We start from the raw sequence: 69,730 nt of genomic DNA, 5'->3' as shown, positions 1-69,730 counted from the left end.
AGGGGTGGATGCAATGGCACTTATGTGACTAGGCATTTGCCAAACTCACAGCGCCGTGCCCCAGAAAGAGGGCATTTTACGCATGTAAAGGAAAGAGTAACCATAACATGGGTACAGGGTCAACTGCGTGGTGACAGATGGGGGCCAGACTTTTGGGGGGTGACCACCACGTGGTACATACACACAGACGCTGAATTTCAAGGTCGTACACCTGAAACCTGGCTAATGTCATAAATCAGCATTACCCCCATAAGCTAATTCCACCACGAAACAACCTGAAAGAGCCCACGGTGGGTGCAAGTCCCCATTCCTTCATTTCGGCACTCTGTCCGTGTTTGCCAGCGATTCTCTATGATCCAGAGGCCCCTGGGTTTGTTCAGGGACAGGCGAGACTCACTGTCCGGGGCAAGGATGGCAGACTGCAGCCCGAGTGCCAAGTCCAGCCCACCGGTTATCCTTACACATAAAGTTTTCCCGGAACCAGCCAGGCCCACCCATCCACGTGTGATCCATGGCGAGAGTTCAGAGGTCACAGAGACGGATGGCCCACAACACCTAAAAAATATTTACTATCTAGCCCTTCACAGAAAATGTTCGCCGACCCCTGAGGTGTGGGTCTCCACCTTTATTTTGCCTCAGTGTCTTTTTTGGAGCCTGTTAAACTCAAGTCCTATACAGAGAATTTCCAGCTGAGTAGGTCGGGAGCCAGCCCAAGGGTCTGCAGATTTCTGGACGACTCTGAAGCAAGTTGCTGTGGACCACACTTGGGAAGCACTGTTTAAGAAATCTGGGCATTAAGCAAAGGATTGCAATCAAGTGAATCTTGTTTGCAGGGTTCAACTGTAATTCACGAGGTAAAGTCAAGTTTGACAGCCCGGACCTTTTAGAAGTTGCTTCAAGTATTTGAAGGTGGCATCCTCTGGGTAAAACAATATTTTGAAAACAGATGTTTCAGAAGAATTATGGGCACGGGGTTATTGTATTCACCTTATCTCCCATTATAAATACATATAAAACTGTTCAAGAATTTGGTAATAAAACCACACGTTATTTTAGGTGTCAGCCCCAGGCCAGCCCAGCCAGGGTTCACGAGCGAGGTCAGTCGGCCCCCCTGCCGGGAGCGTAATAGCTGTGCCCACAGGCAGCCCTGAGACTGGGGGCGGGGCGGGCACCAGGGAGGCCTGGAGGCACCGGAGGGGACGGGCCAGCAACGCTCACTTGCCGAGCCACCTCCCAGCTCGAGCCTGTCCCTTTGTGCAGCTTCATCCCAGCTTGCCCGGTCCCCCCCTTCTTTCCAGGCAGGAAGGCCAAGTCCTCGCTGCACCCCAGTGTCCCCACACACTTGCAGAATGAAACACAGAACTAAGGTCAGAGCAGAAGCGGGACCACCTTCCAGGAGCAAAGGAAGTGGATGTGAAATAATCACTAAACTTAGCTCGGAGTTTCCTAAAAGCTAGGGGGAAAAATTAAAGAAGCAAATCACTAACTACCCGTATTAGCAAAATGCCCTGGACACTGGCAGGGGTGAGTGAGAGAATGGGGAGGGGTGGGGGTTGGGGGTGCTTCCCGACAGCCACCCGGGGCTCTGCCATTGGCTGGTGTTCATTGTCTTCTCGGGGCGACCTTGGTCATCCATTTCAGGACTCTGCGGTCAGCCCCAAGCAACCCAGTGAGGCCCATCAGCTTTAGGGTTCTAAGTATAGCCACTCTTAGGCATAAGATGGCATAAGATCACAAGAGGGGAACATAATTGCTTTAATTAGTCGTTAAATGACATCACCACTGGGGACATTTTATTTTGAGAGCGAAGCTACCCAGATGCGAAGTAAAATTATTTTTGGTCTCTTCTAGTGTCTCCTCAAAGCTAACACTGCAGAAGTCTCACTGAGCATATGAACTATGTCTACCACGTAAACACAAACTTAGTTTGAATTCCACTCAGTTTCTAAATACACTGAGCTTGAACTCTCCGTGGGATGCCAAGCCGGCCCCGCTCTGTAACGAGGAGTGGATTGCTGCCTGTCTCCAGTATTTCCTTTCCGGTTATTATTTGACAACAGAAGTCTGTCCAGCAGGTGTGCCGTCCGAGCTTTCTCCTCAGAGCCCACGGCTGCAGCGTCCACCACGGGGGGCGGGGAAGAGACGAAGGGCATGGCTTATGTGCTCGGAAAATCGGAAGACAGACTTCCGGCTGGAAGGAGGAGCATTCCCACTGCTCCGTGGACGGTGGTGGGGGAGCGTAGTGGGGCTAACGCTGGTTTATCGGGCCCAAAACAAACTTCACACACTATTACACAGAGATCAATGAGTGGGAACGCCAGGGCCCTCCTCCCCTTGGTGGGTGTGATAGGAGTCGACGTGAAGACAAGGAAGGAGTGATCTAGGCCTTCAGGGGCCGTGAGGTCACGACTTACCTACATGCTAGTATGTCCTTAGAAGTGTTCGTCTCCTACGGGACTGTCTGCCCTACGGACAGCCAGAGTAAAGGAACCTGCCACCCGGGAGAGTCAAGCTGGTTAGGAGGTAGATAGTGACAGAGGGTAGGGCCAGGTCACCTCCAGACACTATCTGTGGTCTAGGTCACGTCAGTAGCCACAGTAAAGGTTACATGGAATAAATTTAGCATTTTTACTCTCAGAACAGTGCTCCTAACCTGTTATTCATGTGCTGGATACCCTTGTGCGGTATCAGCCTATGCTGTGACATGACCAACATCTCAGCGCTGACATTCTCGAAAGGAGGAAGAGAAAAAGTCGTGACGACTCTCTTCATTAAAATCCAGACTGGCTCAAATCTCCACTAAAATCCAAATGGTGAAGAAAGAAGAGTCACGGAATGAATTTCAAGGAGGAAATATTGGAGGTCTCAGTCCCCGGCCTCCTGCGGGCCAATGGTTGAGGGGGCGACAACGGGGAGCGGTGTTGAGCTGGGGTTGAAGTGTGGAGCCGCCTGGGACCCAGAGAACCGGACAGATGGAGGCCCAGACAGATGGACAGCCGAGTGGCTTCCAGAGGGGGACGTGCCCTGGAGCGATGGGAGGGCGGCGCCAGGTGCCTGCAGTCGGGAGGACGGACTGAGGGCACGGTCCTGCAGGAGCAGGGTCTGGGGGCATGCAGGGCCTAGGGCAGGACAGTGGCCTGGGGACTGGGGCTGAAGGGGGCATGTCTGTGGGGCAGACTCGGGGCCTGCGTGGAAGTGAGGTTCAGGACTGGAGGGAGGTGGATCCTAGTGTCTGCGCTGTGGCTGACTGTTCGCTGTCCCCCAGCCATGCCCCCTCCCCCCGTCAGGAGTCCCGCCTCACGCTGACCTCGCCCACTCGGTCCTGTGAGTGTGTGTCTGTGTGTGAGTGTGTATTCACTTCCTGTGGCAGCCATACTGCCGAACCACGAACGGGGCAGCCTCAAACAGAAGCCCTTACAGGTCTGGAGGTCGGGAGCCCGAGACCTAGGGGTCCGAAAGGCCATGGGCAAGGATCTAGGGGGTGGCCCCTCCCGCCTCTCCAGCTCGAGGTGGCTCCAGGCAACCCCCGGCTTGTGGCCGCGGCACACCAGTCTCCACCTCCTCGTCTGTGTCTACCCCTGTGTGTCTCTTCATTGCATCTGCAGCCCACGGACAATCTAGAACAGTCTCCTCACCTTGGGATTCCCTACTTAATTACACCTGCAAAGACTTTTTAATTTTTATTTTTTTACCTTATTTTTATAAGACACTGCACCGGTACCAGTGATGAGGTCATGGATACACACTTTGGAGGCCAGCGTCCCACCTGCTGCACCTGCTTCGTCAGGGTTTTAATGGCCCTTTTGCTCTGCTTCCTCAGGGCCATGAACGTGGGCCGCAGGGGAACCTGCCGGGGGGCCTGAGTCTCAGAGGGCGAGTGCGGGGAAAGATGGGCCCAGGGTGAGGGGTGTCATTCAGGAGAGCAAGGGGCCAGATATGTCCCTCCGGGGGCTGCGCAAGCTGGCAATGGCCAGCGGGCCTTGGGGGCACCAGGACACGGGCCCCCGGGCAAGTGATAAGTCCCCCCAGTGGACCATCAGTGACCTTCAGGGCCCAGGGGGAAGGCGCTCCGGGTGCCTGGCAGGGGACAGGTGGGCGCTCACTGAATGTGCTCTGCGGCAGTGAGCTATTTGGCTACAGAATTTTACAGAGATTAAACCGCGGAAGAAACGAGATCCAAAATCCAAGGAATTCTCAGGAAGACAAGCCTGCGGCCTCTGAAGCCGTCCACTCCCCTGTTCCGAGCAGCACCTTTCTGTGTTTAACAGACAGAAAGCCAGCAAGCTCCAGCGGAGGCTCTTTCTTGGAAAGGGTGCAATTCAAGTAAACCCAGAGGCTGCCGGCGAGCGCTGGGGCCGGGCCATCTTGACTCAGCCCCGAAGCTGAGCCAGCCCAGCCCCAGTGAGGACACAGACCTCTGTGAAATCAGACCCGTTTGTCATCCCACCAGCTGTTTTTCCTTCACTGCCACTCAGGTTCAGATGACCTTTCCGAAGGCCGGGCGTCGGCCAGGGAACGCGCAAACATTCCTTCCCGCGGGGCAGGGCGGCTGCATCCAGGAACACTCCAGATGTGACTGGAGGACGGCAGTTCTGGCGTGGCTGGCCTCACTTGGGGGAAAACGAGAGGGACCCCAAACTGAGTCAGCCCCTCCGGCGTTGTTCTTCAGAACCTTGGAGGTGCCTGAAAGCCACTGAACGGCCTGTCCTCTGGAAGCAGCCCCGTGGGACTGCATTCTGATCTGGGGGGTCTCCCCCAACACTGACACAAGCGAGCGGCGAAGACTGTGAACTTGCATGAAAGTGGGTGTGTGCAGGGCCCTCCCAGACCTGCCGAAGAAGGGGCGCCCAGGAGTGGGGGTCGGTGTGCCTCTGGGTGTTTTCATTTTTATTCTGTTCTGATGTCACACAAGGTCGCTCAGCAGGCGCCACTTGCTAAGAAGCACTGAGTGCCCTGACCTGGGGTAACAAGCCAGGACACGGGGCCCCTGGGAGTCGGACGCTTTGCCACAGGTCTCAGAAGGAGCCCACTGAGGCTCCAGCCCTCATGCCCAGGTATGTCCTCAGAGGCTCCTGGCCCAGCCCTGCGGAGAGGGCAAAGGAAGGGGGTGCTCAGCAAGGAAGGATAAAGCAGGGCCCCGCCCATCATGTGAGAAGGACTGGTCAGGAGCCCCCTCGGCTCAGAGAGACCAGTGGAACCTTCTCCGACAGACTCCAGCAGTCCGAGGGCACAAGCTGCAGGCATATTTGAACAGAGAGGAGGCGTCCCACCCATAGGAGCCAGGCTCCGCCACAAAGGAGCAGGATGTAAATGGAGGTGTGGCTGTTTGCAGGCTCTGGCTAGGATGGGCCCCTCCTCACGGGTCAACAGGCCTCCCAGCCCCGTGGATGAGGGACGGAGATGCACGACTCTGGAAGGCCTGGCCCCGAGGACGGTCCCCAGGCGACCACACCTGAGGACAGACATGAACGTGAGCCCCCTCCGCGCTGCCTCTGCTGCCCCCACTTACGCGGTCCCGGCGGGCCTTTCTCGGGCGTTGTGCTTCTTGCCCCAGGATCCGGTGCAGCTTTTCACTGCATTCCTTGGTTTCCTTATTTCTTACTTCGTTCTGCTTTAGAGCCCTCCCCCTCCCCCACCCCTTGGTTGGTCTGTTTGGTTTACCTGACGTGGAACAGACTCTGGGCTATTTGTCTCACACAGCGTCTGGCATCCTGGATATGCCTGATCCTTTCCTCATTAGCAACATTTTGGGGAAGAGTGCCAGAGAGGTGAATTTGTTGTAACACGTAATTACTCTTTGTGACGGCCAAGCCTACCCGCCCGTGAGCACTCCCTCAGGTTCAGGAACTGGGCGTTGGGGGTGCAAGCTGTGGCCCCCCCGACAGGCCTCAGTCAAAGAGCCCCGGTTCCGTCAGTGGGGGACGGTGCTTAGACACCAAGTTTGGGTGCTAGATACGCTCATTGTCACTGGGATGTCTTGGCATCTTGTCACTCTTGGGGACAGGGAATGAGCAAACACGCTCCGTGCTGAGGCCTCGAATTCAAACCCAGCATCGCAAGTTCTTTCTCACGCCCGATCCATATTTGTGTCTCCCGCAGGGAGAGCCCTGGGTCCCGGCGATACAATCAGTCTGCTCGTTTGATCTTGCCCATGACATTTACAAAGCAATTGAAACTGAGAATTGTGGAGGCCACGACCCACAGCGAATCTCCTGAGCAAGGTTCCAAAGTACTTGAGTTCATTCTTTTCTCTTGGGTGGTTGCGGTTATCAGTTTGATATACAACTAAACTCATTTGCTTACATTCTTTTCAATACTAGGGTTTGATTTTTTTACTATTTTGTATTGAAAGCCTTATTTTTTAATATTAAAATACATATTTGCAAAAATCACAATCACATTCACAATTATACTCAAACAACCCTTTCGTCCATCCCTACCCTCTGCCCCGTTCTTACCCAATCCCCAGTGCTCCCTGATTTTACTACATTCTTTCTTATCTTTTGGGGGTCTCTTTTTGTGCAAATATGCAAATATAGTCCTCCCTCCTAATAATCTTTGGCACCTTAACAACACATTCTCACTTGACCGATATGTTCTGGAAACTACCGCCGTCCTCAGAGACCGTCCCCGCTGCTCGTGGTACCAAAGCACATCATTTCCTTGGCCGTTGACCTATCCGGCGGATCCCCTGCCTCACTCGGAGTTCCCACCCAAACGTCAGCTGGGGCGGAAACAGAGAGGTTGACGGGGTATGCAAAGCAGAAGGTAGAAGACGACGAGAGCAGTGACAGATGCGGGCAGGGCAGGTCCAGTGCAGCGCGTCCTCCCTGGGAAAGGGCGCAGAGGAGAAGGGGCCCCTTTGTGTCCAAGCAGCGGGGTCTCCACAGGCTCAGAAGCCGTCCTGAGAGCCGTCACAAGTGGTAGAGGGTCTCCTGGGCTGCGCCAGACACGGCCCCACTCAGCAGGTCAGTCTACCCGTGGGACGCAGTGGGTAGCAGACGCACCAAGTCAGTTTTGCCACTGAGAATTCCGGAGCAGCTGTGTAGGATCACACACACGCCTGGCACAGTGACAGGCAAACAGCAGTCACCACAGCAGCCCCATCCTCAAGGAAGAGACCCTCAGCTCGGGACTCTGCGAACCACCCGAAGCTCCTTACAACACGTATGCGTGGATTTGAGGGGCGAGTGTGTGGAGCCCCCATCGGGCTCGGAAAGGAGTCTCAGACTCACACACTGTTATTCAAAGTGAAGGGGCACCGTCGTGGAGGCGGGGAGACGACGGGACCTGCAGACGGCCGCGGTCCTTCGGCGGTCACACGTCGCCAGCACAGCCCCTGGGACGCCTTTCCCGGGCTCGTTCCTCGTAAGCACAGAGGCTGTCTGCGTGTACTCCCTGCGCCCCCTGTAGCGAGTGTCTGCGATTAGCCCGTCCCAGAGGGTCGGTAACAACCCAGGACTGAGCATTGCGATTCGAGCCCAGGCCTGCCTCCCTCAGGCCACTCGCTCACCAGGCCGGGGGCACTAAGGCGCCCTGCCCTAGGAGCACCTGCTCGGAGAAGAGCAGTGCCGGCGTGAGATCTCGCAGCCTTTCTGTGGCCAAGCCCAGCCGGGGCCCTTGCAGGCTCTCCTCCGCAGGGCTTCAGCCAGCGATGGCCCGCAGCCCCATCCCACCAGCCCCTCCTCCATGGTGCCAGGGGGCAGAGAAGGCTGCTCGGTCCTCAGGCCACCTAGGTCCAGGGCAGGGTGCCACCGCAGCTCCTCCTGTGGCCGTGTCATCACCGTTAGCCACCCCTGGACACCAGGTCCCCACATGGCTTTGGTACCAGCCCCTTTTCAGTCCTCGGCCCTGTGCCTCAGGTGCCCTCCCAGACTCGCTCCTGACTGCTGGCTCACTTCCAGGAAGCCTGGGCTGTCCGCCCGCCAGCCCGACGCCCACGTGGGGCCGCAGCCCTGCGGTTGTACCTGCTCCCTCCCCAGCGTGGGCTCTGCCAGACGACCCGCCCTCTGGACGGGGCGTGTCTCTTCCAGACGGAGCTCCTCCCGGACCCTGCTCTCGGTCTGGGGGCTCCGACTACACCTGTGGTCTGTGTCTCAGCACAGAATGTCCTGAGAGGCCGTGACGGGAGCCCTTCGTGTTCAGTGCGTCCTGTTAGAAATCGGGAAGCGCGGGCCAAAGCTACACTGGAGTTTATTATTTTTTAAAGTTTATTCTAAAAGGCTTCCATGACGTGCACACGTTGTTACGGCTCCTCTGCCCGGCAACGGAGACACGGGGGCACCCCTGCCAGCTGGGGACTGCCTGGCAGGTCCAGAGCTCCTCATGAATATTAATGCCCTATGTAAATGAGCACCACTCTCCCTGAGGCGCCCGAGAGGAATACAATTAATAACAAACGCAAAGAACCCACTTGTTTGAAATTATTACAGCAAAACTTTGCAATTCCCCTTTCATGTGACTGCGTTTCCTCGAGATTGGTCATCTTCCATAGCTTCTCTCCGGAGGGAAGTTAGCAATATTTTCCAGCACTTAATAAGGAGTCAGCCCTTTCTTCAGAACATCCTGGTTTTGGAATCTGGTGCCTCAGCTGAGCAGATGGGGGTTTCCGTCAGGTCATTTTGGAGACAATGCAGATCCTGCGTGTCCGCAATCGGTCCTGAAAGCCCATCTGCCCGCCGCAAACCCGTCGGTGGCACGTCCGGGATGCCGGGCGCACCTCAACTACTACAAACGCTAGCTCAGGTGACACCCTGAGGTCCGGAAGTCTGGCCCGGCCAGAGACAGTGCTGGGAAGCTGGGGGTGTGCGTCATTTAAAATTTACTAGAAGTAAAAAAGAGTTTAAGATTTTGTGCTAACTCCAGCCCAGAGAAAAAGAGATGCATGCAGCCACGCAATGATGATTACACATTAACGGGGAGGATGCCTGTGGGAGACGGAGAACATGCGGCCGTGAAGAGGGAGGACAGATAAGGGTGGTCGTGGGGAAACGGGGATCCGGGAGCCACGGCAGGTGTGACCATGAAGAGGCCCCTCTAGGATGATTGCCATCCCGGTGCCTAGACCGGAGCGCCTCATGGGCCCCCAAATATGCTGCCACTTCTCCTGGAGGAAGCACAGCCTTCATGACCCCCGACTGAGAAGGATGAGGCCCAGTGGAACCCCTGGGCGTCCGGCACTGGGCCCGGGCCAGGCTGGTCTCAGCACCCCGACACGCTTCCTCCCTCCAACCTGCTCAGCTCCTGAGAACATCGTCCCGGGCCCAGGGGTGCTGCTGCGTCAGGCCGGGGAGGATCCCAGGGCACGGGAGGGCTGGGCCAAGCGGCCTGTGGCCACGAAGACACCTCCTGCAGACCTCGTCCCAAAGGCCAAGGATCTTCTCCGAAGGCCTAGAAAATGCTTCCTGGAGGCCATTTTCAAGCACAGGTTACCTGGGGCTGCAGTAGGATTTGTGGAGAAAGGAGAACTATATGTGGCTACATGATATGGATAATGTAGCCATCACGCACGCACACGTAAACCCCCCCCCCAAAAAACACAATATTTTATAATGCAATGGTGAAATAGTCAAGAACTGAAAACAGTGTTCCCCTCCCTGTCTCGGAGGGCCTGCTGCCTGGTAGACATCCCTGAGAGCCTGGGTGGGCGAGGTGCCCCAGGACATGCCGGAGAGGGGCCCCCAGCCTGTCTCCTGGGGCTCCTCTCCATAAAGCCCAGGCAGGGGGCAAAGCACTTATTTGGCAGCAGAGGGGAGGGGACATAGAGGGCAATAATTCCAGGATGGCTCAGGCATCCAGCCGGACGGGCTGTCTCCTCTTCTCTGTGCCACCCCCACCTGGACAGGACCGTGTGGCTGCTGTAGCAAAGCGCCATGACCTTTGGGTTAAAGTTTGCCATTGCTTTCCCTCTCACAGTTTGGGTGGCCGGAAGTCCAAAATCAAGGCGTTGGCCGGGCCACGCTTCCTAAAGACTCTATAGAGGGTCTTTCACGCGTCTCCAGAGCTTCCGGAGGAGGGAGGTGCTCCGTGGCTGGTAGCTGCGTCACTCCAGCCTCTGCCTCCTCGCTCTGGCCTTCTCTCTCTGTGTCCCCTCCTCTTTATAAGGGCACTAGTCAGTGGATTTAGGGCCCACCCTAATCTAAGATCATCTCTTCTCAATATTCTTAACTAATGGCGTCTGCAAAGGCCCAACTTCCCAATAAGGTCACATGCTCAGGCACCGGGGTTGGGGGGTGGGCGTACTTGTCAGGGTAACTATTCAACCCCCTCCTTCAGAGGTGAGGACGCAGGAGGAAAGTTCAACAACTGGGACAGACACACAGCTGGCAGACGGAGAGCTCGGAGCTGTAGTGTGCACGAGTGTGAGTGTGAGTGTGAGAGTGTGCTCGAGAGGTGGATGCCCCAGAGCAAAACTCAGTGCCCTGAAATGGCATTGGTTCCAACACTTCTAGAACCAGAGTGCGGGAGTGGAGTCTGTCTCTCCACAGCCCACAGTGCCCCCACCCGTGGTGTGACCCCAGCTGGGAACCAGCCACCCAGCCAAGGTCGGGGATGCCGACATAGGATCGACAGTGGCGGACCACAGAGCAGAAAGATGCAGTTCTCTCCGTCTCTCTCTCTCTCTCTCTCTCTCTCTCTTTCTCTCTCTCTTTCTCTCTCACGCACACACACACACACACACTCACTGGCTCTCACCCCTGAACAAGTGAGAACGACCTCCCGGGCTGATGAACAAAGCCTTGCTGGCAAGGGCCTGGCCCGGAGCTCACGGAGCCGCCTTAATTTATGAGGACTGATCATAAATCCTCATTTAGCATGAATCACTGTTGGCGGGCGGGGAATATGTCAGCTGTCACCAGCGCCTGGGGCTTCTCTCCGCTGCTGCCGGTGAGTTGAGCCTGATGCTTGGAGAAGAGGCGCGTGGACCAGCCTCTGGAATGATTCCAGAAATGTGGGCGCAGACACCCGGGCTCTGCAGCCCACTGAGCCCAGACTGGAGGAACTGCGGCAGGGGACATGACAGTCACCAGACAGACGCATCAGAGCGCTCGTGCCCAGAAGAGCGGAGAGAAGGGGATGCAGAAAGTTAATTAACCTGCCAAGGGCACAGCCCTTCACCTGTGCTCTGGAGCCGAGACGACAGAGACTCGGGGACAAAGCAGCCATTTCTCGAGCACAGAGGGCGTCCAGAAGCCGAACCTCCAACCCTAACACCTGTCAGAAGTACTGGGGAGGCCACGAGGCCAGAGGAATGGGGGGCGAGCAGAAGGTTGCTCGGCCCCTCAGTCCAGGCTGCTGTTAGACATTGGTGCTCCTGACTTGGCTCACCCTGCTACCCCGAAAATTGGGCTTCCCACTGAGAGAGCCGCCAAGGTCCCTCCTGACTTGAGTCCACACCCACTGGGGAGTCCGCCTCTTCCCCAGCCGGCCACCAGTCACGGGTGTGTTGGTGCAGACGTGGCTGGTGTCCGGTTAGAGGCAGTGAGTGCGTGATGTCCAACAGACCTGAGGGTTCCATTAAAGGGGTGCAGCTGCTTCTGCCAAGATGCCCCAGTGTGAGAAAGCAAAGAACCCAGACAGTGTTGGGGTCCGCCCCCCACCTTCAAGACCTGGTGGTGGCACTTGTCCAGAACACTCTCCTCGTGCCGGGGCGCCTGCACCTTTGCAGAGCTTGTCGGCTCTCCAGCTCTGACGCCCACGGGGCCCTGCTCCTGCCACTCCGATGCTCACGCTGCAGGACCTGCTCTCCAGGTCTGTCACCCCCGCCCCACCACATACGATTGTGACCCACAGGTCCCATCCCGCTCCCAGCCCCAGACACGCAGGCCCAGCTCCCTCCATGGCCCACACAGCCAGCTCCCTTCTGCTCCCCCACCCTGGGAACCTGCTTTTCACCTACAGGTCCTAGTGGGGATGTTGCCCGGACATCTGTCCACCTGGAGGGAGAGTGTCCTTTCCCTTCACATCTCAGGCGGCGCCCCCTGTCTCATCCCCACACACAACTTGTTTTCTCCTCCTAATCTCCCAGCTCCTCTACTCCTTTGTCCTGGCTGCTCCAGGCTCTCCCCCACTCCCTGTGTGCATGTCCCCCATGAGCCCCTGCTGCTCTCCCACCACCCACTTTCCTGTCTAATCCCCTCTCCCCGAGGCACCCTCACGTGACCTGCAGTCCTCCTCCAGCCCCATCTCCGGCTGCGTCCCAGACGCACAAACCCGCCCCAGCTCCCACCCCCCACTGCTCTTCGGGACCGTCCTGGGAACAGCATGCACCTCTGACAGGAGGCGAGGAGAAGGCCGCTGTGGCTCGGTGGGCCCCCCTGAGCCCCACAGCCCCCGTCTGACTGTGAGGTCAGCGGAACATGCTGCGAACACACAACAAGGCTCCTGCAAGCCCCCCCCAAACGCACAGTGGGCGCGACCGCCTCACGGGGAGGCTGGAGCCCTGCGCTGCCCCGCCAGCCTGCTTGAGGACGCTCTGACCCCAGCCGAGGTGAAGTGCAGTCACCAGCTGCCTCCCCCGGCACCCCCACCAGTCCTGCACCCCCACTGGTCCTGCCCCCAGGCACGATGGCTAGCTTTTGAAAGTCACTCTGGGGCCTAAAACTGCCCAGGGCCCCTCCCTGCCCTCGGAGAGGACCCTGAGCGGTCGGCCTCACCGCCACCTCCAACTCCCATTAGCTCCCCTCCCTGCTCCCAGGGACCCCTTGCCCCCTCTCCAACACCCACACTCTGCCACTGTCGCTGGCCCATCCCCCACCCACCCCCACCCTGACACACACACCTGCTCCTTCTGACCCATTGCACCTCCACCCCACCCCCTCAGAGCTGGCTGCCTGACCACCTGGGGAGGCAGGGCTCTGTCACAGCCCTGACCAAAGTCACTTGTGATTTCCTGCCCTGACCACCTCCCCGTAACCTGTAACCCCACGAGAGCGGGGCCGCACAGGCAGTGTGTTCCTCTGTGGGCCCAGGCCAATGCTCACTACCGGGCACTGAGCCCTGAGCCGGTGAAGGAGTGACGTGAGCAGACGCTGGAAGCAGAGGGAAGAGGATCTGAAGCAGGACTTTGAGAAAGTGCCAGACGTCCACGTCAGGGCCTCCTTCCCTTGCAACTGCCGATAAAGGCTCCAGGTCAGCAGGCCGCGGGATTAAACCAGAGAACGGGTCTGAAGTGAGGAGTGCGGCGTCTGGCACGGAGCAGACGCTCGTTACCCGCCCCCCGTTATTTAAAGATACGGTGAAGCCAGCCGTGTATGCTCTTTAAACCCCTTCCCAGCCCCACCCCGCGGCTGTCACTCTCCCCTGCGCACTCGAGCCCGGCCTGCGTTATCTCCACTGAGTCCCACAGGACCGCCGCTCCAGAACCTTCCCTTTTCACCTTTCCCACGTGGCTCGCGTTCCAAAGCGATTATGGTGGTGTGTTTGGAAGCAAACATTTCCTTTTCTGGGGTAAAGAAATAAAAGGTGCATTGTAAAACTGTGCTCAGAGGCGAAGGACAGCGAATCCGGGGCAGTCGCCCGCGTGAGCTTCAACGACCACAACAAAACCTCCACGGAGGACAGGACTCTGAACCGAAGACAAAAGGGCAGGAAATCAGTCAGTGGCACTGGGCCCTCCGTCCCGGCTTTGCTGGTCAGCTCCCCCGGTCATGTCTGAAAAAGAATAAACCCTTTTCTTAGTGACTTTTACAACACTCGCCCGCAGAGGTGTAAAATAGTGGGGAAAGCGTGATTTATTGTCTGAAGACAAATGTCTATGGAGGAAAACAATACCCAGAAAGGGGAAGGCGGACAAAACCCCCAAACAATGGGGGTGTGCTGGGGCTTGAATAGGGCACAGCTGGCCCAGGAGGGAAGGGGGAGTCACGTAGCTATTCACCCCGCAGAGGGCACTTAACCGAGGGGAGAAGGCGGCCCCACCGAGGGTGGTGCCACAGCTCTGAGAGGGGAGCCTGATGGATGGACGGCCGCCCTGGGAGGGCCTTTGTGCATGGAGTAGAGAGACATCTGGCCAACTCCCTCAGCCCCCAGGACGCGCCGCCCAGCTCCTTCCTGCCGCGGGCCCGCTGTGCAGTGCTGGCTGGCCACTATCCATGGAAAGCCTGAGCCACGTTGCCTGACCACAGCTGGGGTGCAGACTCAGAGAGCCAGAGAAATGTTGGAGGGCTCGCTCCTCACCCTTCGGGCTGCAGGCGTGGCCCAGGAGCGCTGACCCGAAGGCTGGAGCCCACCGCACTGCCTGGCTTCTGAGCTCAGAGGCTTGAAGACTCCCTGCCCCGGCCCAGCGACGCCTGCTAGGAAAGTACCTAAGATTGCAGCGGCTCCAGGCAGCACCCCCGGGCCTCCGCAGGACAGCCGCTCTGGGTCAGGCTCTGAGTCACCAGAAGACACACCAGGGCCAGGCTGTGGGCCATCCGGAGAGGGGTATCCCAGCAGGCTGTACTCTGGGGCTGGCAGGCAGGTCAGCCCTGGCCCTGGGGACGCAGCCACTCCCCCGGGTGCCTAGAGCAGGTTGTAATCCAGGCAGGCTCCAGCTCCCAGCCCCAAACACCCCAACTACCATGTTAGGCTATGTTGTGGGGTGATTGGTGGCTCCCCCAAAAGGTAAGTCCATACCCTGGCCCCTGTGCATGGGACCTGACTTGGCAAAAGAGGTTTTTGCCAACGTAGTCAAGTTAAGCAGACTACCTTATGTGGGTGGCCCTAAATGCCATGGCAGGTGGCCGTGCAGGAGACAGCAGAGACCCAGGGAAGGAGCCAAGGGCCGTGTGAAGACGGAGGTGGAGACGGGAGGGATGTGGCCACAAGCCCAGGAACACCTGGAGCGACCAGACGCTGGAGGAGGCGAGGAGCCGAATGTGCCAGGACCCCAGCAGGGACGCCTGGATTTCGGACGCAGGGCCTGCAGGCGTGCAAGAGGACACATTCCGATGTTTTCAGCTGCCCGGCAGCCCCGGGAACTGACGCATCCCATTTCTTTAAGTCGAACCAGATTCAAAAAGGTATCATTGCTGGGACCTGGTGCAAGGAACAGTCAGCACCCCAGCCCCTCCCACGGCCCTTCCCACGCCAGCTGCCTGGGAAGGTCCGGGTGGAAAGGAAGCAGAAGCAGGTGAGGCATCAAGAGGCCCATGTCCCGCCAGGCCCACCCAAGCCTGTCAACATCCACAGCCCAAAACAGAGGGTGGGGAAGGAGGGGGACACAGGAGGAGGACCAGGGGGTGTGATCTTATCTGGAAACAGGCCTTTGCAGGTGTCATTAGTTAAAATAAAATGCAGTCACATGGGGTCAGGATGCGGACAGACACATGGGGAGAGGCCGTGTGACTGTGGAGGCAGAGACTGGGGTTATGAGGCCACAAGCCTGGACCACCTGCAGCCCCAGACGCTGGAAGAGGTGGGAAGGACCCTCCCCTAGGGCCTCCTGAGGAAGTGCAGACCCGCCCCTGCTGATTTCACATAGGTTTCTGTTGTTTTAAGCCCCCACTCCCTTGTTCCTGCAACCTACACCAGGGCGGTGGCATCTGCCCCCCTGCTTGGGCGGAGAAGGCTTTGCTCAGACACCTCAGGTCTCGAGCTCCACGCATGCATGTGCTTCGGGGTACAGAGGACGGGGACAGCTGCCTCTATTCTTCGGTCTTGGAAAAGTCCCCTGGCCGCCTCAGTTCCCACCCCTGCCAGGTGAAACAGTGACACCACTCACGGGCCCTGAGGGGCCAATGAGGGGACAGCGCAGGGCCCACCCACGCCAGATGCTCCGGCACTGCACAGGCCCCCGCCCGGAGTCCCGGGAGTCCCAGGACGCAAGAGCCACAGCCAGGGTCTGGCCACCACGTCCCTTGGCCCCTCCTGAGGCGGGGCTGCAGGCTGACCTCTGCCTGGACCGTCCACACCCTGCCCCCGCACCTCCCTCCTGGCCCTGAGCTCTGACAGCGAGCGACTCCGTCCCCCCATGCAGGTCAGATTTAGCACACAGGCCACCCACGTTCCTGCTGGCAGTGTGTCCCCTCTTCCCCCCACCACCACCGGGACCCTGGAGCTGGATCCAGAAGCTTCCCCTTCCTGCCGGGGCCAACTGCTCGGTCTGCCCTAGACGTCAGGTGGGGGTTCCTGGGACATTGGACTTCCAGTGCGGAGCCCGCACAGCGGCAGCCCAGCCGGGGAGAGCTCCTCACCCTGCCCTCTGCCCTCCCAGAGGCCTGTAACCCCCGGAGGCGAGAGGAAGTCTGCCCTGAACCTGGGAATCCTGGGTGAGTCGACAGACCCTGCCTCACAGTACCCAGAGCCTCCCAGGAGTGACCTTCTCCCATCCCCCTAGGGGCCCATCACAAGCATCAGCCGAATCAGGGAAGAACCAGACCTGGGTGAACAAGTCCTTGAACGTTGTTATCTGGGGTCCCACCTGGTCACACCATCTTCTTGACATCAGCTTCTCAGGCCTGCTGCCACCTATCAGCGCAGGGTCACGAACCTGGCATCGGGGTGAGGCCAGCACCACCCCAGTGCCACCCTGTGCCCCTCCCAGGGAAGGGGGAGGCCTGCCATGTGTGCCGAGCAGAGCGCCCCTGTCCGAAGGAGGTGGAGGCCACCCCAGGAAGGAGCAAAGGCCACGGCAGCTCTGACCGTACACCCTCCCTTCCCAGCATTGTCTTAAGCCAGTTCTTGGGGCAGCTCCCCCAGTTCCCACTATGCGCCTCCCTTCGCCTCTCCCAACAGAAAAGCATGCCCACTCTCTGAGCCTGGCATCACCCCATCTGCCCCCTCAGACTAAGGGTCTGCTCCCCCGGACCCTCCACAGGGACGGGGTGTCCACCCTCTGCCCCTGGGTCCCGACCTCGGAAAACACAGACCTGGGCTGCCACGGTGCTCCGGCCGCGGCAGGCAGCACGCTTCCTCGGAGTGCGGCTCGGAGGCCCCGTCTGTGGGCAGAAGGCCCGGTCATCAGGCCATAAGGCTGCTCAGCAGGTCTGGCAGCACATGCTAGGCTGGGGGGCAGCCCCACATCTGGGCCCCTCCTCAGCGCACCCGCTCCCCCCACTGTCCTGAAAGATGGGGACTCTGATGCAGGCGAAGACAGCGTGTCCAGGGAAAGGCTTATGGTCTGTGGAGGGGAAAAACATAAAACCAGCGTGTAAAGCTCACACCGAGGGGTCCCGTTCCTCTTCCTTTCAACGTGCGCCCCGTGCAAGGCTGTCCTGGGACCCTGGGCGTTTGTGGGTTCCAAAGTCAGGGTTCCCGCTCGCCAGCACAGGAGGAGTTCGCCACATGGCTCCAGCGCCCCCGACCTGGTGGTGGAACTGATGGCCGAGGCCCTGGTTGATCTGGCCTCAGGCGCTGTGGTCCCTGCGTGGCTCAGCGCCCGCCCAGCTCACCAGGCAGGGGCCCCGCGGGCACAGCCGTGCTCCCCAGAAACGCAGAGCCGGGGAGACATGTACGTACCGGCCTCTGTCCTGGGGCTTCTCCCGTGTTGACCGACCAGTTAAATGGCTCCTGTTCTGTGACATCAGACTGAACTTCAGGGAGAAGATCACATCGGTGCATTTCAGGACGTCCAGAGCACGGGGGCACATTCCTTGCCAGTGCAGAGGGTTGGCTCCGCCATCACACTGGTCTTGAGGCTCGAAGACGCTAAACCATTTTTATCGAGGTCACCAGGTGGGGTCAGCCTCACACCTGGGTCTTCTGGTCCTATTCCAGCGCATTGGTCATTCACGTAACACATATTCATCAAAGGCCGATGCCAGCCAAGCGCATCTTTCCATGCAGGGGACGCAGGGAGGAGCAGCACGCAGGAGCCCTGGGGAGCTGGGTCCTGGGGGGAGAGTGGCACTGGGGATACGGGCCCGTCCAGGCCCGTCCCACAGATGTGAGGAAGCACGGCAGGGGAGGGCGGCCACACTGAGAGTCTCAGACACGTTGTAAGCAATAGGGCACCTTTCTCAGACCCCCAAAAGCCCATATCAAGTTGCAGTAGAGCTGATCCGGGGCAGGGGGATGGGTCTCTGGTGGAGATGGAAGAAGGGAGGTCCTTGCAGTGGCCTGTCCTGTGCCCAGCCCATCCCTCACCCCAGCCCCCGAGGCCCATTGTGAAACATGGGGGACCCATGGACTCCAGAGGAAAATCAGTCTGTTGGCCAGGACCCTGGTCCCGAGGACGTCCAGACACTTACTCAGATGGGCCATCTTGTTCTGGTCCACTGCCCAGCCCGACACCGTCTGCCCGCCGAGAGCCCGGCGAGGTGGCACCGGGAAGTTGGTGGTGCCCAGCTGGTGGTGCCCAAGACCCATCCCCACACAGGCCCCGCCTTTGGGAGCCGGCCAGGTTTTCTGAGTGACACGAGGGGGGGTCTGCACCCCCGTTTTTCACCCGCTCTCAGGGGCTTTCACATCGAGGGGCAGGCGCTGAGGACCTGGCACCTCTGTGAGAGAAGGGGCCACCTCGAGGGTGCTTTCCTGGATGCCGATGACGGAGACAAATGGCCCTGTTTTCTGAAAGGCTCCGCCGTCCCCAGCGGCGAGCACCCAGGCCATGGCGCATTAGTGGGGTCCTGAGAAACGGGGAGCTGCTCGGGCCTGTCTCCTCCGGGCCTTTATTCACCCGTCCATGCTCTGCCCTCCCCAGTGGAGACGGATTCAGTCAAGGGCCAGCGAGGTAGGCGGGCTTGGCTGCTGGGCAGGGGACGGGGCTCCCTCAGGGCTTGAGAGAAGTCTTTCACTCGGTGTGGGCTGGGGCCAAGTGTGAGTGGGGTGCTGAAATGAGGGGTGCGAGCTGGGCAACCCAAGAGCTCACAGGTCTGCCCTAGAGCTGCCCTCCACCGAGAAAAGGCCCCCCTTTTGGAGGCCCCCACCGGCTCTGCCCCCGTGTGGGTATGGTTGCACCTCTAATCCTGGACCTGGCTTCTCCATTTAGTTTATTATTACTGCTCCTCCTTTCCTGGATGGGTCTGAGAGCTCGCTCCAGGACGGCCGAGCAATTGGATTAAAAAGCTGGAAACTATTAAAGGGAAATCGGTGTCAGGGAGCCTGGTCCCTTTGCGATCGGCTCCCCGATTATGAGCAAACGGGCGGAGTGCCGCCGGCAGCCCAGAGTCCCAGACTCTCCGAAACAGAGGAGAGGCCTGGCAGCCTTGCGTCCCACCTGCAGGACACAGGTGGCCCCTTCCCTCGGTGACAACCCCACACTCTCGGCCCCTCGTCTAGACGCCTGGCTCTGGGTGCCGCCCTGACCCTGACCGCTGGGCCCCTGGGCTCCACATGGCATAGCTCGGGGCCCCCTTCACGTCCTGGGGTGAGTGGCCCCTTGTGTGGCACCTCTTGGTTCCCTGGGTATGTGTTTGCATCCCACAATGACCCAACCCCTCCACTTAGGCTCCTTAAGCATAGGAATGCCTACCTGTGCTTGGCACACTCAGACACTAGGCAGGGCTTGTCTGCGACCCCCGCACCCACCCAGTGCAGACCTCTGCCTCCCTGTTACGGTCTCCACCCCAAGGTGCCTCCCCTGGGGCCCTGCGGCCTCCCTGGAGCTCCACGGATGACTGAAGCTGGATTGCGTAGTGTCGCAATGGCACCCTGGGACGTGTCTCCTGCGCTACAGTCCCAGTCCTGCCGTCGGCACCCGCAAGTCTGCCCAGCTGCCTCCCACCTCCTAAGCACGGGAGCTAACACGGCAGAGTCTCTGGAACAGGCTGGACCGTTGTTAAAGTAGGGACCTTCCAGAGGCCCAAACCGTCCAGAAGGCTTTGGGGTGAAGCTGGCGGGCCTGCCCAGGCTCCTCGTCGTGCCAGCAGACACGCTGCCACCTTGGGTCGGGTCGGGAGAGGCTCAGCTTGAGACACAAGAAGCTGACGAGCTCCCCCCGAGCCCCGCCGACCCCCGACCACCTCCCCTCCCCCACACATCCAGGGAGGGTTTCCAAGTCCTGAATGTCCGGTCCCTCCCCCAGAACCTGCGCCCATCTCTAACGAGCAGAGGAGCAGAGGGCTGTGAAGCAAGACGGTGATCCCGAAAAGTGGAGAACAGGCCCATGCTCAGTTGCCGGAAGGTCCTCGCTAATCAGGAGTCTTGGAGCGCTTGGGCTGGTCTGCTGCTTCCCAGGTCAGTTCGTCAGTGGGATGCAGAGCCACTGACTCTCAGAGCCAGATGCTCAACCCCTAGAGTGGTACAACTCCTCCACTCTATCCGAGATAAGTGAGTGTATGCCTTCTCTTGGATGCCTCTGTTGATGGGGACCTCATCACCACTGGCTCCCATTAGGTGCTCATTACCCGGGAATGATTACCCGGGTAATCTCTACACGGAGCCTGCCCCTGGCTCCTCGCCCTGGACCCCTCTGGGAGCAATGCAGCCAGACTAACCCACATCCACATGTACCGCCCCCACATGTACCACCCCCAGTCTGTCCTTCTCAGTCCCTCAACAATGCGCCCGTCAGTGGGAACACGCCCGGCCTGTCCCTACTCCTCTCAGAGTCCAGCCTGGGACCCAGGGCCTTGCTGCAAATGCGACCTGAGCAGGGCTCAGCTCCGAGGAGCCAGAGCCCCCTCTAGCCATGACGTGGTGGGGATTTCGGTCTCAGAGCCCGGAGGTTAGGGCAACACGCCGTCGCCCTGACTCGCTCCGCGCTGACAGCCCACTGACTCCCTCGGGTCGTTTTCAGACAAACTGTTGCTAAACCAACTGTCCTCCGGGACTTTAGTGCGAGACTTTAAAATAACCCCCATCGCCTGTCTATAAAGATATTTGAGTATCTTACACTAAGCGCACGTGTGAAATACTGTATAATACAGGCAAAATGGAGATGCTGCGAGTGAGTCAAAGAACAACAGAACTAGTTCCTCCAGGTCCTAGGAATGTAATGGCAGCTACACTGGCACGAGCTTTTGCACAGAGCTTCCCGGGAGACAATGCGAAAAGGGAAATAAGACAGGTTCCCCCTGCCAGGTGACCGGAAGCACAGTAGGCCTGAGTCAAGACCAGTGTTTTCCCGGAGGGAATACAAAAAGGGATAGGTGTCAGTGTTGTCTTATGTAAGTGCCGTTAGGTATTGTAACAGGAAAAACTGGCCACGGGTGGGGGGTTCTCCGGGGTGTCAGGACCAGGCATGGCGAGAAGCTGCAGAGGCAGCCCCGTTGTAACCACGTGTCAGCACCTCCCATTCACAGCGCAATCCAGGCAGCAGAGCACAGGCCACGCACAGCCCTGCGTCACGGGAAGTTCAATCCAGGGCCGTCTAAGTTTGTGCCCAGTGACGCTGCACCAGACAGGAAGGAGGCGGGTGCAGAAGGCGTCGGTTGCCCTGCGTGACTTGGAGCAGAAGGGGTGGGCTCTGCGTCTGGCCAGGGCAGACTCCTGCTGAGCAGCCCATCCGCAGTCGATAATAAGGCAGGCCGGGCGGAGGGCAAGCCACCAGTGAGAAAGGGGGGCCGCCAGGGGCCAAGAGATAGGCCAAGGGCAGGTGACCCCTCATGCGGGGCGCAGAGCAGCGGCTGAGCGGGAGCTGGCTGTGCTCCCTGGGGCCTGGGCACTACAGGACAGCACCCCACCGCCCCTGACCCTGGGCTGAGGCCTTGGGCCCCACGCCAAGGCTGCCCTCAGTCTGTCTCAGGTCCCTGAAGGCTCCCCCGATCCACCCTTTCTCCCCGGCCTCAATCGTGGCTTTTCTCTCTGGTTTATTTTCCTTTTTCGTTGTTCTGAGTATTATTTTGAACTTATTTTCATTGTCTTGATTTCTCATTTTGAAATAAGGACAGCAGGACGCAGGGTGGGGAGGCCCTTTGCTCAACACTTCTTCTGTCCTGGGGGCCCCTGGACAGTCCTCTCCACCTGGAACACGGAGCTGCTCATCCTCCGGGAAGCCGACGCCGATGCCCCGCCCATGGGAGGCCTCCTGGGTTGACGGTTGCCCCGTCTTCTGCGCGCCCGAGGGCTATATGCGGACCTCATCAGTTTCAGGGAGCCCGCGGGAGGCCTCGTGTGGGCTTGTCATCCAGCTCCTCCAGCCCACAGAGGCCGGCCCTTTTCATCCTGGAAGCCATGGTGCGTGGCACCCAGCAGCAGCGCAGGTGTGGGCACAGGCATGAATGACCATTCAGTGAACCAGCCCGCAGCCTGCAGTCTCCTCTGCGTAAAGTAAACAGAGTCTCCCAGAAAGCTTATGTCGCACTAACTCACAGACTCTGAAAAATAAATAACTTTCTCAGAATTCTAAGAAACCCGATATCAAAGTGCTTCACAGGAGGCCGCCGTGGGCATGCGCCTGACCCGGCAGAGGAGTGTGAGGGGCTGGGACTCCCAGCCTCCAAGGGTCCGAGCGTCCCACAAGGGGACCCCACAGGGACACAGCACCCTCGTTTTCCCGGCCTGCCCCAGCCCCGCCCCGTTTTGCAGACAAACACAGTGAACTGTGAAGGGCCGGGCAGCTCATGTGAATACTCAGCGAGGAGAAGCCGTCATGTCCCCTGCACCGAGCAAACAGGAAAGACCGGTAGGAGCGGTCTCCCCGCTGGCCCTGAGCCTTGGGCTGTGGCTGGAGGGCAGGACTGGGAGTCCCCTCTCAGCCACAGCAGTGACTAGAAGTGGGGAAGTTTTCTGAATAATGAGCTTTGCTTGTTGGCCTGGATTCCGTTCCTTGGCTGATAGAAATGACTGCTGGGTGCTTTCTCAGCCCCCCATCTCCTCCTTCAGAAAGTGGAACAAAACCCAGGGCCTCAAACCTCACCATGTTCTCCCCTCCGCCTGCCGAAGCCCCATCCCCTCACCTTTTCTCTGGGTTCAGAGCCACCCACACGAAGCTCCCGGTCTGACCGAGGCCCTAGCCTCTGAAACAGAGCGGGTGGCAGGGCCCGCCCAGCCCGTGTCTCAGCTTCCCTAGGGGATTCACAGAGTCAAGCCTTGGGAAGATGCTGACCCAGGACTCCCAGCTCAGCCCCTTCTCTGGTCAGGAGCCACACCCTCATTCATTCATTCATTCATTCATTCTCTCAACAAACCCTTACTGGGCACCCACCACGTGCCAGGCACAACTCTAGGCACAGAGGACTCTACAGAGGAAAAAGTCAGGCCAAACCCGAGCTTTCTCCACCTTGGGCCACACCCTTCTCCTTCCAGCGTCCTCCACCCTCCCAGGTTGCTGGTTAGCAGGTGGTCACAGGTTCCTCTGAATTTGATGGCTTCTTTCTTCTCCTTTCTCCACCTCCACTTTCTGCCCTTCCCCAAACGTGGAGGTGCCTCCAACAGAATGGACCACCTGTCCCCTGTGAGTGCGTCCTGAGTGGCAAAAGGGACTTTGCAAATGGGATTAAGATACAGAGGTCACCTTTGAGATGGAGAGATTATCCTGGATGCCTGGGTGAGCTCTGACTGTGATCACAAATGTCCTTACAAGCAGGAGGCAGAGGGAGATGTGAGCGGAGAAGAGAGAAGGCCACGTCGGGATGGAGGCAGAGGCGGGAGCAAAGCACATTGAGGGTGGAGGAGGTGCCTACAAGCCAAGGGATGTGGGCGCCTCTAGCAGCTGAAGCGGTCAGGAAACGGCTGATCTCCTGCAGCTTCCAGAAAGAACCAGCTCTGCCCACACCTGGACTTCAGCCCAGGGCAACTGAGTTTCACCTCCAGAACTTTGAGAGAATAAAGGTGCATGGTTTTAATCCACTAAATTTGTGGGAACTTGTTACAACGGCCACAGAAACCTGACACATGGATTTCATGGCGCTGCAATACGCAGGCCTGGAGGGAACATCCAGACCGTCCAGTGGTGCTCCAGGTTTGTGATGCTCATCAGTTCGCTAACTAGGCAAATATGCGGTGCACGTCTGGGTCGCGCACGGTGCCCTGCTGGGAATGGAGAGGACAGAGACAGCCCTGGGGCCTGGCCTCACGGAGCTGCCTCCCTGCGTGAGTCTGCTTGCACACACACAGTGACAGGGAGCTCACTCTCATTCAGGAAGCCCACTTTGTCCCGGGACAGCCCTCGCTGTTAGAAAGTTCTTTCTTTGCATAGAAGAGGGTGCCTTGGAAATCCTTCTTCCAAACGGTTCCAGGAGAGGGAGCTGCCCGCAGACAAACACAGGGACCAGGTCTCCTTATGAGTTCTATGCGTTTGTAGATGCAGCCTGCAGCTGCATAGCTCACCCTCAAACCCACTGCATCACCCTCGAGGGTCGCTGGCCTCCTACCTGCACCTCCTTCCTCCTACCTCCGCAGTGGGTACTTTGGGGGCTACGTCAATTTTGCTTAGGGAACCCCATCTTCTAGACATCATCTAGTACACCCCTGACTAGCCATCCAGCACATTTCCTCTGTTGTTCCTTCTAGTTGGTCTTGGGGGTAAAAACTGCAGAGGTACCTCTGTGCAGGTCACTCCGCACCCACGTCTGCCAAGGCCCCACCTGCCCTGCTATGGGTCACGGGACGCACATTCGAACGCCTGGCAATGGAACGCCTGCCACCCCCTCATCCCCCGTGTCCTCAAGGCAGCGCCAGCTTCCTGCCGAGCAAGAGCGGTCAGCGCATGCCCTCGCCCAGTCTGTCTGCAACCCAGACCTCAGCCCTCCACTGAGGATGCTCCACGAGCGTCCTGGTACCAGGCAAAGCCCTCCCAGGGCCCGCAGGAGACGCATTCGGGCACAGAGTGTGCTAACCAGGATGCTGGCCTGTGGTGCAGATCGAGGAAGCCTCCCTTGTCAGCCTGGGAACGGCAGCTGCCGCCAACGCCCACCCCGGCCCAGCGCTGGGGAACAGACATCGGTAATCAGGGGCACGACGCGTACTAGGGACGAAGGACCGGGGACTGGAAAGCTTCGTGGCTGACGGCAGACACCCAAAACGCAGGCGCCCGCCCCAGTGCCCAGCGAGGCTCACGCTCAGCTCTGGGGTGTGTGGCACTTTGCTCACTCCCTGGTGCCGGCACAGAGAGAGACAGGAACTCACACTTCATGTGAAAAATCGGGGAAACTCCTAGCCATCCCCACCACAATCCCCCCGCTGCTCAGAATAACCATCAGTAACAATTTGTGGTTTCTCCTGCAGCTGTTTTGCCGAGCTGGACGCACGAACAGCTATTGACACCAGCAGGTGCGTCAGACGTCTGTGTTTGGGGTGTTCTTCCTTTGCGGACGCGAACCTCCCAGGTCCCGGGCAGGGGCTGGGTTTCCTGCCGTGTCTGTGTGTGTGAGCTTACCTCCCTCTTTTCCAGGGCAGCGGGGCACCTGGCTGCAGAAACACACCTGTTTGTGTCACAGGTCCTTCCATGGTGAGCGTCATTGCTGTCCCCACCCTTTTCTGTCGCTAAGAGTGCATCCCTGAAGTCCCTGTAAACCGGCCGCCTCTGTCATCCCTGGGTGAGGTCGCTCTCCCGCTCCTTTCCCTAATCCAGCTCCCCATGTTCACCTGCGAGCACCCCGGGGACCCGCACGCCATTCCCTGGGCAGGCGCTGAGGCCCACACAGCGGCCTCGAGGGGCTCCCGCTACAAGCACAACCAGGTGGAGTGAAGCCATGGCTGACCAGGTACCCCCTTCCCAGGGGCCGAGCGGTCAGTGGAGACCACCAGCCTGAGAAGGCACACCGGGACAGCTGCTGAACATTGTATTGAGATCTGCCCCTGAGCCCTGGAGAAAAGCCCTCAGGACAGGGTGGAGGGTGCAGCAAGGCTCCCCCTCCCCCTGCCATCCCTCACCCACTGAGCTCGTCGCCCAGGGCCCCTCTTTTGCTCTTTCTGTGTCCTGAGCCCACTTCTCCCGCGGCTCACTTCTATCTCTGTGTCTTTCTAAACAGACTCACTCTTACAATTAGAGTCTTGGCCTTGAACTCTTGCCAGAACGCGAGCTCTGAGGTTGCTGACCCGAGGGTGACACGGGGTGCTGTTTCCCCCGCCCCCAGCCACACCTGGACCCCGGACGTCCAGCCTCCAGCACAGTGAGCCCATTTGTTTTGTTTGAAGGCCCCCCGTGTGTGGAGCTTGGGCGGAGTGGTCGCAGGACATGAGCCGCCATCCTTCCTCCTCCTGCCTTCCTTCGCTGGGTAGGAATTGCCCTCAGGGAACCCGGTTACCCGGCAGCCTCCTCTCCTAAGACTGCCCCTCCGACCCCCCGGCTCTGGAGAGGCCAGCGGACCCAGGCCCAGCTCTGCCGCTGCGGAGCCCAGCACTCGACGGGCGCACAGGCTCTCTGGCTTGAAAGCCTTCTCTTTTCTTCCACAGTCTCTCTCAAGTCATCATGGTGGCTTTTATTTGCTGTTTATGTCACTCTCACTTGGGCACAGGGATATCTGCAGGGTGACTGCAGACCCCAAGGTGCCCACCAACCCTGCACCCACCCCAGCTCCGTGGGGGGTGGGGGGCAGCAGAGGTCACTGGGCAGGGTGGGTGGGGGAGGGGCCCACCCGCGACATCCCAGCAGATGTCGCTCACAAAACACAAAGTCAAGGGTAAAATGATGAAGGATTTCAAGATGGTGACCGCAAAGCATTAAACCCCACGCACGGCCCTGCAAGCGGGCCGTCGTGCACCCAGGAGGCCAGACCGGACCCGGCCAGCCCAAGGCCATGCAGAGGAAGAACATTTCTCGAGTCTGCTGTGTGCGTGCTGGGCACCTTGTGTCCCGTTTCCATCGGGCCCGGGAAAGGGCCACGGTGCGACCGTTCCTTGTGCGCAGCTGAGGAAGCTGAGGCTCAAAGAGGGGAAGCAGGGCAAGCCCACACCGGGCTCCGGGGTGCTGTCTCCAGGCCCCCGCCCCACCGCCACACTGGGCCGATGGGGAAGGGGGGCCTGTGCCAGCGCAGCTTCGGGCGATTCACATGAAGAAAGAAGCAATAAATCCCAACACTACCGAAGCGTGAATGAAAACACAGGAGTCAAAGAGTGCGGTGGGGAGGCGAACGTTTTTCCTGGAAACACTAGGCTGCGACAAATGGTCTTGCCACCTCCCGAACCTCGCTCCTCGCTCCCGGCAGCCGCGACAGAGGATGGGGTAACCACACAGCCCCGGGGCGCCGACAATGGGGTGGGGGGAACCCAGTTTCCGTAAGACGTGCTGCTGCGGGTCCGTGGGGCGGGGGGTGCCAACAGCGCGGGCTTCCAGAATCAGTGTGACATAAGTCTGTTTTGTGTGAGAACTTCGGGCATCACCTGCAGGTGACTTGGGGGGCAGAGGAGGAGGGGATCGTGGGGTCGCTTTCAGCCGGGCCAGGTGCTCACATCCAAAGTCCCAGGGACCCAGGGGAGCTTCAGGGAAGAAGTCGCCACCACCCCCCCGGGGTGTTCCTGGGTGTTCCCCAGGGTCACTGGAAAGGAGACGCCCCCAGCAGGAGCGTGTTAACTGAGGCCGTGAGCTGAGGGCCTCCACCCTGTGGACTGCGAGGGCCCTCCCCGCCCTGCCCCCCGAGAGTCCCCCGCACACAACAATCTACTTCAGTAAAACAAACGGTTCTGACAGTCAAAATAACATTCTCTTCTTCAAAAGGATGATGTTTGTGTTTCAGTGGAGATAACAGTATGTTGCTAACGGCCCTGCTTTCCTGCCGTGTAAAATGCGACCGTGTCAAAGGCCGACACTGGAGAAGCTCCTGGAGAGAGAACAACCGGGAGGATGGTGGAAGGGGCTCAGGTCTGGCGGTCCTGCCTGGAGCTACAACGGGCAGCCGCAGTCGGGGACTGGGGACGCGGTGGGTGCCAAGTGGCCTCTGCCTGGCTTACAGTAGAGCTCCAGTGAGCCCCGGGGCTGAGTGGGGGAGGCGGCACCTGCAACCAGGCCAGCAGGCCCCTCCCAGCCCACAGGGGCCAGGTGGGCAACGATCAAATAAAGGTGAGAAGAGCCCAAACTCCTACAAGGCCCAGCCCGGGGTGGGAAGCATGTTGGCCAGCCTGTCACTTCCCTCCTCCACCACAGCGGGGCCCGCCCCACCCCCATGGCCAAGTATACACACCCCAGGACACAGACGGAGTTCTGGGTCCCTCAAGAGAAGGCAACCGGGGTGATAAAGAGCAGCGCGGGGGCCTGTCAGGAGTCACCTGGCTCCTCCCCGGGCGTTGGTTCTCCCTGCTCAAGGAGCCGTGTGCTCCTGGGTCTTCCTAACCTCAGCTCAAGCGAGGGCCAGCGGGGAAGCGTGACCTACTGGGAAACACGGCTGTGGGTCTTGCTGCTTTTCCTTAAACCTGCTGTTCAGCAGGTGCAGCAAAGACAGCGCAGAGGGAGCTCACCCCCTGGAGCCGCAGAGGGTGCCAGGGGCAAGGGCTGGGCAAAGCTTCCCCGCCAGGCCAGTGTGGACAAGCAGCCCGGGTTCAGTGTCCTGTGCCCTTCCTGTGAGGGCCGCAGTGCCAAGAAGAGCCTGTCCCTTCAGAGAGCAGACAGAGCCCATGAGGCAAAACCGGCTGCCACCTCCTGGGCAGCATGAATGGAGGGTTGGGGTGGGAGCCGAGATGCGGGGAGCAGAGATCAGAGAGCAGGGCAGAAGCCGGCCAGCTTTCTTATATCACACTAGAAAGTCTTTTGAGAAAGCCAAGTAGGCGACCCAGGCCCCCAGGACCCCGCCTGTGAGCCACAGTGGGACCCAACTCTGAGCCTCCCTTAGGGGGACGTGGAGACTCACACGGCTGCAATTCGGGGCTCTATCTGTGTGGCTGATCCCGGAGCCTGGGGGCCTTGGAGATGCTAACGAGCTCTGGATAGTTCCAGAACTCACACAGAGCTCAGCTCAGACTTCCCCCATGCCGGACGCAGCCCCTGACAGGGCGGCGGCTTCAGGAACGCGGCAGGTAAGCAGTCCCTCAGCATCTGCGCGTAAGACCGCTCACAGCAGAAACCAAGCATTGTCCCCAGACTATCCCTGCAGAGGCTGGAAAGGTTAAACTCTAGTGAACAGAGGTCAGCCGTTTGGCTTTCCGTTTGGCTTTGGTTTTCTCTTTTGCATTCCATGGAGTGGACCGCTCACCACGTCTGCTCTGGGCGACCCGCTCCAGGTGCCTCCTGAGAACCTGCGCCATCGCAGTGCCGCGGGTGACAGAGGTGAGTGACACGGAGCCCTGCCCTTGGAGGCCAGGCGGCCTAATACAGACGAGCGGCCACAGCAGGTGGTCGGCAGGTGGTCAGGCACACGATCAGGGAGCAACGAGCTTTAACCCCGTGACTCCCGAGACCAGACTCTGACATGCTCTGCCGGCGAGGTCAGCCTCATCTGGTCCCCAGCCCCCACCCCACACCCCACATTTGCTCCCATGTGAGAACCCCAATTTCCGGCCACGCATCTCCAACATTTCTGCTCAGCTTGTTTTGTTCCGCCAGCCTAACCCAAAGGAATGACCCACCTTCTTATGAGCTCCTCCTATTGGGTGGCGCCACATTGCCCCGAAGCCCCCACCATCCATCGCCCCCCACACCACCATCTGTGAGGGGTGCGGGGAGGCAGGCCTGCCCTGGGGCACGGCTCGCCTGGGACTGCCAGCAAAGTAAATTTGGACCTCGTTAGTTCACTCAAGCCATGCAGCAAAAAGCAAACTGGAAGGTTGGGGCTGATTAATAATTGTTGCTGAGGCCAGAGGTAATCAGCTGCATAATTGGGAGCACTTGCCCTGCAATTCCACGGAGCTTACATCACAAGACCACGGGTTAGCATGGGTTACTTTCAAAGGGCCCAGAAGTATGACTAAACTCTCCTGTGCTTGCCACTGCATCTGGGCCAAGCCCCGTGCCGCAGGCTCCCCGTGAACTTGATGTTGTTTTAATAAGTGTTTGAGGAGCCGAAACACGCAAGGGTTTCTTTACCGACACACCCCGATGCCTGCTCTGGGTGTGTGCTGTGCCCTGGCCGGTCCGCCCCGCCCCCTGCCCCGCCCTCTCCAGTGAGCTGCTCTGGCTGCAGCTGTCCCTGTCTGTCCCTCTTTGCCCAAAGCATGGCTTCCTGCTCGGCTGGTCACTGTCACCGCTGACACACCACGGAGCTGTGTTTCCCATGTGCTCTTGCAGCTGCGGGTAGCCTTTGTCGCGGTGACCCCAAGAAACGCCCTTGACCCATATCCCCAATTCTACCCATAGGTGGTCAGGGGGTTACACCTGGGTACCTTTGGGTGTGTTTTGTCTGCAAGAATGGGAAACCTGGCCCAGGCACTAGTCTCTAAAATAAGTGTATGCGGGTAAGGTTAAGACCCAGGTCCCTGAGCAGCCAGCCCTCGATGGGCATCCCTCACCCCTTTTCTAAACCAGGCCAAGTGGGCACGTGGGGCCCCATCAAGGGGTGGGAGTGGCTCCCCGGTCTTACGTGGTGTTGTGAGTGTGGGGACACGCAGCACACAGAAGGCGTCCAGCGAGGGTGAGCGCGCGGCCGGTCTGTGCCTCCTCAGGCACTCACAGCCACCTCTGCTCCTGGGGCTGCACCCCCGGCCACCTCCAAGGAAAGCCCGACCCACTGCACCCTAAAGGAAGGGGCCTTGGCATGGAGCTGAGCCGAGCTCCAGGGCCAGCAGCGGCAGCCACGCACGCCGCACGCCGGCAGGAGAGCCCACAGGGGTGAAGTCTGGACGGTGGCCGAGAGCAGGAGAGGGGTGCGTGACAAGCCCTCCTCACATGAGGGACCAGGTGAGTCAGGGCTCTTGACATGGGGACCTGGGGGCACGAAGGAGCGGCCCCATCCCCTCCCCCGAATCTCACGGCTCCACGCACATTCAGGGGGCCGCGGAGAACGTTCAGTGAGGTGTTTACTGAGAGGACGGCAGGCAGCAAGAAGGGACCTGAAAGGGAGGCTGGGGCTCCCAAGGACAAAATCGTTAAAATTCCAGCCTGGATCGGAAGAGAGAAATAGATGGAGATGCCTACGTCACGAGAGAACAGGACCCGTAGAAGGGAAAGTGCCCAACAGAAGTCGTGCCGCGGGGCCGAGGCACTGCCGGAATGTGTCACTGCAGATGGGATGGGAAGAAAGGCCTGAGGCCCCTCCTGAGCTTGCTGTATTTTCTTTCATTTAATTTAACTCACCACTGGTGGCTCTTGGCTACCATATTAGATCCAGAGTGCGTTAGAAATGGTGAGGGACCGAGAGGCCCCCTGGAGCCCAGGGGTGCCCCCGGAGAGCCAGGACGACAGGTCAGAAGCCAAGCTGGAGACTCCTCTGGGCAAAGGAGCCATCTGGAATCTAGATTCTCTCTTCACTAAGTGAAACTGCTCGGGGGAAGGGGCCTTGGGCCGGAAGTCGGTGGGTAATGACCTGGGGGCCTTCTGAGAGGTGGAAGTTGTGTGAAGTTGTGACCCCCGGGGAAGTGTGACTGTCCCCGAACATTGCCATTCTAAGTTGACAGAGGTCGCCGTGCTCTCTGAGCATCTCGTGCTTCTATCAGGTGCAAGCAGCCTTCTGAAGTTTTTTAAAGCTTCCCAGATGCGCCGAAGAGACCTGTGCCAGAGAAGCTTTAGGTGCGGCGTTTCCACGGCACGGTATCGCCTCACTGGGCCCTGGCTCCGACGTTTGAAAGAAATCCCTCCAGCAGGATTAGCGGCCTGTTGATTGATTGAACTCCGGGACACGCCGTTTGCCCTCTCCTGGGCCTTATTCAGCCACAGCTATTCCACAAAGGAGCCGCTGCAGGAACTGGCGTGTCTAGAGGCAAAGATTGAATCACCCTGGCTTCGTCCACTAGAGTCCTCGCTGGTTTTCTTGATGACAAAATGCATTTCTGGAAACTTGGCAGTTCCCCCCCACACCCGTGCTCACTCCCAATACATTCCTCAGATCCTCAGATGGGGCAGCTGCACATCCCCACCCCCCGCCCTCCCCATGCATTTTACAGAAAACCAAGCCGGGGTGTGATCTCCAGGCGGACAGGGCCCTTCCCGCCGCCCAGGCCTCTGAACTCTCCGTTCAACCCTTGTCCACGACGCACTGTTTCCTCCTGGACACCTGACCTGAGCAAAGGGAAGGGACCTTAAATTCACCCCTCTTCTCAAAGCTCGGTCACACTGCCACCACGGCACATGTTCAGATGCAAGAAGGAAAGAGGAGTTTCTTGGAAAGAGCCCCGGAAAATAATTCTAAGTATAGAAGGAAACCCAGTGTTGGAAGGTCGTGGAAAGATGCCCACATCCACCAACCGACTGATACACGGTTTCTGTGAGCCAGAGGGAGACTCGGCCAGGGCGCTGGGCACGGCGCTGACGCACACACGGGCCTGCTTCCCAGACGCCGCCGGCCACGCGCCCTCCCTCTCCAGTGATAGGGAGGCCGGGGGTGCCCGCCGGGGGCCTCCGCAGGCTCAAGGTCAGAGGACTGGTAAAAACCCACCGCACACAGACATTTCCTGGACTGATAGAAAACTGGGCTGACCCTTTGGTGCAGCCGACGGCGGTCTCTGCCGGCGCCAGCTCTGGGCTGTCTTCCTCTGGCTCCGCCGTCCGCGTCCCTGGCCATCTCTATCTCCAGCCCCAGCCCCCAGCCACCGTGGCGTGGGCAGAAAAGCGTCTTTGTGGTTTGTGAATTTTTTATACATAATCCTGAGTGCTCTTGGCGGGGGGTTTCCATTTATTCCAACCTAATTGGGGGAAAAGTCGCTCGGGGAACCTTATTAAATGCTGTCATTTCAGAAGTGAGGGTTTACATTAATGGAATGGGTATGATGTGTCACTGGGGGATTTTGAAAAACAACTTTTTTCCCCCAAAATCTATGAAGTTGGCCTTCCCTCCTGAAGTGTGGGTGTTGTGTTAGTAAAATGAGTGTCCCCAGGTGACATTTTCGGGGGAAAAACAGGCTGGCTGTGGAGTGCAGGTGACCGAAACAGCAATATTTCTCTCTACCCAAACAGCCAGCGAGGCTCCCCTTCCTAAAGCAACATCCCACGCCCTCCTTCGGCTCCTGCTGGCAAAAATCAGTTGTCACCCCGGCGTGCGGGCAGACCCAGTGATTAATGGGCCCGTTCCAGACGGCGTGTTTGGTAGCACGCTGCGGAGACGTCAGCAACTCTGGGCTGCCGGTCCTGTTCCAGCAGGAGAAGAAACCTTTCGAAGTGAGGCTTCCTGCTGCCCGCTTCTTCTGAGAGCTCCCCTCCGGGGCCGGGGGTGGGGCCGGGGGCAGGGAGGCCAGGCTGAGGCTGCTTTGGAACCTGCAGCAGGGTCCCCTGTGCTCGAGGCCCCCAGGACAGGGGCAGGCCCGGTCCTGACAGCTGGCGTTCACCTGACCACTGAATTATTGACCACTGAATTATTGGCGCTCGGCCACGCCCCCCCCCCAGCAGTGGCTGCGCCCCTCACACACACGGCAGGTCATTCCAAAGGGGCTGGCTCCCCGGGCTGTCGCTGGTGAGTCTTGGCTCGATGTCTCTTGTTTGGTTTTCATTAAGGAATCCACAGATAGTTGCTCTCCACACCCAGCCTGCCCTGAGGGTCAATGTGGTGAGTCCTGGCCAAATGTATGAGCCTCGTGCAAGTGCGTCAATCAGCCATCTGGGTCTGTGAGATTGAAGCCTCTGTTCCTTCCCAGGGCACGGGTCTCATTCATTCCCTGCTAAACTGAGCCGGGAGCCATGGCTCCTGCTGTGTGCTGGGCACTGGGTGAGGACCCAAAGACCTGGGGATGGTGGGCGGCCTCTTGTGCAAAGTCTCCACCGCCCTCCTCCTCCTTTTGGGTGGCAAATGCAGTCGCACTCGGAGAACTCACAGGTGAAGCCACCCTACACCCCCGTTCTTTTCTGTCACGGGCACTCACAGGTGGGTGTGGCTCCTAATCTTCGCTGCCCCTTCTCTGTGGCACCTGAGATGGAGAACAAGCCTCGGAGCATCGGGAGCCTGGCTGCTTGCAGACAATGTGGACAGCCGCCCAGATGGAACTCGCTAGGTAAGTTCTGATTAAGGCCCCCCAAGAATTACACCTTCTCCAGGAAGCCCTCGGGGGCCTGTAAGGCAAGCTGGAGCCCCATCCCTTTGCCTTGGTGGTGTTCCACAAATTAACTGACTTTTGGGGGTGCTGCCCGATCATCACTCACTCAGGCCCTAAGACCGAGGGTTATGGAACTGAGTCATCATAGGTGGGGCCAAAAATTTGTGTTTCTTTTGTTTGTTTTCCCCACAATTACCAAATTTTACAAATATGTAAATTCCTCAAATATGCATGCAACCACAGGGCAGGGTTTTAGAGAATAATCACAGAGGACTGATAAAACGGAAAGGAAGTCTGCAATGGACATGTAAGAACAAACCACCTCCAGTAAACCTGTATAAAAGGAGGGTGGTACAGAAATCTTTTTTTTTTTCCCCCAGAAATCATTTTTTTAACAGCGCCAAGAAGGCTGCATTGCAATTGGCTGCATCCAAGTCAAGTTGAATCTGCTCAGCTCACCAGGGGGGATGCTAAGGTAATCTGTCCATTCCCCTAAAACCATCCTCAGAGTACCAGCCCCGGTGGATGGGGTCCTCCGTGGACACAGGGTGGTCCCCACATTGTCCATACCTGCCGTCATGGGCTTGCTCACACATCCGCTCAAGTGTTCTTTCTCGATGACATCAAACAGGGAACGAGGTTGGAAAAGAAGGCAGACAGGCGAGGGGGACAGGAGCCAGCGCAGAAGGGACTGGGGTGCCGTGTCTGGCTGTGACGTAAATGTTGCAACGAATGCTCACCACACACTTGGAGATGGGTGCACGCATGTGGTCCACGTTCTAGAGGAGAGGGTCAAGGCTGAGGGGCCGAGTCACTTGGCCAGAGTGAGAATTCGAACGTAGGTATGTCCGATGGCTAATCCCTGTTGCCATCTCTGAAGCGGAAGTTGCCGGAGAAAGAAAGCGGCAGCCCTCAGGAGGCAGAGGAAGCCAGCTCTGGGGGACGGGCAGTGCCTGCTTCCAGAGCCGGGCCATGAGCTTGGGGGTCTGCCCCTGGGAAGTTCAAACGAAAGCCTGACTCCTCGCGGCCCTGGCTTCCCGCCGGGAGTTGGCGGGATCCAGTGAGGACTGGTCCCCTGGTGGCATTCGGCCCACCCTGCGGCCGAGGACCTTTGGGGAAACACCCCAAGGTGAGTGGGGCACACGGCCTCTGGCCCAAAGCCAGACCGGACCCCAGTGGGCTGTCTCGTCTCAGGCCGATTTCTTGGAGCTGAATTGAAATCAAAACGGGCCCAGTCTGTCTAATTGAGGGAAGTGTGACCAGAAAGAGCAGCCGTTCCCTGGACTCGTTCCATCACTTATCACGCCAGCAGCCCTCCGTCAGGCCGAGGGGGCTGCCAAGCACCGCTGGAGCCCCGGGAGCCACGGAGGTGTGGAGGCCTCCCTCTCAGAGCAGGATTGAGAGAGACGCTGACCGCAGAGGAGCAGGAAAACAAACAGTCTGTTTGCCGAGTGTCCGAGTCTATGGGTGTTTTCCAGAGCAAGTGACCCAGGGTAGGCCCGCCCCTCAGTGAGCAGCCACTAGAGAAATGACCGTTGGATAAAGCGACACCGGGCTTTGTCATTAACATGCAGCAGAAAGCTTGGCCTGCTCTCAATAAAAGCACCGCCCCTGCCTGGCACTGTCTCCGAAAGGCCTCCCCTGAAGACGATACCCAGTGTCGGCCATGTCAGGCTTTTACACTCGAAACAAGCCACGGGGCTGGGGGTCCAGCCTCCCAGGGTGCCATCGCTCTGCGGCGGGACCCAGCCTCTGGGAATCGGCTTTCTCTCCATTCACATGGCGATCGCTATTTTTTTTTATGTGCCATCAGGAAAAAGAGTGAAGATTGCCAGTCCGACAACCTTCAGTTAATCTTAGAAGGCCGTGTCTGGCTGACAGAAAGGAGGGGCATGAATCTCACAGTAAAAGTCGGGGTCCTTTGCTCCGCTTCATCTGCTCTTCCCTTCCCGAGGGACCCCAGAGGCCTGGCTTCCTGTTTCCAGATGACACTCCCGGCCTGCGGCCTCGTTGGGCCTTCGGATGACCTCTGGCTTTGGTCAGTTCTGTAGAATAAACCTGTATTTCGTCAGGTGTGTCTGTTCTTGAAGCCAAAGACGCAAGGCCTTATGCTCAAATCCACAGCTCTAAAAAGAGGGAAGAAAAGACAAGAAAGCCTTTTCTAAATGGGGTTTGGATTTTTGGCAGGGCCTGGTTTGCTCAGGGCTGACTGTCTCAGAATGCCCACTGGGCCCCAGCTGGTCTTAGGTTCAAGTTCAGGCCTGGTCCCCTCACACTCCATGGGCCAGTCCTTTTTCACTATTTACTTATTTATTTATTTACTTTTAGAGAGAGGGGGAGGGAGGGAGAAGGAGAGGGAGAGAAACGGCGATAGCTTGCCTCTCCTACGCCCAACCCACCGGGGACTGAATCCACAACCCGGGCATGCGCCCTGAGCGGGAGTCACACCCGCAGCAGGATGTGATTTCGATTTGCAGGGTGACGCCCAACCCCCTGAGCCACACTGCCGGGGCTCCGCACACCAGCTCTTCTAGGCATGACGCAGGACTGATGACAACACCCCCCTGCAAGGCCTGGGCAGAAGGAAATGACACGGCGCTGGCGACCGGCTCAGCCCGGCCCTGAGCCCCCGGCTGGCATTTGCCCCTTTGTGCTCGCGGCCAGGGGCTCAGACCTCAGATGGCAGTGGGCTCTACTTGGGGCCCTGGTCGCCGTCCACCCCACGGTCTTTTGCGGCCTGTGTGTGGCACTCCCTGCTGGAGCAACCAGACACCCCGGCTTGAGCAAGCCAGCCAGGACCTCCCACTCTTTGTCCCAAGGTCACAGGAGCATCCTCGGTTGTATCTGTCTACAGCGGGGCCTGCCACGCCGTCAGAAGTCAAAGCGCGTGGAGCTATTTCTTTTTGCTTCACACAGAGGAAAGGGAATCCTTACGCCGTTTCACAGAGTGGGAAGACCAAGTCCAAGGGCACCTCCTGCTAGATGAGCCCCCGGGGCCCCAGTGCCCAGCCATTATCATTCCCGAACGCACCCGCATTCCTTCTAAACGCAACATGACACAGCATGGCAAGCTCTGGGCTTAGCGTGCAAAGCCCTGGCCTTGTTCATTTGCTTATTCAACTGCCGTGCACAGAGCCGGGCCCGGTGCCGGGCGCCGAGGGGGCAGAGACAGTGTGGGCCCTGGTTTGGGTGCTCACAGCCAGCCCGGAAGACAGGAGGGAAAGGGAGTCGGGGCAAAGCACTCCAAAGCCCAGAGGGACAGACAGCTTCTGCAGACGCCGCATCCGGAGTGCATCCACTTATCAGGCACTTCTGCGGTCTGTGCCCGTTCTCTGACTCGATCCTCCGGACACGCGCACGAAGAAGAAAGCAGAAGTATCCCCACAGTACGGCCCGGGAACCGGAGCTCTGAGATGCTGTTTAACTCCCTGGAGTCACGCAGAGCTCAGTGCAGAGTAACACCCAGGTCAGCTAGACCCAGAGTCTGAGTTTCGACAATTTTCTTTCATGCTCTGTCTCCCCCATGACCTCGGAGTTACCGCCACAGCCCTGTCTCAGTTGTCTGGTGTTCAAACCCCTGAGGCCCCTCGATAGTACGGTGGGGAGGAAAAACTAATTTATGCATACAAAGCATTTTTAGTAGACCCTGAGTCTTCTATACAAGGAAGTACTCGGTGAGCTCAGCAGGATTTTGATGCATTTTAACAACCCTGAAACTTCATTTGAAGAGGAGATAAGGTCAGCTACTAAACATAACTGATTCATCTGATTTTCCCATTCTTCTGTGCAGCCAGGCTTGACCACATGAGGGTCACGGGAGTCCCAGGAGCCCTGCCCAGGGAGCGTGTTCCAGAACCTTCTCCCAGGAACTCTGGTTCTGCTGGAATGCACAAGAGCAGACAGTCCTGCTTTTTCTGGGTCCCTCTGTCCTGCACCAGGGCAGCAGCTCCCCACCTTTCCCCTCTCCCATCAAGCCCACCTTCCAGGAAGCCTTGTGCACGCACATCTAACGGCCTCCCATCTGCTAAGAGCTACTTTGTGACCAATTCGTGATGCAGCCAGGCAGTTCCAAGGTCTGCTGGGACGAGGTCCCTCCGCGTTGGGCTGACCATTCCAGGATGAGTGGGAAAGCACTGTCGCGTTTGCCTGGGTATCCTGCGGGCCAGGAATGAATAACATTCGTGGGGAGACCTCTCCCTCCCCTCCCTGCCTCTCAAGGCGAGAGGCTGAGTGAGCAGCTGGGGAAACGTTTCCTCGCCTCTCACAGCCTCAGGGAGAGCCCAGCGGGAGAGCCCCAAGGGAGAGCCGCCTCCCTGCCGCCGTCTCCCCAGCCCCTGCAAGGGTCTGTGCTGCTGCGGTCCCCAAGATGCTCGTCCACTGGGCAGATTTGCGCCCGGCTGCTCCTCTACTCCGTTTATCTCGGGGAAGGCTCAGACTTGCAGCAAACGCTGACGAGGGGGCTCTCTGGCCACTAAGTGCTTCCACGGGCTCGTCAGTCCGCATTCAGACCCGGGCGATAATCAAAATCTCCCGGGAAGTTTTGAAAAGTGTGCCTCGTGGGGTGCACCCTGGGCGCCGAGACCAAAACGTGTGCGGATGGACCCCAGGAGTGGCCAACAAGCCTCTCCTGGTGAGCAGGCTGGGCGGCCGGCGGTGCTCCGCCCTGGCCCTGCAGGCTGGACCAGCTCAGCAGGCCGGAATGCTCCATCTGGAAGAAAAGGGCCCCGAGGACAAGCGGGCTAAAGGGTTTCTTTGCCCCAGGATCTGGGCCTCCCATACACCTGGACGCCTGTGCCAGTCCTGGGACCGAGCTGTGACACAGCAGTGCTGGGGCATTCACTGGGGCTGGGCCCAGACAGGCTGCTGGGACGCAGCAGGGCGGGCTCCCCTCCACCCTCTGTCCTCGGGGCTCGTATCCAGGTCCCTGTGGCCTGTGCCACCCGGAGCTTCCCCAAGGGCTAGCCCAGCTCCCTCGCTGGCCGGCCTTGGCCGGGACACTTGTCCTTGCTGTGTCTCTGTCTTCCCCGTAAAGCACTTGCTGTGCCTGCAGCCACGGAGTCACACACCTCACAACTGCACAGAAGAACTCTGGAAGCTGCAAGCAGCCAGCCAGGCTTCCGGGTCTGGTCACCAAGGAGGGTGACAACGAGGGTGACAACGAGGGCAATGATTCACCCAACACGGACGTGGACCAGGGCAACAGAAGTGCAGGGTCTGCACAGGAAGCTGTGCGGAGAGTCCCCAGTGACGCCTCAGTTGCGTCAGCCCTGAGGCAGGCAACCAGGGGCCACACCTCATTACTCACTGACCACAGCAGCCTGACTCCTCGCGTTCCTCGGCCCTACGTCACCCACCCGCCTTAGGCGGCTGGGTGTGTCTCTGTCTACAGTGGGCCAGTCAGAGGGCTGCCCCGGAGAGCTGGGTGCCTTCTGCCTGGCCGGTGCTTCTGGTCACCATGGAGCAGGACGGTGGCCCTGAGAGCTAAGGAAAAGACTCTGTGGGTCCCCGGTCCTGCACGGCGGCATGAGGACTAAGGCGGACGTTTGCCCACACCAGTGACAAGCATCGGACTTTACTAAAAAGAAGAAAAGTGCCGAGTGCAAAGTAGTGGGGGTGATGGGTCGGGGTTGAGAATGTCCTAGGAGAGCGGGAGGTTTTGTCAAGTTCAGAGACAGGGCTCAGAGTCCAGCCTGGAACAGGGAGCCCACCAGTTGTTGATTAGAGAGGACATAGTGAGGGCCTTGGTAAGAGGTGCTGAGAAGCCATCAGAGGACAATGAGGTGGCCAGGGATCAGCACCAGGGGGGGCGCAGCCACCCGCAAGGCTTGGGAGAAGGTGGCTTACCTGAGCCCAGAGGCCAAGGTACCTGTTAGGAGAGGCTCCGCCTGTGGGAAAAAGGGTCTCAGACTCTGTGGCCCACCCCCACTTCCCATCCAGGGGCACCTTCCCTCTCTGGACAGAGACTAAGTGTGACCCGTGGGGACATGGAACCAGAGGGACGTGGGCGCTGGCTGCCTCTGCGCCCCCTGCAGGGTCTGAGTTGGCTTGACATGTCATAGACGGTGAAGACGCCTGTGTGGGGTCGGGGGGAGGACACAGTGGAGACGGGGGTCCTGGCTGGCTGGCTGAGACCGTGGGAGTCCAGCGTTTCAAATGTGCTCTCTCCTGCTACCGAGCAGAACGAGCCGTTCACCCGGCACTGCAGAGCCAAACGCCGGACACCGAGAACACCAGACTCGGAGAATGGAGGACACTGAGAACGGTGGTGGAGAAACCCTGTCCACTTTGTCGTGTAGGTGCCACCACGGAGAACGGAAGCTAAAGCTCCAGAGCCCAACCTCCCTGAAGGTGCATGGGTGACACATTCCATAGGGCAGGTCACAGGGAACCGGGGTTAGGGGCTCGGTGTCGAGCTGGGAGCTTATTGGTCGGAGGTGAGGTCACGGTGACAAATCACCCCCCAGGAGCTGAGGACAGCTCTGAGGTCTGTCCCCGGGTCCCTCTGTCTACTCTCATGGGAAAGTAGCCAGGGGGTTGCTCCACCTCAGGGCTCAGGGGCTGAGACCGAACTCAGGTCAAGACGTGACTCTTAGCCTGCAGAGGTTGTGACCTGTGACTGTCAGTCAGGTCCGGGCTACTGTCCTCTGCTGATTAGCCAGGTCTGTGCGGGGTGTGTGTGTGTGTGTGTATGTGTGTCTATATCTATATATACATGTATAGATACATAGAGAGAGAGAGAGAGATGATGATGATGAGAGAGAACTAGGGTTTTAAGGCCAAATTTAATCAAAGTCATAAGGTCCCTCAGCTTCTCTCTGCCTTCTCCGTGACCCAGCGCACACACCACCAGGCCAGCCTGCAGTGGGCGCCCAGAGCAGGACAAGGGGAGGGGTCAGGAGAACTGCCCTGTCCTTTGGGGAACAGGCCCAGCGAACACTCTGCAGCCTGAGGGGGCCGACAGCCTCCCCCTCCACCCCGACTTCTTGTCCTCGAGCCTCATCTCTGCCCTTGGAGGTGGGGGGGTGGGGGGTCGCCATCACGACCTTCGAGTCCCACCTAGAATTCTGCTCCATCGCGCAGTGATTAACGACGTCAGTATTCACTAGCTTCTGGACACCTCTCAGATGCCTTTGCACTTCCTTGCAGCGCTTACTTGGGACAGTGACAGCACCCAGACGCTGTCCCGGGGCATCCACCTACACCACGTCCCCTGGGCCAGCTGTCCCCGGAGTCCCGGCTGTCCTCAGGCCAGGATGGAAGGCCTCCTTCTCTGTAAGCCTCCCCTGGTCCCTCCTCCGAAGGATCACTCCACCTCTCTGCTCTGGGCATTTCCAGAAAGAGCCACCGGGTTGCTCCCAGTCGTGCAGCCCTGTAACAATTTCCCCCCATTGCAGTGTCGGGCTGGGAGCCGTCTGTGACATTCCAGCGCGGCAAACACAGCGCCTGGCACACAGGGGCGCCTGGTGCAGCTCGTCCGGTCTTGACTGAATGAACAAAGGCCTGGATGGGTGCATACATTAGCGGGAACACGTGTGGAAAGGGAACCACAGAGAAAGACATTCATGGGCGACACAGCTGGGCAGCTGCCGCCTCGGGCTCCGCACCGAACACAGTGGCGCTGTGACGAGAACCCTGAGAAATGCCCGGCGCGCCCATCGACCGCAGCTCGGCACAAAGGCGCGGACGCTCGGCCTCCAGTGCTTGCGTGTGAAAGGCTCAGAGGGCCCCGGGCCCTTTCCCACAGACCGCGGCCGCTGACACCAGTGTCTGCGGCGCGCCCCAGGACACGTTGCCGTGACAACCCGCATTCGGGGTCGCCCGAGCGGATGTAATGCCCTCGCCACCGTGACTCTGCCTTTGCCTCCCGAAAAGGGCGAGACGGGAGGATCCCGACCTACCTAGGAAATGATTTTAATCAGTTTAGTTCCAGAAATAACTATGGAAATTCAGATCTTTCCATTCCGCTGCTTCTGAGCATTATGTTGTGACAAGTGGCCGATGAAGCCGCCGCGCCCCCCGCCCGCCCCCAGCTGGCCGGGAGAAACGATGTGATTGGCAGCCGTTCTGAATCCCACATGGAAAGGTCTGAGGGCATAAGCATATGAAAAGCCAACAAAAAAATGAAGCTTCTGAAAATGGGAAAAACACCAAAACTACCCATCATTCTCTGCATGCCAGAGAGATAACCATGCCTCTTTCACTAGCCCGCGTCCTCCCCACAGGGCCTCCTCTCGGTCCCTGGGAAGCGCGAACTGGGGCACCTAGACAGGACCGAGTTCGCGGCGACCCCGGCATTGCGCAGGTGAACGCACCCCATTCACAGGCTTCGGACGGGCCTTGAGCACGAGTGGGTGTGTGCCGATGCTGCTCGCCCGGGCAGCGTGTTAGCTGAGCTCTGGGCAGCGCGAAATGGGTCGCGCCAAGTGCTTGGGAAACTCCGAGGGGCCGCTGTGTGGCCCGCGGCGGGATGCTGAGCACTCACTCATCCGTGTATTCGTTCATTCACCGGACTTATTGGCGTACACGCCCCCCTTGACCTCTGCCATTGACCTTTCATGGAGGTGGGGGGGTCACTGTCAGGGCGAGCAAGCTGAGGGTCACGGTGAAATGTTGCCAGTGTCGCTGAGCAATTGCAAAGCAGAATTAAATCTGTCGGCCCGGGCTTCTGACGCAGCCCTGCCAGGACCCACGCTCTTTCTGGGGACGTTTAAAGTACGTGTTGTAAACATTCGATCAAAAGTCAAAACTGACCCCGGACACTTCCAATTTGACCAGGGTCACGTGTGCACGGCCCTCTTCCGAGAGCGTGTCTTTTACGTGAGCGGTTAACGACCCGGGTTTGTGTGATTGAGACGTTCGGGCACAACGAGAATATTGGCGTGGATCTCGTGCGCACTGATGGTGCGTCTTGCCCTGGACTGTCATCTCCTGCAGAGGGCAGGGGCCAAAAGTGCAAACCGAGGGCTCCAGGGCCCCCGAGGGTGTACCCCCAGCCCTTAGGCCATCGAAGGTCCCTGCTCAGAGCTGATCGTGAAGAGGCCACGAATAGCGTCCAGAATTCTGCCTATGTGCCCAGCTTTATCCTGGAGCGGGGTCTCTCAGCCGGCGCTCTGTGGACACTTGGGGCCGAGGAAGTCTTTGCCGTGGGGCGTCCCGTGCACTGCAGCATCCCTGGCCTCTCCCCCACTAGGTGCCAGCAGCACCCCCACCCCGAGAGGAGACAGCCACAAACGTCTCCTGACCTTTCCAGGTGACCCCTGGGGGACAATGCCACCCCCTCGGGAGAACCGCTGTCTACGGCAGATGTTTCTCACTCTTTCAGTCGCTGCCCACCGACCGTCTTCCGCCGTGTTTCTCTGACCTGCATCGTTTCTCTTGAAGAAGAAGCAGATTGTGCGGGGAGACAGCGGGCGGGACCGGCTGCTGTGCCCGAGCCCATGGCGGATGGGCCCCGGCACCCTGATGGGCCTTGCAGGGACTGTGGGGTTCCGTCTTCACTGGGAGGCGAGGCGGCAGGTCCCAGCACCATCTGACTCCCTGAAGGAGCACGCGGAGGCTTCCCGCAGCATCCCAGGACACGCACGGGGCGGCTCCGTGGGCCACGCACTCAGGCAGCCGCCCTCACTCTGGCAGAGGCCCCAGATTCCAGAAGGTGGACCTCAAGGCTGGGACGCAGACGCGGACCAGGACTGCCCTCGACGTGCCCGCGGAAATCTTGTGTGCGTGTGTGAGGGCCGAAGACGCGCATGGGGTGTGCGGACTGCTGGAGCTTCGTGGAAGTCAGGCCCCGGCCAGCCGCCCAGAAGGAGCGGGAAGGCCACCCTGCAAGGGCGGACTGCCCACAAGGAGCTCACTCCTTTTCTCACCTTTCCCGACCAGGGTCCTTCCCTACTGGCGGCCATCGGTGGTGTGCAGATTCGGGGTCCCAGCGGGCCCTGCATGTATGCGCCCCGTCCGGGAGGCAAAGGAGCTGTGCCAGGAGGTCCAGGACCGGGAGAGGGTGTGACGTGTTTCATTAACCTGGACAGACCTTTTCAAGCACCGAACCGTGTCCTGGAAGGACTGAAATCTCAGTGCCTGTGTCCCCCCAGAATGTCACTGGGGTTTGGGAGCAAAGCCCGTGCCTCCAGAAGGGAGCCGCGGGGACCTTCCTGCTCTCTGCAGTCTCCCCTCGCCCCACTCAGCGTGCACTCACAGCTCCCAGGTGTCCCCCAGCTCTGAGGCACCAGGCTCCCCTTCAATGGGGAGTCCCCTGGGCCCACAGAGGAGAAGCTGGCGAGGCAGATGTGCCCCCCAATAAGTAGGCCGATTGCCCAGAAGCATTGAGCTGCCTGGGATTTAAAATTTCTTATTGCTGGTCTGAGATCTGAACACCCATGTCTGGGGGTCGTCCCCCACCCAACCCCGGCGTCCGGGTATCTTTCTGGAGGACCAACGTCCCTCGTCCAGTGGACAGGTTGCTTCCTTTGTGCCTGGAGGACTCTCTGCCTGGCATCTTCGCGGCGTATTTTCCTTCTTCGTGTGTGGGGAGCCCGGGCATTGTGAGAACATTGAGCCAAATGGGAAGCCTGGCACTTTGACTGAAGGACAACAGGCTGCCATTGGGGACCCTGGTGGTGGCCTGCTGTGTGTTGGGCCCTGTCGGAGGGAGGGGTGAGTGGAAGAGCTTTCCCCTCTCTTCAGTGGGGCGGGGGCAGCAGGCAGGGCCACACGGGCGGATGGCTTCTTCCCCGCTGAGATCAGACAGGCATTGAGTCTGGACAACCAGATGGACGGAAGCAAGTCTCCCAGCCCCAGGCTGGGCAGAGAAGGAGCTTCTGGAAGGATCTGAGAGAGCCCGCACCCTGGGGACCCCATAGAGGTTTGGGACACCGAGTCCAGGGACCTCATGGAGACAGGACTTCTCCCCCAAAGTCAACGGTGCTGCAGGTGGGGGTCTAAACTCAGTTCAGCATTCACCCCGCCCCCTTCCCTTTGCACCTTTAATGCAGGAGGAAGCTGCTGGGGGTGTCTCTGGGCATGAGCGGTGAGACAGCAGGAAGGGGCTGGGAGTCCACCAGACCCCAGCAGGGTGCGGAACGGCAGAAAGCCCAGACTGGGGGGGCAGGGGGGAGGGCGGGGGACAGAAGGACACTGCCTGAGCACCGGGCGGGCAGTGGGCGTTTCAGCAGCTGTGCTAGCAGCAAATAAAGATCAGGACCACCTCCCACTCCCACAGAGCATACCCCAAATTCCAGGGTAAGGGGGGGCAATTCCAGAGGGGGAGCACCTCTGAATTGACTGAGACGAGACCAGATTCTCTCCCCTTTTTTCCGCGTCCTGTGCAGCCGAGCTGCGGGAGCAGCTCACACGCCCACCTGAATGTCCTACTGTGCCTGTGTTTCTGTCGGGCTCCGACCGCTGGAACGCTCCGAGAAAATGTCCAGCTCTTTCCACCATCAGGAGAACGTGTTTGGGTCCTTGATTTCTGCCGACCTCAGTTCGCCATTCTGCTCTGATCTGTCCTTGACCTTGGCACCTTCGCCTATGGTCATGCCACCATGCCACCGTGTTCCTCGTTGGTGTCCGACCTGAATCCCAGATGGAAACAGGCGAGGCGCGCACATACCTGAGAACACATTTGTGTGTGGAGCAGGTATTTAGAGTGATTTGAGACCCTGGCTACAATCTCTCAGCTGTAAAGCCCTCTGCAGGAGGCGGGAGGCTTCCCACTACAGGCCGGGTCTCTGGGCCCCGCTGCAGCTGTCCACTGTGCGTCCACGGGTGAGTGGACCTGTGTGCGGTGCTTCCTATGCAGAGCAGCCTCTGAACTCCCAGGTGAGACCAGAGCTCCTGGGCCCAGTCTACCTCCCTGCTGGCAAACAGCTCTCTGGGCAAATGGGTCTCATCGGCGGTGGAGGTGGCCAGGGCCCCACTGTGCTCCTGCCCGGACGTACCAGCCAGCCGACATCTCCGCCGTTCCTGTGCCCCCCGTCCAGGGGGCGAGGGCCCCAAATCGGCACTCTGCAAGCGCTCCTTCGAACCAGCAGAGGTTTATTTGGTCATCCACTCTCCGCGTGGCCTGAAGGAGAGGGTCACTGATGGGCTATTCTTTGTATGGAGTGTTTCCTGAACAGAGAGGGGACGATAGAACTTTAAACCACAGAACCTCAGCCAGGGAGGGTCAAGGAGCTGTGACATGTGTCCCTGAGGACACGTGAGTCCCGGACCTACAGGCCTAGAGCTGGTGGCAAGTTTCCGGCACCGACCTTGAACATCAGCACCTCCTAACCATGCCCCGCCCTTGGACACGGTACGGGAAAACATTTTTTAAAAAAAAACAAAACACTCAGTGCACTTCGGTGACTTCCTCTGATATCATTTCATCTGAGTTAACCCCTTCGGTGTTGCCTTAATCATAGGACTCTTCTAAAAACTGTGTATTCATTGCAGGCTGTCCTACACATGCCGTGTGTATCTGTGTGTTATCATCATACCTGCCACCGCAAAACCAAACATGCTTTTAAAACTGAGACTCAAATGCCTTTTTAGGAAAAAAAAACATACTTTATTTAAAAAAAATAATAACTTACAGATGGAGAGAACTCTCGGACCCACGACTGCCCGTGATTTCGGCACGGCGCTGCCGCCTGGGACAGGCGTGCTTCCGTCTGTGTGGTCTCTGCCTTCGCAGACTCTGTCGGCGTGGGGACCTGCGCGCAGGGCGGCTCTCGTTGCGGGCCGCGCGCTGGTGCAAAGCAGACACGGAAGTGTCGTCTATAAAACATTTCCGCCAAGGCTGGGATGTATTTATATATTTATGTGCATATGTAATCTCACAACAGCTAACAATCGACATCATCTTTAGTCCAAACTGAAGTCAACCGAACCTTAAAACTACAGCACGGAATACATGTCAGCTTTATAGTTCCCGTACAACATTTAAAATATATTTAAACTTTCAAATACATTTGCAACGCCAAAAGTGAGAAAATAAAGTCTTAGCATTTAAATACAAGCCGCCACAGAAAACCTCCAGGAAATACAGAGAGTGCTATAGTAGAGGTGCAGGCAAGTCCCGGGGCCGCCAGCTGTGACAAGCGGCATCAGCCCATGGCCCTGCCCAGCGTGACACCGTCAGCGTCACAGCCACGCGACAGCCGGGCCGGCATCAAAGACAGATAGAGGAAGCACAGTGACACGCCTTCCCGCCTTCAGGCCGCTCAGGTCTCAAGCCTCGAAGCCCTTTGCTTTACTCTTGGAAACGAGGTGGCCGGGAGCCCGGCGGAAAGCAAGCGCACCCGTCCCCAGACCCGGCTCTATTTGGCGCTTTGCTCCAAAGCGGAGTATTCGGCTTCCGACACCCGGGAGGCGTCAATGAGCTTGGTGAGACCTGTCTTGGCCGAGTACTTGAAGATGAAGGCTTTCATGAGCTCGTACCGGTAGTTGCGGTTGATGAAGCTGTAGAGCACCGGGTTGACGCAGCAGTGCGCCAGGGACAGGCACTGCGTGACGTGCAGGGCCGTGAAGAGGAAGCCCTCCAGCTGGCAGGTGAAGGGGATGTAGTGCAGGACGGAGAAGACGTCCAGGAGCACCGCCACGTGGTAGGGCAGCCAGCACACCAGGAAGACCACCACGTAGGAGAAGATGATCTTCCGGCTGCTGTGCTTCTCCTGGTCACCAGACGCCGAGATGGCACGGGCCAGCAGGAAGTAGAAGACGGCGATGACGCAGAATGGGATGACAAAGCCCAAGATCACGGACACCAGCTCCATGCCGATCAGCCACTCCTTGGCACTGTGCTCGGGGTAGAAGGACCGGCAGTAGGTCTCGTTGTTGGACGCGGACGTGACGGTCTTCAGGTAGTAGGTGTCAGGCAGGGACACGCAGAAGGCCAGCAGCCACACCAGGACGCAGACGATGCGGCGAACCATCTTCTTCCTGTGGCTCGAGGTGTTGGTGAAGTAGGTGATGGACAGGTAGCGGTCCACGCTCATGCACGTGAGGAAGAAGATGCTGCCGAAGAGGTTGATGGAGAAGATGAGGTGGGTGACCTTGCACGTGAGCTCGCCCATGGGCCACTGGTTATGCTGCACAAGGCTGACCACCCAGACCGGGATGGTGACCACCACCCACAGGTCGGCGATGGCCAGGTTCAGGATGTAGCAGTGCGTGTCGTAGCCGGTGGTCTTGGCCTGGATGTTCACCCAGACCACCACGGAGTTGGCGATCATGCCGATGACGAAGATGAAGATGTAGATGAAGGACAGCGTGTAGAGCAGGATGCTTTTGTTGGCCATGCTGGGGCACGTCACCGTGTCGACCACGATGCAGTCGCTGCTGTTGCAGGGCCAGCTGATGTCGGAGAAGTTCCCCGGTTCCGAGTAGTCGAAGAGATGCAGATCCATGGCGCCGAGGGCGGCGATCGGGGCGCCTGCACAGAGACTCGAACCACAAAGCTGGAAGAGAAAAACCGCTGCGTGAGGAAACGTGTGCGTTCCGGCCAAAAGGCTTTTCCAGCTCCCCGTGTGCTCGGCTGTTTCGCGTCAGCTCAGCAGAGTTTTCGCCAAGCAGACAACCAGAACAGAACTCTGCAAACAGAGTCTCACACACCCAGAGCCTAAGACCACGCGGTGCCCAGAGAAGCCTGCACCAGCATCCAGCTCCCCTCCAGCCACAGCCGGGGGGGCCCCCCGTCCAGGACACAGAGCTAAGGGCGCTGGGTGCACGCACACGTGAGCTCCTCTGCAGCAGCCGGTGAGGGCTGGGGACACGCCCTCACCCCCTCAAGCTCGTCACCTGCTGCTGGAACCAACCCACCATGCTTGGGGCCAGGGCTTAGCAGCGACTCGGTGGTGCTAGTCAAACCAGCCCACAGGCAGAGCCCACAGCCAGCAGGGTGGGCCAGAGACACTGAGGCTGTCTGTCGCGTCTACACAAAGGCTTCTGGACGGGAAGGGACAGGGGGCTGCAGAATAAAAGACTTTCCAGTTCCGTGACTTCGCAGTTCACACACCCCTCCTCAAGAAAGAGTCACATGTTCCCAAGGGCACAGGCAAGAATGCTACTGAAGCACAGATTACACACTCGCAAAGAACCTCAAGACGGAAACACCCCTGTCGGTGGAGAGCGGTTCGGCATGTGCACCGTCTGGAGTACATCTCAGCTGTGAAAGCAAAGGAGATGGGCGCTCACGAGCGCGGGGAGTCCTAACACCACTCGCACGCGCAGAGCAGTCTCTCCCGCGTCAAAAAGGGCAGAAGCGACGTGCGTTTTTACCCGTGAATATGTGTGTGTAAAGGCGCAGAGAAAGCTCGCTGCGTGTCTACAGCTCCGGGCCAGGAGGGTGGGCTGAGGGGACAAAGCAGGGATTGCAGTTTTGACTATAAACTTTTGTATTGTTGGAAAATGGCATGAAGAATTATGTACATTTTAATTAAGAAGTTTAAACTGGCAGTTACAAAGTGGTCCTGGGGATGTAAAGTGCCGCACAGGGAATAGTCAGTAATGTTGTAACAACTACGTAGGGTGCCAGGTGCTTGCTAGACTTACGGGGGGACCACTTCATACGTTGTATAAATGTCTCGCCAGGATGCTGTACACCTGGAGCTAATATAACATCGAGTGTCAACTGTAATTGAAAAATAAAATAACTATGTAAGTTGTAATACAGACAGGAATGTCCCAGAAAACCGTACAGGTTCACCGTCCCTGTTCCTGGACCACAGACACCCTCGTGAGAGCAAAAGGCAGTGAAGTCACCATCTGCCCCCTCTCCTGGCACTACCCAGGTTTCATCTCACCGATCACCTGGATTCTAGAGTCCTTGCCCGACACCTGCACGCAGACGGCACCACGTGTCCACCACAAGGGGCAGCGGCCTGACCTAGGCCTGCACGGGACCAGCGCCCGCCTGGCCTCCCCCGCCACCCGCCTGGGGTCTGCAGAGGGCCTCGTCCACTCCCGGAAGCCCCACGTGGCGGCTCCACTCTGTCCTCGAGGACTCTCCTGGGAGATGTGCCTCTTCTTCGTCAGGCTCATTATTGGGCCACCAAGTGTCCTTGATGACAAAGAGAGCAGCTGCAAGCCGCCCCAGGTATCTAGCGGCAACGCAAGGCTCTGCCCGGGGTGAGCAGGTAGGCTGGGGGGAAAGCCCAGGGTGGAAGCCTCCAAGCTTAGCGTCCCCACAGGGCGGCGGTGTCCTGCAGAAAACTCCCATCTCCCCAGACAGACTGCCCAGTGCTCAGGCCACTGGCCAGCGCTCACCCAAACCATCTTCCCTACATTTGCCATTTCCCACCACAGACCTGGAAGACCCCTCCCTCGACAAATAACAAGTGTGTCCGCTGTTTCTCCCTCTCCCTCCCACCTGGACCAGGAATCCGCATGCTGTGTCCTGAGTCCTGGGGCCTAGTTTATGTGTCTCCTGCTACTCAAGCCCCGCCCCCGATGGCTCCTTCGCCTTCCTGCAGACACACACAGCCAGTAAAGTCGCCTGCCCTGAAGTAGCGCTCGGTGAATCCAGAGTCAATGAATCCAGATCTGACCAGACCCCACTGAGATCAGAGATCTGAGGCCGCTGTCCTTGGAGGTGAAATCCCCGCTGAGTGGAGATGCCGCTGTCACCCCTTACAATACCCCCAAATGTTTGGGGTGGCCCTTCTGTGACGGACTCTGCTGTGGGACACAGTGAGCCAGTAGGACCCTGGCCCCCCACCTATCCCCAGACCTCCCCGGCTAACCGAGGTGGCCAGGAAGCAGAGGGCAGGGTGGGGGTGCCCTGGAGCCCTTGAGGGCTTTTGAGGAGGAAGCAGGGAGAGCTGAGATGACCGGGGACGTGCCATGAAGAGGCTCACCCAACCTGGCCAGGGCCAAGCCCCCACAGAGGAGAGCTGGAGGCAAGAGTAAGGGCTTGATGGGGGTGAGGGTCAGGCTGGGACTGTCCCTGCAGGGGCCACAAGGGTCTTGAGCAAGGGGTGGCTTCGGTGCTGAAAAGGCTTCTGAAGATGGAAGTGACACAAACCCTGCAGGTGTGCCAGAGGCGCGGTGGCAGGGTACAGAGCTAGCTGGAGGCAGGCCACTCGGGGAGGAAGGCGCTCCCAGGTCACATGGGCCAGGCAGGGCCCCCAAGCACCCACATGCACACCAAGGAAGGGGCCGTCTGGGCTCCTCAGGACCTCCGCCTACAGGGGGCCTTCTCGACGGGCTTTCAGCCCTGTCCTCCCCTCGTGGGAAGCTCTGGGAGCCACTGCGTGCTGTCCCCAGACAAGATCGCCTGCTCGGCTTCTCTCACTGCTGTGCACCTGGAAACGGGGGCCAGGCGGGAGAGGGGCCGGCTCCCTCGGGCTGGTGGCTCCCATCTCCTCCAGAGACTTTATCCAGTGGGAACCGCGCTCGGGTCTCCTGGGAAGGCCCCACCCCTTCTACCTGGCTGGCCTGCTGTTTCCCTAAGGAGAATCCTCAGGCCCTACGGAGTCTAGGCAGTTGCACGTGACCGAGGTTTGGTTTTCCTGTGTTTGCCTCGCGGAGTTTTGTTACGATCCTGCAGTAAATCCACAGGGCAGCCCAGGGACGCTTGAGCCCCGGCAGGCGCCTGCGGCCAGAGCAGAGTGGGCAGCAGGGTGTTCGCCAGTTGCGAGCAACCAGAAACACGCAGCCTGACCACATGCTCAGGAGTGGCCCCGAGTGATCCTGGGTTACACAGGTAAAGAACTGTTCTGAATCATTTGAGAACTCAAAAAATAGGAAGGGAGAGAGGGAAAGGAAGGAAAGAAAAGGGCAGGCCATACTGTAATTCAGATCTAGGCCAGCTGCCCCCGGCGTCCTCAGACCTAAGTCAGTTAACACTGGAGACCCCCATCCACTTAAGTATCGGGGGACAGAATGAACCCCACATCCAGAAACCCGATCTGGCCTGGGCGCTCAGCTGTCTGACAGGGAAGCCGTGTGGCACCCAGCAGGGCACAGCCAGAGTCCCACGTCACCACGGCTGCCGCCTGGGCTGGCCGAGTGTAACTAGAGCTCGAACTCCCACCCTGCTGAGGACCAGGACCAGGCCGTGGGCGGTCAGCCCGGCTGAGAGCCGCTCACTGCCGCTGTCCCTGGGCACACACAATGGGGTGCACACAATGGGGCTCCCGGAGAACAGAGGAGGGTTAGCCCCTTCTGTGCAAACTGAGCAAAGACTCTCACAAAGGTGTCTGGTGCCGCAGGAAACCTGGGGGAGGCCAGCTCTCTGGCGGGATGGAGCCCTACACGTGCACAGTCCCTACGCCGCCCCTGCTCCTGTGCCTGCCCCCCCCCCCCCCCCCAGGCAGCCGCAGCCTCTCCACCCTTGGAGCGCTAGGAACAAAATGCAGGTCAGCCTCCAGACCTGCCAGTGGCTCCGCAAAACTTTCACCGAAAAATTGCGCAATTCCCCCGCCACTGTGATAACAAAGCAGCGATGGGCCTTCCCCCAGTTCTAAATTAGAAGATTCTTACATAACAAAACCCACCTAATGGCCCTGCAGAGCGCCACCAGGTAGTCCAAATTAGAGAACCATCCCTGTTTCTTTCTCCTTCTTTTTTTTTTTTTGCTTGCCTTTATTTAATAGCAAATACGTGTCCCGGAGCTATAATTTCCTGGACTCTAAAAACACTTGACTGTTTCTAAATCATGCCTGCTCACTTGGAAGGCATTCGAGTACCATTTTTGCTCCCAAGAGTAAAACGGAGTTCCTCACTTGCCTGGCTTTTAAAGCACAAGCACTTTCCAGTCCCCAATTCCACTCCTGTTCTGCAGAACCTCTGGGGAAAAATCACGTCCTGAAATCTTTAAGGTTGGTTTCTTCTCATTGGTCACTCTTAGGGTTTACAGAGTGACCCTCACCCTCAGGCCTGGGTAACTTCCACCAACGTCCCGCGTGTCTCCTGGAAAACCAGAGCCTCGCTGCCTAGAATGTGGCACAAAAAGCCACTGTTCCTCAGTAAATAGGTTTTTTTGTTTGTTTCTGGGTTTTTTTGTGCATTTTTTTCCATCCAGAAAGCCTATACTTTGCCTGTTCGGGGCCTGACTGGAAACCCTAATACCTTCTCAACCCTCTCAGGACTTGCTGTAGCAGGGGAGAACCTCCCCTCCAAGGTCCTGCCTCCCTTTGAAGCACAGGCAGCTGCTTTTGCTATACTTCCCCCGAAGTTTCCTTAAACTGATTGCAATGCACGCCCCTTAAAAAAAAAAAAATCAGATGGGCAGCAAAAGGCAGGCGCTTTCCAGTTTTCTTTCGCCTTCCCACCTGCGCGTCTGTTTTCCTTTTGTTTTTCCACCCCTGCAGCCCCTCCCCCGCCCCGGAGCCTGTGGCATCAGGCTTCGCAGTTGTGCACAGTCAAGTGTTTATGGCAGAGCCGGAGAAAAAAGAGCAAATTGTTTCCAAGCTCGAGCCCCCACGTGCAACGGTGCCTCTGAGAGGGCCCTGCATCGGGGAGCTGGTGCTGCAGGGAGGCGGCCGGCAGCTTCTCCCTTTAAAATCTATGCAAAGTGCGGCCAGGCCCCGCAGCCCAGCCTCTCTCCTCTAGGCAAGTCGATTTGATCTCGGCATTTTCCTGGCATAAATAAAGGCACACCCAGGCAGCATCGGCGTCTAAAACGAGAACGAAAAGTTATCACGTCAAGACTTTGCAGAATGAACTTTCAAAGGGCTGTAAACCATTTCGGTGTGTGTGTGGGGGGGTCATTCCACTTCTGGAAAAATGTAATTATTCTGTTGTGAACTAATGAATTGTGAGAAAGAGAGAGAAAGGAAGAAAGAAAAGAAGGAGAGAAAGAGACAGCCAGTCTGACTTTTACAACTTCTCGTTCTGTCTGGAAATTACAAGTCACGCTTACCCACCCATCTCTGACCTCACTCCAAAGCTCTTCCTCCGAGACACCTCCTGAGTATTTGAGCATGCTCACAAAATTGAGCAAAATTTACGTTTTACCTGGAGAGTACATTTACATTACAAAATCTTAGATTTGTGCATTTTTTTCCCAGCTGAAGTTGGACTTAACGCCTTCTGAGAGGACAAGAAATTAGATTAGCAAGGACGCGCTGCATGGAGAGATGAGGAGGCAGAGCCGGCCGCATATAACACTCAGCCTTGGGGCTCTCTGAATTCCAGAGTCCGGTGGCCCCCCCACCCCGCCCTGCAAAGCACTGAACTCAAATACACTCCGGCTCCACAGACGCTCAGCCCAGTTTTCTGCTTCCCGTAACACAGCACACATCTTTCTGGAACTGCCTGTGAACAGCTGACTCCATCTCCCAGTGATGTGCCGGGAGTGAACCCAGTAAGCAGGGTACCCGGCAGCCCCCCCGTGCCAACTCTCAGAAGCAGAATGAACAGTCCACCTTCTGGCGAAGCCCTGTGCTCCCTGGAGCTTAAATTCCCACAGCAGCCAATAAACACCGGATTCCTAAGTCCAGCAGACACCCGGAGAGGTCGCTCCACAAGTGGCCTGAGGAAACTGCCCTTTTCACTCTCTGCGGGGAAAGGTGTCCCCTCCCCGGGGCAGCGGCCACGCTTTGCCATGCAGCCATGCGACCAGCCGCACAGCTCTCAGAACGCAGACCTGCACCTTCGCAAGCGCCCACCCCAGCGATTCGAAAGAAGCCTCTGACAAAGACCCCTCAGCTTAGGAGCAGGAGCCCTGCCCACCGCCTCCCGGCTGCCCCCTTCCCACCAGGGCTGCAGAAGGAACGGTTTCCTTACCTCCCGGCTGGCTCTGGCTCGTGCGCTCCCTGCCTTAGGGCTGAGCAGTTCCAAGCGACTGGGAGCTCCGGGGCTGCAGACTTGCAATATATACACTGCAGCGAGGCGCCTCTAGATGGCAGCTTTGTAACCCTCAACTCCGCACCGCCCCCCCCAACACAAATGCAGACACGCATGCACGCACACACAGGCACCCCCCCTCTTTGTGAACCCCTGTCTGCTGCTTCCAGCGAAGCAGTGCGCTCTTGGAAAACCCCCCGCTTCCTTCCTCTGCAAAGCCTAATGGAGCCTCAAGGTCCAGCGCCCGTGGGGGAAACCGCGTCAGCAGAAGTAAAACTGCGAACAAACGCTAGTGCTTTGCGAAATCGTCAGATATTTATCTGGTCTCAAGTATATCTTTAACAATCCCATTAGCACCGAGAGCTCCCTTTGAATGCCTCTCAGCTCTGGGGAAGACTTTGCTCCCCAGACAAACGCGCTGAACTTCTGAACCTGGGTGTTGATTTATTCAGCCTGGGTTTTCTTTGTTAATTCCTCCAAAACAGGAGCCCAGTTTTAGTGGGAGAAATCTACCGGTATCACACTATATGACCCCCAGAGCCGGGGAAAGACCCTCGATAATAGATTGTATTTGGATTCTTTTATTTGTAAAGGACTTCAGGCCAAAGCCCTTGGAAATCTAAACGGAATGGTATTCTGAAACTGCCAGACACCCATTAAAAGTATCAAAAAACGTCTTTTGATGATATCTTTTCCCCGAGGTAAGTTTAGCCAACAATTTATTATGACTGTTATTATCATTAAAATCTACATTCTTGTCTAGAAGTGGGTGGCCGGGGGGCGGGTCAACCCTAAAAATGCACTCCAGGTAGATAGCCTTCACCCCCCACGGCCTATTTAGAAAAATAACCACAAAGCAACAGCCTACACTTTCACTTTTCAAACCACGCTGTGGGGCTCTGCTCCCCCAGTCAAGCGCGCTGTGTTTGCGGGTTCTCGGAGGGCAGCCGACATCACTCGCTGTGTTTTTACTTTCTCCCTCCCGAGCTAAAACTTTTTGAGATTCTTTTTATACTTCTACTAAAAATAAGGGCGGGCAGCCAAATGCGGGGCTGGAGGGCCGAGAGGTCGGCTCTCCTGTGGCTGCGGCCGCAGGGTGGAGAGAGCCCTTAACAAAAACAACATTTTGTTCAGACAAATCTTCAGGCCGGAGAGGTGTGGGGGCGGCTGAGAGCGCACCTGCTCTGCGGAGGCCCTGGGCCTGGGGGGGGGGGGGGTTCTGCTCACAGCCGCCAATCCAGTGCCTGTCCAAGGCTGCCTGGCATCTGGGCACCATGAGGGTCACCTCCCAGCCCCCAGAGGAAGCTGCTGTCCAGGAAACTGCAGCAGCTCCATCTTCGCCCTCCAGGTGTAGGGAGGCTGTAAGGAAGCTCATTCACCACTCTTTGGGTCCCGTTTTCTTCTCGCGGGTGCCCCCTGTGCCGGAGCCTGATGGGAACGTGCCCACACGCCGCCAAGCAGCGGTTTTTTCCCTGACGCTGACCACAGGCTCGGCTGTCTATTTCTGTGAACTTGGCGAGCTGTACCTTTGAGAACTCTCTCCTGGGGCATGTTCGGGGCCCCACCGAAACCCAGGACGGGTTTGAATCCGCTCGGATCAAGTGTGCTCTCTTGAAAAGAAAGCAGCATTGAAGAGAAACCTGCGACAGGATGCGGCTGCTAGCGTGGAGGAAGGAAAATGCAAAGTAGTTGTAAAAAAAAAAAAAAAAAAAGAACTCAGTTCAGTTCCTCCACAGCAGGGAGAGGGGCCCTCCCTCCCTGGGGCCAGGCCTCGGATGTGGGCCACCCGACTGGCTCGGTCCTGCACTCTGGGAGGTGGCCCACAGCCCTCCCGGTCCTCCTCAGCCCGAGGGTCCACACCCCCGGCACCCGGAACCTGGTCCTGGGGGAAAGGAGAGGGGACATAAGCAGTGATTTTCAAGGGAGCAAGACTCTATCGCCCCAGGACCTGGAATGTCCTGGGACCCTTGGGAAGTCTACCTTCAACTATTAGAAAGATCCCATTTGTGGGGGCGGGGTCCCACACACGGTGAGCGTGGGAGGAGTGAGTTTGGTTGCCCCAGTAGGAAAAGGAGGAGGAGGGAGGGCCACTGGCCCAGCTGACTCAGGGCTCGCTGCCTCCTGTGGTCCGCTCAGGGAAGTGACCGCCCGCAGGGTGCCCATCCAGCCTCCGCATGCTCCCGTCTGCACCTGGGTCTCACAAGGAGCGGGCTGCGTCCCGCCCTCCAACACCTCCCAATCAGGTTTGCCTGCAGGCGCAGCAGCCTGAATCACCCCCCTGCCTGAAATCCGGCCTCGGCTTCACCCTAAAAGCTCTGGAAATTTCAGGAAGGGGAAGAGGTAGGTGCAGGCAGGGTCCCGCATCTGTGTGAGCAGTTAGAACAGGGTGCATGCATGGAGGCTGGGGACTGAGATGTGACCCCAGAGACACGCCACGGCCTGGCTGGCTTGGGGACTGAAGACTGACTTTGCCCAGGAGCAAGCTCAAGAACATGGCGCCGTGGACCCCTGGGTCCTGCCCCTGGGCAGGATCATGGGCATCTAGGGGCTTGGCTTGGTGGGACCGGACCTCCTCCCCTGAATGACAGGCACACACATGGCTTCTTCTACCGGGAACGACCTGGGAGCCAAGACAGAGAGCCCTGCCCCCTGGAGCCTGGGCCCTGACCCGACAGCTCCGCTTTGGAACCCCAGCTCACACGCCCTGTGCCCGGCAGCTCGGCCCTGCTGAGCATTAGGTTATCTTTGGAACAATTATAATAGAACCTTCTATTCTGGCCAGGGGCCTCTCAGGATGGAATGAAAGGGTTTCCTAGAGGCACCCCGCAGGTCCCAGAAAGGCCCCACCCCTGGCCCCAGCCAAGCCCAGCGACTGACTGCCGCGGAGCATTTCCCCTGCAATGGGAGAGACAGGTAGCTCAGGCTGGCAGCCCTCCAGGGGCTCTCCGATACAGTTTGAAAGAGTTCGTCGTAGCAGCCAAACCTGAGCCTCCACTCTGCGCCACCCTGTTTGTTTCTCCCCTAACTGAGGAAACAAGGCCCAGAGAGAGTGGGCCACCTGCCCAAAGGCAGTGCGGGAGAAGACAGGTGGAATTCACGCCCGGGGCCGCCCAACGTCACAGCACAGGCTGTTACCTGGTGCCACAGAGAGACACGTTCGGAAAAGGAAAAGGAGCAGCCACCGTAGCCACCTGTCAGGCTGTCTGAAATGGGGTTCCCTACGAGCGCACCCTTGGATGAGAATCCGGGGGCAACCGATTAACGAAGGAAGGGCTCCCAGAGGAAACTCATTGTACAGAAAAGTCTTGGCTGCAGCCTGACCCCACCTGACTCTCTGAAGCCCAGACACGCCCTGAATTTGCCTGAACTCCAGGCACGGGAGCTGGGTCCTTCGACCACTGGACCGGGGCTGCTGGGAAGATGGGGGAGCGTGGGTGTGTAACCGAGGGATACTTCCTGCTCCCAGCCGGGGTGGGTGAAGCTGATCCGGGACCCTGAGGTCGGCCTCACGAAGACTCGCTCCAGTCACAGGTCTGGACTGGAAACCCACACTAAATGGAGGGGCGGGGCACAGAAATAGGAGGGTGTCAGAAGGTCTGGGAGCAGCAAGACCCCTAGTTAGGCCTCTCTGGCATCTGTTACAGCAGTTTTGACCCAAATAAGAGGATATGTTTTTTCTCACTAATACACACGCCAACTTGTTTCTACCTCAGGACCTTTGCACCCGACATCTTCTCTTCCTGGAATGCTCTTCCCAATGATTGTTATAGGACTACCTCCTTCTCTTATTCTGCTGTAAGCTTAAATATAATTTCTTTAGAAAAACCTGTTTTTACCAGTCTAGCCAAATATCCCCCCATCCCAGTTACTCTCATGTTATCCGGTATTTTTCATAGCTCTGGGTCACCATCAAAAGTCAGCCGTTTATTGTTCCCCTCCTCCCCACGAGGGCAGAATTCCCTGAAGGCAAGAATGTTTTTAGTTTGCTCAGTGTGGTACCCCCACGGTGACAGGCAGCGCTGTGACATCGGCACGTGCTGGGGTCTCGTCAACACCAAGTGGACGAATGAACTCAGATGAACCTCGTTTTTGAATCAGGTTTTTGTCCCCCTTATATTTCACTCACCTTCTGCCTCCCGGAAATGGGGGGTGGGGAGGAGGTAGGAAAGGGCCCAGGTTAAATGTTCTAGGAAAACAGAAAGCCATGAACCTTAAAACCAGGCAAAAGACTTGGTATTTCACACAGAGGGATGTCCAGATGACCAGCAAACACGAAGAGGGGACGACTTCCTTAGTCGTTGGGAAAGTGACATCGGACATCTGAACGGCCTGCACCCTGTCGGACAAGGCTGCCGGCCCCTCGATGTCGCATTTCCACAGGGGTTTCTAAACGCTCGCTGTCACTGCCTGGACTTGCCGCGTTGCAGGCGGGTGGCAAGGAGCTCACCGCCCACGCGCCGAGCGGCACCGCTGTGCGGGCTGGGGAGTGGGAGCGCGGCTCAACACTTCGGCCGCACTCACTGGAGCTGACCACACACGCTCCATGACCCAGAAACTCCATCGCAAGTTTACCCAGCATGAAGGTGCAGTACCGCCCACAGAAAAATGCGCAAGAATCTCTGTGACATGACTGCTTATAAGACCCCGAGCTGGGAATTACCCAACAGTAGCAGAAAAAAATATTACAGACCAATATCTCTCATGAACATGGACATGAAAATCCTTTAACAAAGGAAATCAAATGCAAGGACACATGTCGTGACTGAGCCAGGGCCATCCTCGACAGGCAAGGCTGGCTTAACACTCGCATTTCGGCATACTTTACTGCATTAGTAAAACGAAGCATCTGAGAATATTCAAAATCAATTCGTGATAACAAAGTTGAATATAAAAACAGAACGATTCCTATTTGATTTGAGTCCTCGGTTTGATACAGGGAACGTGTGGATTTGATGGAGGACATGTACAAACATGTAAAGCTAACCTCCTGCCTACTGGTGACATTGGGACACTCCCGACATTGAGGGTGAGGCGAGGACACCCATTCTTGCCACCTCCTTCCCACGCTGCAGTGCAGGTCCTAACAAGTGCCAGGAAAACAGAAAGAAAGAAAGAAAGCCATATGGATTGGAAAGAAAGATTCAAAGCCACTTTTATTAGCAGGCGATGATTATTCTACAGAATACAAAGTCGATATACAAAAAAGTCAGTTGTATGTCTACCAGCAACAAACAATGAGGAAATACAATTCTGAACTTCCATTATAGTAACATCAAAAGGCACAAAATACATAGGAATAAATTTAGCAAAAGTCACGCGAGGCCTCTACAAAATGGCCCTGAGCAGAGCGGAAGAAGACCTTAGTAAATGGGGAGATGTACCACACTCATGGACTGGGAGGTGTGATCTTGTTGATACGTCAGTTTCCCCCAAATTGATGTACAGATTCAACGCAGTCCTAAATCCCACATGGTTCTTTTGTAGAAATTGGCAAGTTAATTTTGAAATTTTTACGGCAACTCGAAAGACCTAAAAATCGCAGAAGCGATTTTGGAAGGGAAGCATACCAGAGGACTCTCACTGCGGGATGCCATGCCTGACTGCGCAGCGACCGACATAGCGCGGTGTTGGCAGGATGAACGAGCGGAGTGCGGAGCAAATGCGATTCCGCAAACGGACCCACACGTACCGTCGATCGACAGTCACCAAGGGCGCCACGGCTGTTCGCAACGTTTGAGACCAGCCACGTCACCGCGTCACGGGAGAAACCAAGTCCCTGGTGTCTCTGCAGCGGGGGTCGTCTGGGAGGGGGAGTCCTGGGCTCTATTTCTCGACCGGACTAGTGTTTACATGGGTGCGTACATTTACCTAATCTCAGCACGCCGCCCACTGAGGCGTGTGCTCTTTACTGAATTTTCCTCCAGTAAGTTGTAGAATAAATACACGCAACGATATCATTCACTTCAAATTTTGAGGCACTTGAACAAAAGTAGGCACTGTCTTTGGCGAGGCACCAACGGCCTACGTCGGTGTAAGAAAGGCTCCCCGCCCACCCGAAGACGCGGTCCCCTCTGAGGGGAGCAAGAGTGAGACGGAGCGGGACCCACGGAGCGTCTGCACCGTCTCTGGAATATTTCCATTTCTTTAGGCAAGACGCTCACCTTTGTCAGGTCTTATGGGCCGCACACAGGCACGCTTTCCATGACTTGCTATTCTCTATGTTAGAAATTTCTCACTTTAGCCTCTAAATTATAAGAAAAGAAAAAGAAGCTTGAAGAGGAAGTTCTGGGCGAAGCATTGCTTTCTCCGCTTTCGCTCCATTGCCAAGTCTGACACAGAAGAAGATGCCATCTGATCTCTGCGGGAGCCCGGGAACCCTCTCCCACGGGAGCGCATCAAAGCGCGGCAGCCTAATGGGGTGCGGGGGCAGCAGGTCACACCCGAGCCTCGTTTTTCTGAAACGCTGGCGACATTCTACAGCATTGTCATTGCAAAGTCCCCCAGCTTCGATGTATAGATTTGGGCCTCAAAACCAACACCGACCCAGCTCGAAAATATCTCCACCTGAAGACAAAGATGAAATATCTGAGCATATCTTATAAAATTCTTTCCGTGGGTGTGGTTTTTAAGATGACAAATTTTATGCATGCTGATACAGTTATATATTTTAATTTCTGGTTATGTTCGAAAAGACCTCTAACACGCTTAAAAATACCATGTCAGTTCAAATTAGTAAGGGGGACGCCTCCTTCCTTCCTTCTTTCTTTTTCCGTTCAGAAAGAAAAAGGAAGAAACGGGCAGATCAAGATCTCACTTTCAAAGGACACTTTCCTTAAAAATCATTCACAACAAATGTCCAGGGTTTCTATTCAAAGTTGCACTCGCTTCCACTGAAACCCCGCCCCCAAGAAGCGAGCCAGCGGTGTCCTCGCCCTTTTTTTTAGGTTGGGAAGGCCGCAGCCCGCGGTCTTTGTTGGTGATTGCCAGAAACCGTCCCCGAGCTAGTTTAAGCAAAAAGGGATGCAATGGCTCCAACATCACACCAGGGGGAAGAGGGCCCCGAGCTGGCCTCGGGGTTGGCAGGGACCAGCGACTCTGGGGCATCGGGACTTCCTCTCGGTTTCCCATGTCCGCCCTTCTCTGTCCTGGACCCATTCTCTCAGGCTGGAATCAGGGCGCGAGGTAGCTCATCGGGTTCGTATGTCTTCGCTTCATCGCCTGGGGTGAAAAGAGACTTCTCTCTCCTAGTACTAGTTTGAAAAGCCCCTTTCCAACATAGGTCAGGCGTCACTCCCTCGGCCAGTCACCGTGGCCAACAAGTCAGGGCAGGGGAAGGTGACCAGGTACTGCTGCACTGTGCACACTCGGCACAGGTCTGGGGGAGATGCTACCCGGTCTGGGAGAGAGCCCCAGACGGGTGGAGGTGCACACACACCCGGACTTGGTGGAGGGAAAGGATTCTGAACTGCCAGGGAGGCCGCAGGGATGTGCGGTTTACGAGGGATGGCAGGGGTGGGGACTCAGCAAAGCAGACAGCCCCAGTTCGCGAGTTGAAGAGACGTCAGGTGGGCGGTGTGGATAATCCCCTCCAGAACCAGAGCCGGTGGCAGACGCTGCCTCCACGCATGGAGGGGCCGTCTCGGGTGTTACTGTAGGCAGTCAGCTAGATATTAATAAGGGAACGAGAGCACAGGGAATGAGACAATGAAGCATGGAGTTCAATGAACTGGGGAGCGTGAGCCTGTCTGATTCACCGGGAAGCTGCAGCTACACCCCAGCGGACCACGGCATTGCTCTGCCATGCATCAGCGCCCCCCTTCCCCCATCCAGTACCAGACTGTTGTGGGGGTGCGGGGGGAGGTGCCGAACCATCGAGGCCTGTCAGTCTGACTGGGCAGAACCTATCAAAAGCCCACAGAAGCTTGGGAAGTTGATGGTTCTTTTGAAAAAACACCGGGTCCATCCCAAACCCAAGCTAACGTAATCCCACAGGAACAAAGAAACTCTCTCTCTCTCTCTCCCTCTCTCTCTCTTGGGAGCCCCCACTCACCCATTTGTTCCTGCGCTCTCTCACCCAGGAGCACGCGGCCATGGGGATCTAGCGGCTACCAGGCCCGCGGCAGACTGCATGGGCTTCGAAGGACTCAGCTGTCATAGGAAGCGGAAACTCTGGACACTGGCTTCTGTCTTGGCCTTGCTGAGGTCACGGTTGGACTTTTTCCACGATAGGATGGAAGGAGATAACACATTGGAAAGCTAGAGGGCAGCTTCTATTTCCACCAGAATAGACTGCCTTGCCGCACCACAGTCTCCATGCACGGGCCCTTGGAAGGCTTTCCTCGTGGTCCCGTGGAAGAGCCTGATTCCCACCAACAGCACAGACAGAAGTCCTCAGCTGCCTTCCCACGCTGTCTCAGAGCCGGCAACCACTGGCCGGGGTCCCCAGGACCTCCAAAGTCCCTCCCGAGCCTGACTCGCAGTGACGGCCGTGCACATATCACCTCTCAGCCCCTAGCCCGCCCTCTTTGCCTGCTCTGTGAAAACGGACACGAGCCCTTTACATGTGTTTACGTTGCCAGCTGGCATGACACTCAGCTGCGTCAGTGGAGGGGGCGGAGAGATGGGGGGGCGGGGGGGGTGCCTGGTTCCTTCAGCTACGGCACCTGGAGGCAGCCAGGCGCTTCCCCCAGCACCCTGGCTGGGCTTTTTGTACAAAACCCAGGTGCCCTCTGATGAGAGATTTCCCCGTGGACAGCTTTCCCGGGACCCCACGGACAGTTCTGGTACGGCCTGATGGTGCGTCACCAAGGCCACGTCCCTGCCACCGGGAGGCCCCTCCTCAGTGAGGTCTCAGCCCAGAGGTCGTGGCTGCCCCTGTGTCTGCCAGTCCTGTCTTCCTTGGAGCGCTCTCTGCGTCTCAGTTGCCATCCTCCATCCCCAGCCCTCTGTCAATGTCACCCATTTACCTTCAAGTCCTGGTGCAGTTTCTCTCTGACCCGGGCCCTGCCCGACCCCTCACCTTGTTCCTCAAGAAGCACCTGCTCCCTCCCATTGGGAATTCACCACCCTCCTGGGGAGGGGGGGGCACAAGCCTCAGTGAGGCTCCCTGTTAGTTTTGCAAAACAAGGGAAGGGTTCATAAGCCCTCGGGCGGGGTGTGTCTGAGTCACCTGCTTTCCTGGACTGGAGGAAGGGATGCGGGCAGGTAGAGTCCCCTGGGCACTTTTTCTAACTCCACTTTCCATCTTGAGATTAAGTTCCACGGAGGACTGAGTCTACCTAGGACTGCCAGCCGTGGGTCACCACAGCTCCTTAGGACACCGTGCACAGGGAGCCTCAGCCCTGGTTCCCCCCACCCCCGCCCCACCCCTCCCCCACCGCCCAGCAGCGGTACAGACAGAGGTGGGACACAGCCCCAAGCAGGACAAATTTCCCAAAACGACTGGAATGAGTTGAGGTGACATAATTAAAACATCACCAAAGAAAATGCTTTCTTTTTCTGAAGCTTATATTTTTTTGAGTCACTTCCCTTCCCTTTACCGTAGCAGATGCTTGTGAACCGAACTGCCACATGGTACAAACCCAGCAGCCCCGTCCGGTGGAAGCCGCTCTGAACACAGCCTCCTGGGCAGCCCACCCCCGCCCCCTGTGTGGGACCGGGCCCTCAGGCCCCTGACCACTGGGTCTCCGGCCTAGCCTGGCCACAGAAGGACTCTCAGACACAAGCAAAGGTCCCCAGCTTGCCTTCCCCCATCAGGTTTCCACCAGACCCCTCCCTCGCTGAGCCTGCATTGACTGAACTTGTGATTCGGCTCCAAACAGCAAGCCCTTTTCCAGCCCCGCCGGTCTCCCTGACTGTGACCCCCAGGAATCTGTTCGGCTTTTTGGTCGTTGGCTTCTGCGTGTCGGGGTCTTTGCTGCCTCTCTTAAAGGACTGCAGACACAAACATGCCCAGCGTCACCAGGGCCATCTTTAGGTGGGGGGCGTGTGGGTGCTGAGACCTGGGGTTCTCCCCTTCAGATCCACGTTCTGCCCCCCACCCTGCGCCTGCCCTCTGCCTGGGAGGTCCACCCAGTGGATGTGTCCCCGGGCCCCTGGGCACTCTGGCTTCTGTGGGGTTGGGCGGCAGACAGGAGAGAAATGTTATCTGCTGTCCCACCCTCATCTGGGTGCCACTCAGAGCCACCAACACCAGGCAGCTCTGGGTCCTTCTCCACAAAGGTGGGTCCAGGTGTCGTGGGGCGAGGACCTGACTCAGTTAGGTGGGTCCCCTTAAAGAAGAGAATACGCAGTAACAGAGAAAATGCCAGTGGCTCGCCGAGCCCCCAGCGAGGGGAGATGGGCCAAGGGGAACTCACAACGGGACAGAAAGGGGTTTTACCTGCTGCGCTACTTCCTCAGACGGTTCCGACGAAGTCGCACCTGCTCCGGGGCCGCTCAGGGGCTGCATACCCGTCTGTGTCACCCCACTCTGTCGGGGTCCCCACTCGCCTGCCTGGTGCCCATGCCCTTTGGAGACAAACGCTTCTCTGTTCTGATAGAGAAGCCCCACAGTTTGTATTTGTGATTCTCCCACAACAGCGGGCATTGCCATGTTTTCCAAATAAAACTGTCCCCCCACTGTGCCCCTCCCGCAAAAAAAGAAGTTGTTTGGGGTCACTGCAGCCTTGCATGGTGGGCAGGGCGCCCAGACGGGGAGCACAGGTCCCGAAGGGGACAGCAGCCCCTGACAGGCGGGTTTCCGTGGGGGGCGGGGCTGTGGACCCAGGGTTCTGATGGTGCTCACTTTGCCTTCGTCCCCCATGGGCATTCGAAACCAGCTGAATGAACTGTATAGTCCAATGACAGGTGGGTGGAAACAGGCCCGCCCTCTCTCCCCTCATCTGTCTGCTCCTGTCCCCTCACGCACCCTGAGGACACAGGTACAAGTCCTGGTCCTGAGCGGCCCACCAGGAAGGTCTCCTCCCTTCTCACACCTCCTCTCAGGGCTTCACAACACTCATTTGCATCTTAAAAGATCATCACCATTTTGCTCTGGAAAGTCCCCCGGGTCTCCCCAGGAAGATGTAAATTACTGTGAACCTCTGAGTCAGAGCGAGGAAGGAAGAAAGGAGGGTTTGCCAGGGAGGAGCAGGGCCAGAGTTCACCCACTGGCCCCCGAGTCCAGACAGGCAGGGCCCTGGCTCTGCTGGGACAGGAGCAGGCCGGAGCAGAGTGCCAGGGCCCGGGATCCAGGCAGATGGAGGGCTGGGAGGGCGGGGCTGAAGGGTGGATCCGGCCGCCTTGGACACTGGCCACCGGAGGAACGTGATCTCACAGCCCAGGACGCTGTTGTTGTTTGCAAAGTCTCCACCTGCCCTTTCGAAGCCGTCGCTCCGTGGATTAAATGGGGGCGGTGCCCAAGGACAGGAGACAGACCCCTCATGACCTGTCTTGACCGTGGGCTCAGCAGGCACCTGGATCCCGCTCTCCCACAGTCACTGTGGACTCTGGGAGGTGGCCGGCAGGACGGTCCCCTCATGCAGGGCCTGCTGTGCCTCAGAGGTTCAGGGGACCTGCTTTCTGCATCCCTCCTGGGGGCCAGGAGCACACTTCCTTCCTGTGGCCACATGGCTCAAAGCCACAGGTGGGGTTTCTGGGTGGATGAGGAAGGGACTTCAGCTGGCTGGTGGGAGGGGCCCCAGGCTCTGCAGCGCCTGGAGGGGTCTGGGAGAGACCCCGAGGGCTGGGAGGACAAGGGAGAACTGGGGAGCAGGGCACGCAGCCCCTCCTCAGTGTACCCAGGCCCCTGGGGGTCCAGCTCGGGGGGGATAAGAGAGGCAGAGGTGGGGGGTGCCCTGTGGCTGTGTGGGTGCAGGACGTCCTGAGGGAGGCGGGCAGCCACTGTGGACACCCCCATGGGAAGAGACTCGGTCTCTGAAACAAGGACATGAGTGCAAGGCAGAGGCTCAGGAACTAGACGCCAGGAGCAGGGCCCAGGCCGTCCAGCCAGCTAGTGAACAGGCCTGAGCCACTGCAGCTGCCCGGGGAGGGGGGCAGCCAGGTACGATGTCCATGACAATGACTGCAACAACAAGTAAATACTCACTGTCAGCTCTTACTGTAGGGGAGACATTGCATGCACCTCTTTGAACCCTGGTAACAGCCCTGCAGAGGGCATTAAAAATGTCTATCAATACCCCCATTTTACAGGGGTGACCCTGAGGCTCGGAGAGGTCCCTGTCTGGATCAGGGAAACTGGGTCGAAGGGCTTTGCAGAGGCCGCCTTGCCCGGAGCTAGTCTGCGCTGCATCGTCAGGAAACAAAGCAGAGCCTTGCACGGGCTTGAGTTTCCTTGAGAGTTGATGCCATCAGTCAACGCGTACTTGATGGCCGGGTGACAGGAAGAATGTTGACACACCAGTCCTAACTGTACGGCTGGAACCTGAGACTTTGTCTTCCCCCGGCTCTGCGGGTCAGCACGCTGGCCTGGCAGATGTGTGGGCAGCGGGGTGTCTGCCCAACCCCCAGCCTCTCCTGCTGGGACGTCATCTGGCAAAGCAGCCAGCGCTCCAGCACTCCAGGCCCCCAGAGCCCAAGCGTGGGCACGAGGAAGGACGGCCCTAACTTCTCCCTGACGCCCCTCAGACTGCACAGAGTGGCCGGGGACAGCTGGCCCCTGGCCTGATCAAGGGTGTGGGAGAGGACAGGGCATGAAGCCAAAGCCCCTCTGTGGGAGGGCTGGCACCTTGATGTCCACTCTCAAGGCACGCGCGTCAGGAGGCCAGTGGGCATCCCTGGTGGCCGGTCCTCCCCAGCGGAGTCACACCCGGCACAGTCACGTCAGGACCGCTCGAGAGGCGGGGACTTCCTCGGCTGCGCTAGAGAATGTGACGATCAGCAGACGCTGCGTGCCCATCAGCCCTCTGGAAACGAGGGGACGGACCTGTGATCACGGCCGCCGGTCTTCCTCCAAACCCGAGACATGGCGTGCACGTCCCGAACGCACTCTCTGGGTGCCCTGCCGCTGCGGTGCCGTGCACCCACTACCTGGGGGTGACAGGCGCAAACTAGGAAGGGTGGGGGACCGCCTGAGACCTGCCCTGTGGGACCTGCCGGAGAGACGCACGGGAGTGGGGACAATGTGGTCACTGGGGGAAGGGTCAGAATTTTCCAGAACTGATGAAAGACACAAATCCTCAGATGCGAGAAGCACAGTGGCTCTCAAGCAGAACATGTACAAAGAGCTCACGCCCAGATCCGTCGCACAGAGATTTCAAAGCACTGGAGTCGAAAGCGATGCCAATGCTTGTACAAGTGGGCCAGGGAAAAGGCAGACCGGCCCCGAGGAATGGTCCCCGGCTGGGACAACAGAGTCCAGAGCCAGGGCAGCGACACCTTCCTCAGGATGAAGGAGAGCAGCCGTCGGTCTGGAGTCGCAGACCCTGGAGAGTTACGTCCTCAGCGTGAGTGCAAAACAGAACCTTCCACGACCGCACGCCCCGAGGTCACCCGTTCACCTGCACAGCGCCGTGGTCCCTGGTGGTTTGCGGGGTTCTGCAACTGGCCCCCAAACCCAATCTCAGAACACAGTCATCGGCCCAAGGACGCACTGAATTTTAAAAATTATCTGCAATTACTCATTCCCAAAAAGCATTTCGACAGAAATAAATCTTTTGGACTATCAGAAATTGAGGGTTTTTTTGTTTTGTTTTTTTTTTTAGCAACAAAGCTTCCTTAAAGGAATTTCTTTAAAGGTTCTACTTATGAAAGAAATTTTTAAGAAAAAAAGATTTAATATTCAAAAAAAGGATGAGCAAAGAAAATAGCAAACTTGTACATAAATCTAAGCAAATTCTGAATTTGTGTCTGTGTAGCTTGTCCTTCCTATAGTCTTTTGCAGATATGGAGGGACAAATTGCTTCTCTTTGGAGCATCTTTTATTTAGGCACTAAACTTTGGTCACTGTGCTTACATCTTTAGAGAACATGATTTGAATTATGTTAAAACAAAAAATAAGTATAATATTTTAAACATTCCTTATCTGTGTGAAGCAGCTCTGGACAATTTTTATATTCTCCTTTATACTTTAGTACGTCTTCTGCACTTTCTAGAATCATCATTGCTGAGGTCTGAAATATGAAAAGCCTTCATCAGCCTTCACTCCGGAGGGGGGCCACACTGGCAGGCCTGAGCACCCCCCACCCCACCCCAAACACAAGGCCAACAGACATCTCCTCCTTGCATTTGGTAACAAATCTCAGGGGGCACTCTTACTCCCTCAAGTCCGATTTCTCACTGTAACCCCAAGAACCAGCAACACGTGTCACGGAATTCGCAGAGAGAAAGTAGCTGCATGTAACAACAGCAGGGAGGGCCCGGGAGAGGCCGAGCGAAGACCGCGCTGGCCGGTGAAGCCCCGTGGCTCCATGGGTGGGCCCGGGGAGGCCAGCCCGCCAGAAGGGGCCGGAAAGAGGCCGGTTTCCCTGGTGGGCACGCCGGTCATCAGAGTGACCACGTCACCTCTCGCCAAGTAAGAAGCAACCTTCACGTCTGAAACTCAGCGCGCTGAGCCAGGTATCTAGTTTCTCGAGAGACCGGGAAACGTTCACGGACAACACGCAAACGCTGCTGCCGTTCTGCGCTTCACCACGCACAGAGCTGCATGGCGTGTTCCCCCCGGCCACACATGGAACGAATCTCTGAAAAGGAAGCAAAACTCTTGTGGTCAGAATGTGGCTCCCTCCTTTGTAGTCGGGCTGAAAAAGCAGCCAGAGAGCAGCTGTTCCCTAATAGCTTCATTTCCTTTCTCACATGCTAGAAACTCGAGGTTTTTCCGTTCTCATCACACTGCATGTTTTAGGCATGCGAAGTTCAGCAAGGATGCACTAAACCATGCAAATAATTTAATAAATAAACACAGCTTCTCTTTCTAGTAATAGAAGAGTGTTTGGCTTGGAAAAGCCAGTGAACTCCCCCGTCAGAGCTGTAAAGTATTCCCAGGGGTCTTATCTCACCTCCCCCAAGAGAAGAGACTGTATTACATGCCATGAAATCCCCGTTTTATAACCCAGTTGTAAAACGCAGCATAAAAAGCCGTTCTGTGGAGACTGTGGTCCAGGCCGAGTCCCGC

At 57.9% G+C, this 69,730-nt stretch overlaps 1 protein-coding gene across 4 annotated transcripts; it reads right to left on the bottom strand.

Annotated features, from left to right (window-relative positions):
* Positions 1-46,379: 46,379 nt before the first annotated feature.
* ACKR3 (atypical chemokine receptor 3) lies at positions 46,380-65,554 on the bottom strand. Of its 4 annotated transcripts, none has more exons than XR_011650910.1 (3): positions 65,000-65,554; positions 62,669-62,832; positions 59,772-62,281 (listed from the first exon to the last, which is right to left on the bottom strand). XR_011650910.1 is itself a non-coding variant. In XM_053919248.2 (2 exons), the coding sequence occupies exons 1-2, from the start codon at positions 65,066-65,068 to the stop codon at positions 47,148-47,150; spliced, it is 1,209 nt and encodes a 402-aa protein (XP_053775223.2). In that variant the 5' UTR covers positions 65,069-65,150; the 3' UTR covers positions 46,380-47,147. The 4 variants fall into 4 exon arrangements, 2 of the variants coding, with proteins under 2 accessions (XP_053775223.2, XP_024419818.1); XR_011650911.1 differs by having other exon boundaries at positions 59,772-61,182; XM_053919248.2 differs by lacking the exons at positions 59,772-62,281; positions 62,669-62,832 and adding an exon at positions 46,380-48,287 and having other exon boundaries at positions 65,000-65,150.
* Positions 65,555-69,730: the final 4,176 nt, after the last annotated feature.

Source organism: Desmodus rotundus, chromosome 2, assembly GCF_022682495.2.
Source record: "Desmodus rotundus isolate HL8 chromosome 2, HLdesRot8A.1, whole genome shotgun sequence".
Taxonomy (NCBI): domain Eukaryota; kingdom Metazoa; phylum Chordata; class Mammalia; order Chiroptera; family Phyllostomidae; genus Desmodus; species Desmodus rotundus.
The sequence above is the reverse complement of the archived record's forward strand: the minus strand, read 5'-3'. Positions and strand labels throughout refer to the sequence as shown.

Bases quoted from the DNA above. Each gene is read 5' to 3' on its own strand.
- ACKR3 (XM_053919248.2), bottom strand. From the start codon at position 65,068: ATGCAGCCCCTGAGCGGCCCCGGAGCAGGTGCGACTTCGTCGGAACCG. The intron at 48,288-64,999 runs GTAAAACCCCTT...TTTCTCTTCCAG, and splicing joins CTGAGGAAGTAGCGCAGCAG to CTTTGTGGTTCGAGTCTCTG.